At 45.1% G+C, this 72089-nt stretch overlaps 1 protein-coding gene across 1 annotated transcript; it reads left to right on the forward strand.

Moving 5' to 3' along the window:
- The first annotated feature begins 15319 nt into the window (after positions 1–15319).
- On the forward strand, positions 15320–27489 carry LOC133893026 (protein LONGIFOLIA 1-like). Its single transcript, XM_062334002.1, has 16 exons — positions 15320–15873; positions 16842–16909; positions 17039–18748; positions 18870–18984; positions 19541–20322; positions 21707–21829; positions 22471–22711; positions 23899–23948; positions 24035–24172; positions 24780–25086; positions 25154–25386; positions 25537–25696; positions 25784–25905; positions 25976–26041; positions 26306–26369; positions 26898–27489. Exons 1-16 carry the CDS (start codon positions 15711–15713, stop codon positions 27263–27265), a joined length of 4710 nt encoding a protein of 1569 aa, XP_062189986.1. The 5' UTR covers positions 15320–15710; the 3' UTR covers positions 27266–27489.
- The last annotated feature ends 44600 nt before the right edge of the window (positions 27490–72089 follow it).

The raw sequence follows: 72089 nt of genomic DNA on the forward strand, positions 1-72089 counted from the left end.
TTAAAAAATTAAATAAATAGCTCCCGAATGAAAAAATTTACAGAAATAAACGTCTACCGCTCTCTCAAAGAGCTGCAACCCTTTCAAAGGACGATAAGGATGCCACGATGACAAACACAGCCTTAGCCCTTGCAGCCAATTGAGAGCCCGATGAAGCCCATCAAGAAAAATTAGAAAGCAGAAAAACCTTCGATTTTTCGACAGGCTGACCAGGCACAGTATCAAGTTATCCACTCATTAATCTCCAACTCAAGAAAAAAAATCTCCAACTTGTTATTTTCCATCTCTCCATCTCGTACCATTCTTTATCTTCTGATCTTTTCCCCTGATCCGTGGGATATCATCAGGAACATACTCCCTCGATCTCTGCACCTCTGTTCGACTACGGCTTCAGATCCCATTGATGAAAAAGATATCTCCAGCTTGCTAATAGCGTCTCCAAACAATAAATGACAGCTAGTTATAAGATTGTTTATGTCAGATTTTTTGTTTTGGTGAAGAGAGGTGAAGAAGAGAGAGAAATTAGCTCTTATTATGCGGATAGACTATAGCGCATGAGAATTAAATATAAGATAAAATGTACATGACGATCGGTTGAGAGAACATAAGTGAGTGGATTAATTAAAACTTTAATTATGTTATAAACCAACCATTGGAGATGTTAGCTTTTGCACTATTTATACATGACATAGAAGAAATAGTAGATATTAGATAACAAACTAGCTACACTGTTAGAGATGCTCTAAGGGCATGTTTGGAAGGAAGAAATGCAAAACAGAGGAATGTGAAAGAACATGGGAATGAGAATATTCAGAAGCTCTAATTGCTTCACTTCACTGTGTTGAGAATTGTATAAAATTTTACTATTTTTGGCCTTTTTCCCGGGCTCTCTTTGTGGCCTATTTGCCTTTGTGCAGCCCAAGCCCAAAGTGGTGGTCTCATGGGATGGCATCAAGGTAGCTAGGGCTGGGAAAATTACGTGAGAGGTTGGGAGGAGCAAGAGGCAGTGCAACCACCCTCCGCTTCCTTCGGGTGCTTGGGGGGTTTGGATGGCGTGGTCGTCGACTATATGGTGGAGGCCGGCTCGTTCTCTCCAGGTACACACAAAAAAACAGCTTTCCCCTTGATTCCTCCCGGTCCTCCATGGATTTCTCACTAGTCTTGGTCGCTATCTCCGCCAGAGTCTAGGAGAGCTCGAGCTTTGATTTTGGAGTTTTGGTGTGTGGAGGGATTCGGTGGAGGAACTCTCTTGTTGGTGCTCGTCGAAGCTGGGATTGCCGAGGCTCTCCCACACGTGCCGGTGTGGTGCGGTGAGGCTTTGTACCTCCGTCTTTCACGCCTACGATAACAACGACGGATTGGATTTTTTGGGCAGCGGCTTCCTCGTCGTGCCTAGCCTCAGTTATTAATTCTTTTGCTTCCATTGCACTATGAGTTTTGAGGTTTAATTCCTCTTTCTCCCTCTCTTTATTGATCTGATCGGTATGGTGGCATGTGGCTCAATACTCGATGATGTTCATGTACATTGAAATTGAACTAGTAGGTTGAGTACAATAGATGAGGTCTTGAGTAATTCCCTGATTGTTGAATGATCTAGGCAGTAGCTGATTTTCATACTTTGAATCCTGTTGATTGGTTCTTACATACCGAGTTTAAGGTTTTGTAGTCTCTCAGTTCACTACCTAGCTGTATTGAGCTCCTGAACATGTGTTGTTGGTGTCTGTAACTCAAGTTTTATCTGCTTAACTGATTTAGGAAAGAGTAGTATCTATTGTTGATTCAGTAATAGAGGTTTTAGCCCTACTGGTCTGTTGTGCTGCTAGTCTTGTGTTATACAGGTGTGTGTGTTTTTCTGTGCTTAAGCACATGTTCAATAGCCTTGTCCAGGAAGCTATTGCAATTTTAGAGAATTTGAGCTTGTGATCCTTATCTAGGCGTGATCTCTTTACTTGTTCAATTTGTGATATGACTATAGATCAGTTTGGGAGCATACTTTTATAGTTTTGGAGCCAGCTGATAGAATCCTCTGAGAGCAAAATGTTAATATCATATCCTATTGTTCAGTTCTACTGTTATATATACATGATGGTTGTTCTATCTGTTTTTGCACGGACAGTTTATTCTTCTATGATCATGTATATGATATATGTTCACTTTTGCTCTTGTTATGTTATTTGTGGAATTTTGATATTCATGCTCTTATTATCGCATATATCACAACACACTATACCTAATTAAACACCCAACACCACATGTCGCACCCTAAAAAGTCATTGCTTAGACTCCTTTTTAAAAAGAAAAAAGAAAAATAAGCATTGCTTAGTACATTCCCGATCGGTATGTTTTATTCTGCTCTAAAATATATATGCTTGTAGCCAGCTAGCTTAACTAACACACATAATTTGCCAATCTGAAGCCGATGTGCTTGCACACATGCACGGCTGCCCTACCTACATGATAGGCATGTGCTCCATTGCTGCCTAAGTACGCTAGTACCCTTGATCGGTCAACACAAACAATGATCAGAAAGCAGATTAGTTAGATAGTTCATGACTACTTAATTTATGGTAGATCTCAATCCGGCCCAATCTGAATCTATCTAGCGAGATCGACCTACCTATAGACTGCCTACTGCTGCATATTCAAACTCTTTTAACGGTTTGAGAAACAAGCTTTGGCTTAGATAGGTAGTGGAGGTGGTTGTACTCTCTATTCATCATTAATCAGCTCAGGTTTGCTCTTTTATGTATTTTCTTTTAGTTATAGACTACATATCTGTTGACAGTGAGACGCATGTAGTGATTTCGTTAATCTTTAAGCTCCGTATCTTCAGTCTTTGGTAGGCGTTATATATGTATATAGTGGTGTGAGTATGCGCATGCGTCTATGAGTTGTATTGATGTTTTAAAACAACTCTTTAACAGTTTTGCGTATCTTTAATGATCTCCCTTGCGAATGCTAGCTTGGTGTATGTATCAACACGCGTTTGGAGAGAGAATTGTGTCTCTAGTCGTTTGTCAACCGGTCTAGAGATCCCAAGGTCAACTTCAATTGATCATGGCAGGAGGCTTGGGTTACGTAGGCACTTGGTTTCCTTATTTCTTTTGTTCTTTATACAGCTGGGAGAGAGTTCAAGGTGGAATTGTTACATTTTGATCTTTTTTTTAAAAAAATATTCTACCAATAGAACCCTGTGAAAATAATTTTTGAAAATAAACCTTTTTGCAAGGAGCCATGACATTTTGTGTCGTCGTTGAATAGCATGGCACCGTGCTACCAATCTTCTATCATGAACTTGAAAGGTCATATGTTGTAGCTACTACGGTATCAATTGTCACGGCACAGTGTTAAACAATAACGCCAAATGTTATGACGCCGTAAAAAAATGTATGTTTTGACATTATTTTCTTATAGATTCATACATAATTTTTTTAAAAATGGGCTAAATTCTAAAAATTCCACGAGTTCAAGCTGCAAAGGTCGTACACATTCAGCACGTAGGTACATACGACACTCACACCAGTACCATGCACTCAACACCAATCGTGGTTGCATGTGAGTCAGTTAACCAGCTAGCTGCAGTTGCATGTGAGTGGCACGTTAAGAATTGTCCGCGTGTTTACTTATGTATAGAAAAATCGAAACCTTTCTGCAGTAGATCGGAAGGATCATGGTGATCTTGACTTTGAAGTCGGTTGGTTAACCCCAAAGCGTCGTACACGTCTCCAAATCTCCAACCGAAGCTACCCATTTGACACTAGTTAACCAAAAAAAAAAGGAAAATTAACCCTCCATGGACATTTCAAAATTTCAAGTACTAGCTAGTAACATGCATGCTTGACTTTGACTCTCATCATTTTAACTGATCCAAATGGCTCCAATGTGTAATATAGTAACGTAATTGCCGTCTAATACCGATACTGAGAGATCAAAAGCTAGACTTGGCCAACGAAATGTTGTGTCGACATTGCAAGATGTGCTGTGATTTTTGTGCGGGGGTTTTCGAGTGCTTCAGTCAAAGTGTAGCAATCAGGTGAAGGAAAACACCATCATGAACATATCACTGCTCTCCACTGCTGCTGGCCATGGCACGAGCAAAGCGGCCTAATAATTTTCCCAGATGTGCTTAGCTAGGCTTGCCGGTTCAGGCCTCTGATCGTGCCATGCGTGTACTCACTCTGGCGTGTGGTTTAGTACCTCAGCTCCAGACGTGTACTGGCCGGGGCAGGAGGATGTTTTGGCCTCAACTTGCCCGTCCAATCCTGACGTGACGCCTGTTCCAATCATGTTTCTCGCTTGTCCCAGCAAAACGTTGCCAACGATCTCCATCAGAAGAACAAGTGTACAGCCAGTGACATGACAACACTTGCCATGCAGTTGCCACAGCAAGGTGAAGGGGATCGGAGACTACTCCCATTGCACGACTAGTCCACCAGAGCACCCGGCCACTGCACCACCTCACATGCATGCATGGCGAAACCAACACGAGTCACGACACAGAGATTTGTGGCCTGGGCTCGCACGACCTAACCACATCACACACGTAGGTATCACGGCGACGTTGCTCGTCGGATGAGCTGAGAGAGAGAGATGGCATGGCGCGAGCATATATGCATGCAACCCACGCGTATCGTTGAGCCGTCGTGGTCGGGCCGGCGGCATCGGTCTCGATCAGACGTTAACGTGAGTAGCCGGCCGGGGGCCAGAGGGCGCGCACATGCGTGCTGTCCAGTTCCGGCCACGGCACTGGGATCAATCGATCGATGAAGCCACGGGGGAGGTCGCCGGCCGACCGGCCGGCGATGCACGGTGCGGGCGTAGCATGTGCGTTCGTCAGTTCGGATACCAGGTTTTCTGGTGGTCAGTTGTTATCACGAGTTGGTGCCTGAAATTATATATAATGCTCACATGCACAAAGCGCAATCATGCGACGAGGCGCGGTTTGGAACGTAACATGGGATTTTTCATAGAAATACAGTCCGAAATACACTGTGTCATATACTCGTATACGTACTACGTGCATGACTGTTCACGCATTCTTAACGGTCGTCGCGCTCGCTGTCTGTGGTGGCTCTGAAGATGCTGTGTGTCAGGGGCGTGGCTCCGTGAGTCCGTGGGCAGAAAATACGTGCGGACTCTGACGACAGGCTAGGTCGTGCAAAGAATCCAGCAGGCGCTCCATGGAGAATCGCGCGGCAACGGAAAGAGGCGTCCAAGTAGATAGGGACTCGCCCTGCCTGCGCAGCGCTGCATGCAGGCCGTGGTGGCGCACACGCAGAGCCCATGTGGCGCGCACGCCGCGCCGGCCGGCCTCCGCGCATGCACGTGGGGCTGCCTGCCCCTTGCTGGCTTGGCTGTCGCCTCGCCTCCTCCTTATCCTTCTCCAGCCACTTACCGTCGGCTTGCCGGCCGCCGGCCGGTTGGGCCGCTCGGCGCCTGCGCCTGTAGGTCATGCATGCATGCACGGGCATCGATCCACGCATGCCTATCCATCTAAGCACCCATCAAGTTGCAACATCAGCTGCCATGATTCATTTGTTTGGGTTGATTCCAGGCATACAACAGATGGTCTAGTGCATCATCGTTCAGAAAGCCGACCGTCCACTGTCACCGAGTCCGGCGTACGATTTCCCACTGAAATATTGAAGCATGTTCACAGAGATCAGTGGTCATTAGGATTTAAACCCTGCAAGCAAAATTACTATCCACGACTCTACTACTCTACTAGCCACCACACCACAAGACGATGAACCTCTTACCTACATCATGCATGGTCTTCTATAGTCCTATCTAGTGTGTGAGCATATAGAGCTATTTGGTTGTACAACAAAATAAAAATCACCGAGTTTTCCTATATGTACGCATTGTATTCTCATTATCCGGTTTTTCAATCATGCTCGGCTCATCCTCAAGGTGCATGGGATCAAACCACAAGTTTGCTCCTTGTAGGATCGAGATTAGTGACTAGAGGGGTTGAATAAATGTCTCAACAAATTTTTTTCAAAACTGATCGTCTTCTCCTGTTTAATCGCTCAACGCAACTCAAAACCTCAGCGGATACAAAAACACTAGAGGGACTACTGAAGAAGGAAAGTTTTGAGACAATATAACTCCATATATGGTATATGATCCATAGGTTAATTCCATTCAAAACTATTTCATATGTCTTTGTGAACAAAAATTTGCAACTTTGAATCAACACGAGCTACCTAGAGAAAAACCCTCAAGTTGATGGAATAGAGACAAGAGAATTTAATACCCACTTGTACACATATATATGTAAATTTTATGCCTCTAATAACAAGAATAATAGCCTCAACAAGGTGAAAACATTCAGCTCAAATACAAAAACGAAAATCAACTCGAAATCAGGAAAGACTTGCACCCGAGGCAAGAGAACCAAAAGAAATAGACTAGAAGGAGATGAACATGAGCAAATACGAGAAAATAAACTTCATTAAGCATAGAGATAAACCCTATTTTAGACAGATTACAAAATATTTTTCTCTCACAAAAGCTCTAACATATTATAAAGGCCAAGCCTATATTCTTATCTTTTCCAAAACCTATCATAAAGCTCTCAAATAGCTGGCTCAAGCTTTCCCTACAACTCTACCTCCCTGTTTATAGGTATAGAAAGGTAGCTTAGTTCTTAAACTTCCTTGTTCATAAAATACCTCTTGCTTACAATGAGCTTCCACCTACCACAGGACATTTTGATTTATTTTTCGCTCCGTTCATCGAACGACCGTAATACCTTTACTAAGATACATTTCAATTTGGTTTCTCACTCCTCGTGTGTCTTACTAAAGTGAAATTTTCTTTCAATAATAAAAGATGTATCAGTCGATAGTAAGACATTTGTGATAACTTTGCCATTCTCTAAGCTCTACACCTCCATCTTCAATAGGCGATATGTGAATACGTACGTATGATAGTGTTAGTGTATACATACACCTATGAATTATACTAATATTTTAAAAAAAGCTGCGCGGGTACGTTCTTGTCCCATTTAACCATTTTAACAACTCCTAATTCCGAATCTTGCAGAATGACATAATTGCACGCATGTACGGCTGGCGCACAGCCTGCTTTTGGGCCTTTGGATTGCCTCATGGCTCCTTATAGACGACCAATAATACAATAATACGTACAAGCAGAGAACAGTTGTAGAGAGCCATGAACTGAAAAAATTATACGCGTGCATGCATGAACTGATTGAACCTTCTGTCATCATATGGAGCTTTTTCTACCGGTACGTGCACGTACTGACGTACATGTGTTGTGAATTATTATTATTCCCCATTTCCAGCCTTCCCAAGAAATTATATATGGTTGTGTCTAGCTAGCACCACATGAGCTATCATGTGATCGTGATGCAAATTGCAATTATCCAAAATTTCCTTCGAATTTTGTCACTGAAATGCACACGGAGGAGGAACATGGGTGACGGATGGTCAGTGATCCGAAGCGTGCAGCCCAGCGATGTGTGGTCGAGACTCGAGAGAGATCTTGACTTCGCTTACCCGAGAATAATAGCAACAATAATGCCTCGATAAATTAAAGATTTCTTTTTATAAGTTATTTTTCCAGGTGTTGAGAGAGCTTTGGCTAGGTCCTCTGGACTACCTGTCACCTGCAAGGTTCTCTCTATTGTTTAAGAAAAACAAAGGAAGTGTCATCAGATGTCAGCAAGATCTTGCAACTTGTACATGAAAAGAGTATTTGTGTCAGGTTAGTTCGTTGGTTTGCGATAGCAGGTTAGCAGTGCAGGGCAGGTCCGTCCTGCTTACTTCAGCAGCTCGCGTTGGTAAGTGTCGGCACACCTAATACTGACAGCGGCAAGAGAACTACCTCTTTATTTATCTCAAATCAGAAAGAGAGAATCTGGTCCTAAAGAATTGACGAGTTTTTTTTTCCTATTACTGTCTGGTGACACTTGTTTTTACAATGACGAACTGGTTGGCGTCTAGGGTGTAGACCAGCTGAAGTAGGAGATGTGGCGTGACAGTCTTTTCGCTTCTTTTCGTGTACTTAATTTCTTTTGAGAAATATGCAATGGTACGTCACTACAACTCTAGAATGATACTAAAGCCGTATAACATGATTCGTTAACCCCAAGAGCATTTCACGCTTTCACTTTGCACATCCTTCTAAGACCCTACCATCACCAGCTTTTCCCTTTTCCCATATTCCCAAGCCATTACGTAGAACCTGCACCCACGAACACCTCCAGCTACTCGGTAGCTAGGCAGCCTGCAGAGGGCTTGCATTTTCTGTAGAGAATCGAAGGAGCAACCATGCTCTGCTTCTGCGCCCCAGCATGCATATGCACGCACGTTGCTTTTTACCAGTCATCACGTCGCTGCAGGAACCTGACCAGCAACTGACTGTGACTGACTGACTGCTGAGACTTGAGAGTGCAGCACGTCGCTGCATGCAGCGACGTGCATGAATGCGCTGCGAGCGGAGGGCGCGGCAGCCTCCGGGTGGCCAGCTGCGACGCCAGCGACGCTGCCTGCGCTCGGACAGCAACCCCGTGCCAAAGACGCAGACACGGCAGGAGGCTTCCATTGATAGCTAGCTTCTTCTACCACTCCAACGCCAAGGTGGATGCGGTGCATGCATTCATGTCGCTCTCTGCCTGTTCGGTGCGTGCCTGCTGTCTGCATGCCTGCCCAGCTTACACTTCACAGCAAAGGCTGCATCTACCATGTCCGGTTGCTGATGAGCCATGCTAGACACCTACCTACTGGTGTTGTGTGTACTGTGTCTACCCTTTTGAGTTGTCCTACAGAAGACTAACTTGAGTTTCGATAGGAAAAAAAAGATTTGGGAATCGAGCCATTTTCTGTGTAGTTTTTTTTTTTTTTTTTTTTTTTACAAAATCCTGGGTTCCAAACAGGCGCTCGGAGGTCGACCAAGACAGGCATTGATGGAGTCCACGCCTTGTTGCCGGCTCAGGTAGTATTTGGTTCACGGGACGAAACTCGGATGGGATCGTCCCATCTACTTTTTTTTCCCCTCCGATAGGTGTTTGATTTGTGAATGGTGTGGATGATGGCGTCCGTATTTGGAGAATATTTGGTAAAGATTCGGGATGAGTCGATCCCGCTAAAAAAAGCTGGACGAGGCCATCTGTGTTCATATCTGTGACTCGTGGCAGCAGTAGCGTTCGCGTTCACGTTCACGTTCACGTTTTACAGAAGCTTGCTAGCTAGTAGCTTTGTACGTATACATCCTTTTCATTTAACTCTCAAATTTGTTTAAGAGTATAAGAATAATTTAAAAATTCTAAATATTTTTATAAACAAAGTAAAAAGTACTAGCAACCCCTCCAAATAAACGGACCCAGTAAACCTCTCGGTCAAGAAGCCTCTCGGTGTCAGCCTGATGCGCTTCGTGTACCTACCGTTGACGAGGATTTGTCAGATCATCACGCGTACCTCTGGACTGCAGTATCTAGTATGGTACGGTGCCTAGCTTTTCTCACATCTTTTTTTGATGATATTTTCTCATGTCTTTTTCGATCAGTTGCGTGGGTGCAGGGGCCGCACGTATATATTTTTCATCATTGTTTCTCATAATTTTAATGTAGCCAGACACCACTAACGTTATCCATGGAAATGAAAATAGACAGATGCTTCGAATAATACATCACAACAGAACTAATAATGCAACAGCTTGGTCGTTAACTAAAAATATATATATATAAGATTGAAAAAACCAATAGTGATATCTAGTACTTGTGGACTGCAGTATCTAGGATGGTATGGCGCCCTTGTCATCTTGTTTGATCCCCCTGGTGCACTGGCTAAGGTTCTTGAGTATTTGCATTTCAGTTCTGTGGATGCAGAGGCCGCACATATATTTTCATCATTAGTTTCTTTCTCATAATTTTTGCGTAGCCAATCTCAGTAAAATATATATATTTGATTCAGATAGGATACCAGATACCAACGCACTAGTGTATCCATGAGAACAGAGAGATGCTTCGATGATACATCAAGAAGAATACTAATAATGCTAGAAGTGAAGAACATAATGAAGTGATGAATTACAAAGGATTGGGAGAGGGAAAAAAAGTTGCATCTATATATATTTAAATGGTGCAAGCGCCCTCGGTACGAACGGAGCAGATGTGCATGAACACCTGCGATTTCCATTTGAATTTCACCGCTTTCGCCAGAGCCTGAAACTTTTGCATTTGGATGGTGAGGCAGTGTTGGCGGGAAAGGAAAGGAGGAGATAATGCGCCCTCTCATCTCACATACGACCGGCGAGTGTAACTGGCGGGAAATCTAGGATCTGTTTGGTTGCTCAAACGCGCTCAGCCTGGCTAGTATGTCTCGTGCAGGCTGAGTTGAGACATACTAGGAAGATGCAGTAGCGTTTGTTTGGTTGGCTGCATGTGCTCAGTCTGGCTGAGAAGAGATTATGTTTAGTTGCCCGTATTAAGTATATATTACATAAGATTGAAATAAAAAACAAGTGTTAAGCATGATGTTTATTTTGCATAAATACACTCTATGGTAATTAATTTATCATATTAAATCTTAATATAATTTAAAATGTACTAATGTGAGCTAATATTCGCTAATTATTCATCATTAGTGCTAATCTGCTGCATCTCACCAGCCAGCCCCGGGAGAAATGGCCAAATCCGGCGTTTCCCGCTGGCCTGGCTGGGCGTATGCATTTGCACCGGCGGGTGCAGCATTTCCCACCGGTGCAGGCATCCAAACGCCAGTCCCTCTCTGTCTGGCTGCACGCACACGTCCAGCACAAGCGGAGTAGCTGAACCAAACACGCCCCTAACAAACTCCCTTCAATTCGCAGCTATCGGTCCTTCCACATAACCTAACCATCACTACAACATTGAATTCCATGGTTTTAGAATCACAATTCACAAGTGCTGGAACTGGGAACCTCTTCAAATTTGGTCGCGGGAAACTTCCAATTGATAAAATCTTGATGTAAACCTCTAAGCCTACTATGTTATATTTATATGTCATTCATTTGGTGTTAATTTTCTTTGTTTGTAGTCATTTTTGGTTGTTCTCTTTTTAACTGTTACTCTATCGATTTCGCTATGGCAGTTGTTCTGTTAATGTAAAAACCTTTGTTGTTCCTTAATGGATGGCAACACTCTTGCCATTGTTTCAAAAAAGAAAAAATTTTGATGGCCGGCTTATGCATTGCATGCCTCCCCAATTTCAGTTTGGAGAGTGTCAACACTTGGAACACATGAGGAAATTACAAGTTTACGTGCAAGTGATCACTACTTATAAGAGCAAGAAATTTAGGTTATTGTAACTGTGAACATCACTTAACCTCAATTTACATTGATGATTTACTAATGGAGAAGCACAACATGATGATGACGGGAGCCAAACAGGTTGGGGGGGGGGGTCCAATTCCTCCAAACCACACGACACATCTCGCCAGCACTTTTTAGAAACTAGGGATATATCCCGACTATATATAGAAAGCCAAAGTTTATAGATAGAGGCAGCGGTGGATCTTCATAGGGGCGGGAGGGGTTCAAGCCCCCTTAGCTGTTGTTGTTGGTGATATGGGATCTGAGGGTTCTCGAGTCCTAAGGCCAAGACAGCACATTGCCACATGGCGTCTTCCCTCGAGGACCACCTCCCCGAGGGCCCGAGGGAAGCCAGGTCTGGGAGGGGGTGCTCGGGGCTAAGAACAGTTGGTCTCCGAGTACCCAGAGTGCCCCGAGGACTCGAGAAGAGCTAGGTCCAGGAGTGGACACTCGGGACCCAGTGCAGTTGGTCCCCTAGTACCCAGAGTACCCCGATGACCCGAGAAGAGTTAGGTCCGGAAGTGGACGCTCGGGACCAAGAGCAGTTGGTTCCCGAGTACCCAAAGTACCCCAAGGACCCGAGAAGGGTCAGGTCCGGGAGTGGGCGCTCGGGGCCAAAAGCACTGCTCGTCTTCCTAGTCGTTTGGGCGTCGCCCGCTGTCATCGTCAATAAATTCAGCGCATCGTCAGCAGGATCGATCGCACCGTCAACACAGTGCAACCCACATCATCAGTAGTCTTCACAGCATAGAACCAGTACGTAAAAATCATTTTACTCATACTTTATTTTCTGTGATTCCTAATTTCGAGTATAGTAGATCTATTCATTTGTAGTGCTATCTTGCACATATCTAGATTATGTTTTGATAATATGAATATGCTAGTTTATCAATTTCCAGTCATAAATTAGTTATGAATTAAATTAAATCTAAAAATACCTTATTTTCCAACACTAACCACCCCCAAAGACAATTGCTTATATAAAGAACTGCTTGTGTATATTCCATGCTTCTCCACAGCGCAAACCCCCTGATCATGTCCTTCTGACACTTCCACACCCTGTAGCATATCTATCAGTAACCCCCACTGCTGCATCTGACCCTCAGACAAAGATCTCCTAAAAAATGAATACGCCACCCATCCTCCGTATTTATCTTATCCACAGAGGCCTTAGGATCACTACAAATTATGTACAAGTCTTCAAATTGAATTCTAAGTGGAACTTCCCCTAGCCAAACATCATTCTAAAATTGTGTGGTAGCACCATTTTTTATTTTATGTATCCCCACTTAAACAGATGCTTAACCCCTCCAAAATTGTGAGCCCCCGAGAGCTGAAGATGAAAAGAAATCACTTTGTTGCATATATTTCATTGTAAAGTTGTTGGCACCACAACGACTTTTCTCTTTTGAGTTATTCTCCAAATCCATTTAACAAGCAAGCATTCTTTCATCCTTTTAGTGTCAATAATGCCAAGCCCTCCAATCTTTAGGACAGCTCGCCAGCACTGCGCAGCCCTGCCCCCAGATCCACCCGCACTGGTCCTGTGGCCCCGCCGATCGACAGGCGCCTCAATGCATCATCACTGTCTCTGGCTTGCGTTCTTGTTCGGTTCCAGTTAAGCCAGCCTCTGCAGCAGCAGCAGTCGAGCAGCTGAGCTGAGCTTTCCTTGCGTTGGCAGGCACGCAGAGAGTTAGTTGCTCGCTGCAGAAAGTTACGGCACCAGCAGCAGCAGCAGTGGTGCAGAGTTTAAGTGTGATCAATTCACTGCACCTGCGCAGCAGCAGCAGTGGTGCAGAGTTTAAGCGTGATCAATTCACTGCACCTGCGCAGCAGCATGGCATATCCCTCTCCGTGCCTCGCCCCTCTGCCGCATCTGCATCCGCGTCCGCGTCGTATGGCTTTGGGATTTGTGAGGCGGCAACATGCATGGGCCACCGCCATGGCGCCGAGGGAGTCAGTGCTCGGAGTCGCAGCCATCCTCTCCTCGCCTGGATTGGTGTAAACTGTTCTGCTACCACAGCAGTAGCGAGCCAGTCGGCAACATGATTATTTTTGGAGTTGTTTACTGCTAATCATGCAGTCACCATGTGAGGCTAGCGCATAATTAACCGAAAGGCAAAGCGCATAAGTCTACTCTCGATGCTCCTCCACTTTGGCATATGTCTTATGTACTAAATACACCTCAGGTAGGATAAAATCTGATATGGCAATCAATTAAATGAAGAAAGAGAAGTAGTTAGTATCTTATGAAAGCTTGAAATCCAAGAAACAAGAAACAAACGAACATATAATATTCTCGGATTTATCAATTGTGTATTTATTGTATTATCTCCTCTAAGAAATAATTACAGACATAATGCATTGAAAGTAGCCTAAGGATGGACGGGAAAATGGCATTGGTGTTCATTGGAACAGGTGGCTCAACATGATTGGGACTCTGCATTTGATACCAGTATCATCATTCAAGAGGGTGGTGAGCTTGCAACACCAAAGGCCAACCAGAAGATATGGCCATTACAGATTATTACTGTGTTAATCACCCACACACTGTAACCTAGTACTACTACAACCTTAAGATAAGTGTTAATACCACACTCTAACATAGTAGTGCACTACCTTTTTTTCTGACAGGCTTAATTACGTGTTAATGCTACAGCTGCTTGTATGAGACCGAGTGAGCTTTTTTTTTTTTTCTTAAAGCGCACTAAAGTCCAATGACCGTGCATGCTACTACACATAGCTGTGCCTCATAATGGTTCTGTCCAAACACAACTTTACAAGTCCATCTCCAGATCTGTTCTCTTCTGGGAAATCAGAGGTGCTAAACACAACTATTGTACTCAGCAAAAAGCCCCTAATTCTAGCCAAGATAGATCACAGGTGCAAGCAGTAAAAGAGATCACAGGTTCAGAGTGGCGGAAGCCACCAGCAGCACTAACAGATATCATGGGTTCAGAGTGCTTGCTTGCATGGGGGAGCCAGTACTCACACTACAGACTACGTGCACATGACTTCACGGCGATACGGCACACACACACACAGGTTCCTGCTCCCCATCATGACAAAAAGCAATGAAAGAATTACCAGGTCCACCCTACAAGAGGAATCTATCCATCAGCTCAGAGTCACAGGCTCGATCACACGGGCCTGCCTGGTAAACAGCCACTCACTCACACACATCCAGAGAAGGCCACGCCGAGCAGTTCACTCGCCAAGCCATGGTACACAACGAATGCAACGATCGGCAGTGTTGCCAGTACCACGTCGTACTCGCACGTATGTGTCTCCAAACGCGACCATACATGGCGGCAGATCGTATTCCCGGGATCTCACGCACGGGCCGTGACGTATAATACGCGCGCGGACCGGGACCGGTGTTCCCCTCACCATCCTGGCAAGAATTAAGGGTGGCGATGCCGACGAGCCGACCTGTGGATGTCCTCCCAGGATCGGCCGGAGCCCCGCCGTGTGTGGCAGAAAACCGCAAGCCACCTTCGGGTTGCAGGTAACGCAGCACGGCGAGACGCGACGGGGCACGGTCGCCAACCGATGAGCTGCCGACCGCCGAGCCGACCTAATAACACAAGAGCAGCAACAGAAGCATCATCGTCGGTATCGATCAATTCGTTGCTCATGAATGGATTCATCTTCATGCATCGCCCAACCGTATGTTTTGTTACGCGGCAGGGCTGGACTGAGGCTGGACACGGCGCATGGGCGTGCCGGCCGGTACGCAGCTGGCTGGAGCAGGCGCGTCAAGAATTGAAGGGCCGGCTGGTCTGGCCCGCGTTGCTTAAACCGCCTGTGTGCGGTGCGGGCGCTGCGGCCTGACTGACAGGCATCACATGCGCAATGATCAGCACCTCACATGGCCTTGTGATGCAGCGGCAGATGGATGGATGGATGGAGGACCAGGGACACACCTTGACCCACCCCAACACACCATGCCGGTGCCTCCCCCACCCTCTCTTATTTCAACCCCATCGCACACGCACCCAAGCTAGCCAGAGCCCCCCCCCCCCTCTCTCTCTCTCTCTCTTTGGGCCTCTCCTTTCCTCCTCACGAGAGCCTGCATGGCGCAGCAATGATAACATTCCTCTGAACTCGCCCCATCCCAAAGGAAAAGAAGAGAAAAGAGAGAGTTCAGCTCCAACGTCAGGATCCTCTGAACGCGTGTACAGGGTGCAGGTAGATATGCTGCTGCTTCTTGCAGCCTTGCTGGTGCTCTGATTGGTACTCCCTCTGCTTCGGAAGGTTCTCTAGCTCCGGTGTGGTGCTGCACTGTGGCCTGGCTGGCCTTCACTTGCACCTCAAGGTGACGTGGTGATCTTCTTGGGTGTACTTCGTTTCGGCGTCTGATCAGATTGAGAACCTTGGAGCCTGAAAGATGCCGGCGAGGATGCACGGCGGCGACTTCTCCGACGACATGCCGGAGTTCGACCGGCAAATGGGGTGCATGGCCGGCATATTTCAGATCTTCGACCGCCAGCGGCTGATCACTGGACGGCGCGGCGGCCGGCAAGCGCAGAAGAGGCTGCCTCCACCTCCAGGTAAAGACTTCCTGAACCTGGACTGGTTATTGCTCTCTGCATCTCTCTGCTCTGCTATGTTCACATTGACTTAGAATATCTCAAGTTTTAGCAAAATCTTTTTTTTTCTTTTCTTCGTTAGTGTTTTATTTCTAAGGATTTATCCAGTTTTAATCACGCTCTCTAAGTTATTAGCTACAACCTGTCCTGGTATGTTGACTAGAGATTAGAAAGTTAGGTGGTTTTTGACAAAAAAAAATACTGTTACCTTGCGTCCGTTGAAAAATGAGAACATGTCCTTCCATGCTATTATTCAAAGTTTGGTAAGATAGACAGTTGGAAGGTTCAGCAAAAAACAATGGATGAATAAAAAAACAAATACCTTGGTTGATAAAACTGCTCAGAAGTACAAACAGATTGTCATCTTGATACCAGAATCCTAATTCTATTTGCACTTTCTTATACTGACAAGAGACTAAGAGGTTTGTTGTGCAAGTTAAATGCTGTAAGGAAAACATGTCGTACACTGTAGCAGTAGTTGCCTGCAGTAACTGTGATTATGGAAACATTTCCTTAATAATGCACTAATGGCAACACATGGCCTCTTTTAGCACTACATGAACACCACGTCGGCATAATGACATCCAATGATGAGGATTTGGGTATCCAGAAATAGCACGAGGATAACTATTTGCACTGACTGAAGAGGACAGCCGAGCAGTTTATTATAAATTTCATTTATATAATCAAACTGAAGAGGACAGGTTAACATTCAGTTTTTAAAAAACAAACCCTTCTAGTGATGACAAATTAACTGTAGAGGACAGCTCAACAATTGATTATAAAATTTCCATTCATGTAATAGTGATTTTCAATAACTAATTCATCGCCTATGCCCCAATCCATGTTTTTCATTACCATGGCAAATTGTTCTATTTTCTCTGTTTAGATGTTTGGCTACAATTCTAATACCTCCTTATGTTGTCCAGGCAATACTCTTCCAAAGAGCAGCAGCAATGTTCCAGTTCAAAGTTCAAGCACCTCAAAGATCATACTGGTAAAATTCCTATCTGGATTGGACTCAACTTTTTTATTTTTTGCTCAGGAAAACCATATTATGCATGCAGCATAAGTATATTTTGGATGCATCAAAAAGCAGGCACTGACCTATCAATTGCTTATGCAGGAGAAAACATTCAGCAAATGTACGACCGAGAACAGTAGCCTTTCAATAGAATCATCAAGAGCTTCTTCTTCCTCCTCATCGTGTTCATCCTTCTCATCACTTGATGGCAACAAATCGGTCCAACACGAGCTTCCTTACATCAATGAGGAGCTCTTCGTGCAGAGTTCACTGAAGAGCTCGCCAAGTTTGAAGGGCACAGACATGAACACTAAGCCTGGGCATCCTAATGTCGGTTTCAGGGACATCGTGAAGGACTCTATCAACCGGGACTCTGGAGGCTTAACTGTGAAAACCTCGGTGCAGGAGGCAAGGAGAAATGGGCAGTACAAGGACTCACCGAGACCACTGCTGCTGTCCAAATCAATGGATGGAACCTATGTCATTGGGATTGACAGGAGCACAAAGGTTCCTGCACATGTCACTGAATCTGGCAGGCGTTTCCAGGAGCAATCACGCTTCTCATGTGATGACCGAAGACTCCTGCGGTCAGCCGAAACCCAGGAAAGCAAGAGGCCTTCCACAAGGCTCAAGGAGCTTCCTAGATTGTCTTTGGACAGCAGGAAAGAATCTCTGAGTCCAAGCTCACGCCTGAAGAACTCTAGTTACAAGAGAACTGATGATACACTCCTAGATGCTTTGAAGCCTCAAGATTCCCCGAGCCACAGGAGAGCCAACAGTGTCATTGCCAAGCTGATGGGGTTGGAAGAAGCAACAATTGCTACAGGGGTGCTAATTGCGGGCGACTATGACCCTTCAAAATCCCCACGACCTGTGCAAGTCACTCAAAATGAGCAGCCATCACGTTCCCCAAGGAGCACTTGCCAGGATTCCTGTGTGCTGCAGCTGAAGAATGAGTCTTCAGTACTCAAAACCAAGCCTTCCCCAAGAATCCTTACCGAAGCCGCTCCTTGGAGACAGCAGGAGAGAGGTGCCACCAACATCAAGGCACCACAATTTCGAGAAGCTGAAGTGAGACCAAGAACTGAGTCTGTCTATGCTGCTATAGAGAGGAGGCTCGGGGGTCTTGAATTCTTAGAGTGTAACAAGGACTTCAGAGCTCTCAGAATACTTGGTGCACTGCATGCAAAGGATGTTAAGCGGCAGAATGACAGCAATGCTAGACCAGTGGCTGTTCAGAGGACAGGATATCATCGAACCACCAACTCTGGAAACTTCCAGCCTCCCATTGTGGTCATGAAGCCTGCAAGAATAACAGGGGAATCGGGGGTTTCATTTTCTTCAGTTGCTCCCATTGCAGGTCTCAGAATCTTCAGAAAGTTGCCACCCAGAGAGTTACCTCTCACTGGCAAGAATGAGACCGGTAGTAATGAGAAGAACCATTCTCGGATAGCAAGAGCTCAATCAAAGTCTGAAGAACCTGCCAGCAGTGCAAGCTCACCGAGGCCTACAGGCTCATCAAGCCCCAGATTGATGCAAAAGAAGGCAGAGTCTGAAAGAAGGTCTCGTCCACCGGTCTCACCAAAATCTCCAAGTAACAAGCCCAATGAAGCTGCCTCCCCTAGAGGAAGAACAAGATCAAAGCCTTCTCAAGTGAAGAGCCACCGTGACAACGAGGTCTTGCAGAGTAAAGGGAGCAGAATCAGCTTGGCGAAGCAAGTTGATGTCAGTATTATGGATTGCCCAAAGGCTCTGGATGTCAGCCCATCTTTTGTTCGACCAAGCAACACAGCTGCAACAGCAAGTCACAAGGTACATATAAAGAAAAAAATGTATATGACGAAACCATCTAGTTCTACAGTTTTCCATGTATTCTGTATTCATTGTTTACTGCTAAGATACTTACTAGTGAACAATCTCTTTTTTTTTCCAGGGTCCTTCCATTCTGGGTTCAGATCACAATATTCATTCACTGGACAACATCCCGAGCCCTGTCTCGGTTCTCGACACATCCTTCTATCATAAAAGGATCTCAGATTCATTCACAGGTGAGAATTTGGTTTAATAATTAGTTTATCTGCATTACTTTGCACAAGATAACCGACTGTTTCCTGCAAGAACATTAACATAGATCCTACTGTTTGGTCTCATTCAATTCATAAGCCCATAGTGTCATTCAAAGGACAAACATAGCTAGCTGTCAGCGTGCTGATAACGCTAGTGACAGATAATCTGCAATAAAAGCTTACCAAGTAGTTTGTGGTCCTGCGATTGGGAGGAACCACAGCAGCTAAGTGTGCTCAAAAGTGTATGCCTGCAAGCCCCACATGTAGCACTTGTTTATGCAGGAGCATGTTGTGTGTCCTTTGGTGTGTATGCATGCTAGTGTAGATGTCCCACCAGTGTCCCCCTCTACAAATACACCTAGTGTACATGATTCAATGGATCCTGTATGCAGACAGTGATTTCGTATGTCCTGTCTATATGTTTTCTTCAGTTGAATTTATCTGGCAGTGAATTCCATACTTCTGTCTGATACATTTAATTGTTCTGCAGTTATATTAAGCATTGGTTTCTGAATATACCCATTTTCTGCTTGTTCAGATTGCGAGACACATTCTTCAGATGAGTGCTGGAACCTAAACAGCCTGCCTGACACACCACAGTCGAAGACCAGCAGTGAAGTCAGCCAGATTAAACCAGAAAACTTGGAAGCCCTCATCCAGAAGCTTGAGCAGTTGCAATCAATGAATGATGAAGCTGCAAAAGCCAAAGAACTCATGACATCAAGCACTGCAAATAAAGATCACCAGTATATCTACGAGATACTTGTAGTATCTGGTCTTCTGCATAAAGAGCTTACTTTTGCAGCAATCCCTGGTCAGCTCCGACCATCCAGTTATCCAATCAATCCGGAGCTCTTCCTCATTCTTGAACAAACAAAGCCAGACTTTGTTTCAACAATTCAAGCTTTCAGTGTAACGAAGAAAAGTTCTAAGCCTTATGCTGGAAAGCTTCACCGAAGACTTGTGTTTGATCTGGTAAACGAAATCATAGCTCAGAAGATGAACATCTGCGGATCTGCAACTCGATCAGTAAAGTTTCTTCAGTCAAGGAAATTAAGTGGGTGGCAACTATTCAAGGACTTGTGCACTGAGGTTGACAGGCTCATAAAATGCTCTGAAGAGGATGAGGATGAAAACATTGAAGGTGCACTCAATGGAACAGAAGACTGGGGGAGCTTTGACACTGAGCTAAATGACATGGTTTTGGATATTGAAAGATCCATCTTCAAGGACCTTATCGACGAGGTTGTAGGTGGCGATGCTGCAGAGAAGATGCATTTTGGACAATGGAAGCTACGGAGGCAGCTGTCTTTCAGTAGTGTAAACTGAATATTCTTGGTAGCAGTTGTTTCCATTAAGAAGCTTAGCCACTACTGGTAAATGTAACCTTTTGTATTTTTCTGAAGATTAAACTTTAGAAGAATGATCCTCGACGCTAGTCTCACTGCCATTGGCACTAGAAGAAGCAAGCAAATGAATATATAGGGTCTGTTTGGCAGAGCTCAAACTCTAAGAATTTTTAGAGCAGGGTATCCCTAGCTATATAAATTTATGGAGCTAGAGCTGAGAGTGTTTGAGTGAGCTATCTTGTTTACATTCTAGACTAAAAATAGATATATAAATCACTTTATATTAATCTACAAACACCAGATCTGAGGTGAAGCTGGGAGTCGAAGCCCTACCAAACAAGGTCATAATATTCTTCATAAACTCTTCTCGATTGATGTAATGTTCTTTTGCCCGAATCATGCTATTATTTCTTTCACGAACTAGCCATCTGAAGCAATAGTTGCACTCGATCTGCACCTGTTTTGGATAACAAGGGTCCATTTGGCTTCTGCATTCTAGGAACATCTCACTCTATTGTAGATAAGAGATGTTTCCTGCCAGGCTGCCACTCTGCCAGAGTGGCTATGACACATTTACACCCACTTGGAGTTCTAACCCTGTAGTTCCCAAACTGTTTCTATATTCAAAAGAACGCAACGGTTCTAACCTGACAATCGCATGGGGATAATATCAATGAAACTGATCATTACCCCCAATTGAATTCAGTAATTTGTCTGAAAATAGCATCCATGCATCGCAATGTGGTGGTGGTGGTGGGGGGGGGGGGGGTTCTGTACCAAGCAGCTCACATTCCTGTTCAGCATAACGACAATGCCGATTCTCAACGATATAACTGCAGCAGAGTCAGTGCCAGACCATCTCGCACACGAGACATGACACAAGATGCAAATTCGCAGAAGAGAGATGGATTGAACTGACAAGGACGTGCATTATCTGAAAGCGACAGAGCAAGGCATACATACCTCCAAGCTCCAACCCCAGACCGGCGTGCATGCCATCTACCAAACTGTACGCCAACAGACAGTGAATAGAGTCGAGATTGCAATGATCCACACCACCACTCAGACCAATCTGGCCAAGAGTTTCAGAGTTCCGTCGCTCCACGCACTTCAGCCTCCTGCACTGTAAAGATCTCAACGCCATTATTGACCGTCAGAGATTCATCAGCTTCGCACGTGTAAACTGCCAAGGCGTCAGGCACATGGAAAGCCGGCGCCGCCATGGATGGCAGCCCCCGGGATCCGTTCATCCGGCGTCCCATCGGCAGGACGTCCGGAGCGGGAGCAGGCACCGACGGTGGGCGACGCCACCGTCCTCTGGAAAAGGTTAAGCTCCTAGGTTCTCGCATTCTCAGGCTCTCGGCGCATGCGTACCTGATGCCGACACGCTGCTCGCCGAGCTGGCATGGAATGCACAGGCGCTCTCCGGTCTCCCGTGCGCGCGCGCGCGGCCTCGCAAGCATTTCGCCGAGCACATGGTGGGCGTGCCGCTGACCAGGGAGCCGGGTCATCGCTGATTAGGAGAGTATCTCGCCTCCACTCTCCTCGTCAGGTTCATCATCTGGCGCCACTGCGAGGTGGGACGGCGACCGACCCGCCCCGCGGTGGCGGCGCACCGCGGGTGGCACGGCCTGCCGCTGACGGCGACGCCGATGTCAGACCTTTTTGTTTTTATATTTCGAAAATAAAAATTATAAAAAAAACTTCCTTTTGAAAACCCTACCCATTAGAAAGCCGACAATACTTACGTTTTATTGTTCGTAAAATTTTAAACACTATTAAAAAAATTATGAAAAAATAGTGGTATAGATGATACTATGATCTAGCTTTTAAATTTTTTAGATAAAAATATAATTTATATAATAAAAAATAGAAAAACAAAATTTATAATTCTATAATTTTTTCAAACAGACATTTATTTTCACAATTTTTTGATTTTCGAAATATAAAAATAAAAACTCCCGATGGCATCGCTTCCGCTCAGCTGCTAATGGGCCGAGCCACAACACGATGAAAGGAAGCTGCATGGGCTGTACTATCACGTGCGGCCCGCGGCGGGCTTGCATACCCATCCGGCCTGAGTACTGGGCCCAGTTGCTATCCTGGGCCCAAGCGTCAGTGGAATATGGTACTGCTTCGAATCGATCGGCCACGCCCCCCAAAACCCTTGGCCCCTTCCGCCCCCCGTCTCTCGCTCCGCTACCTCGAACTCCGCCGCCTCAGCAGCTCCACCTCGCCCGCCCGCCCGCCCGTCCGCTACTGTTCGCGTCGCCGACTCGCCTCGCTAGGGTTTCCCGCCCCGTCGCAGGCGGCGGCGTCGTCTTGGGGCGGCGCCGTCTCCGTGCCCTCCCGATCCGAAGGTTGTACACCCATCCCTCTCTCTGCCACTCTCGATCTCTCCGCGTAGGCTAATGAAGGCATGTTGTCGCCGGCGATCGAGTTGGTTTGCGGATGATTGTGTTTTCGCCGTGGCACTACCGGTGCAAGTTAGGGTTTCCGTCGGTTGACGCGTGGAGATGTGTTTGGTGCCTGGTGCTGTTGTGCGATATTGGGGCTTTGGTTGGGGGATTTGTTTGGAATCGAGTTGATTGCAGTTACAATTGATTTTGTACTTTTTGTCCCGTGATTTTCGGGATTGTTTTGGATGGGAGTCGCAGTTGGAGTCTTTGATCTTTGAGGTCATGACGATTAGATCCTCTTTGGTGTTTCTGTGTAGCATTACATAGGATCTACGCGCTTAAGTGGTGGAAAAGTCTCCTTTTTATATAAAATAACGGAGACATTGCATGAATGGCATGTTTGGGGTGCTATTAATGTTTTTTTTTTCCTGTGAAATTGTGAACTTTATTTGTCTAGGTCCTATATTGCGTTTAAGCTAGTATTAGCAGTTGGCAAGCATGGAGCACCAGAAAACAGCTTAATTGTGGTAAATCTAACATGAATTTCAGGGTTTGTGAGTGTTAGAGCTTCTAGGTTGATTTTCAAGCTGTAGGTAGGAATCATGTAGTCATGAACTACCATTGCTGTCTCTTGTGTTTTTGTGCTTCGGGTGGGAGCGTTTTCATTGGCAGTTCAAATTGTATAATATTTATTGCTTTTCACCTCGTTCGACATAAATTTTTGCATGGGTGTAGACTAGATGCAGGACGCCAGCTGCGGTGGATGGTTTTATGTTAATTGTTGATTCTGTTGGCTTGGGTTGTTTTCATGGTTCTGGATGTCTGTTTTTTGTCCCGTGGTAAGTTATACTTTCTATATGGGTGTTGTTATTAAGGAGAGAAGTGGTATCTGCATAGGTTGTTGGACCAATTGTCCTGGGGTTGCTTACTGCTTGTTGTTTGCAAGGGTTTAGTTACCTGGCAACTGTGGAGCTCATGGCTGGATGCCTGCGTGCTCAGCCAATTCGAATTTCTCAGTTTTACATTTCATTCCGAAATATCTTGATTTAAAAGTGTTGCATTTTTTGTTGGTTACGCTGGATAATTATGCATCTTCTATTAATCCACCTCAGACCTCTCAAATACTAATTTAGCTTTGCCTTGTGCAGCAATGGCTATGCAAGCTGGGAGCTCAGCTGCTCTTTATAGTCCACATGTGGTATTGTTTTTCTCCCCTTTTGTTAACAATCTACTACTGATAATAGTTGCATTGTTGAACTGATATTTTTATGGTTCTGCTTACAGGTTGGGGGTGCATTTATTAAACAATACTACGAAACTCTATGTAACTCACCAGAGCATGCCCATAGGTTCTATGATGATTCAAGTAAACTTGGTAGAGCAGATTCTGATGGGAACATGACAACTGTAACTACAATGCATGTAAGTTCTGTGTGACATTATGATAAAAATGCTATTAATGGGCATTGGGAAGTTTAAATTATGGAACTTTCCTTGGTTTGAATTTCAGGAGATCGATTTTTATGCAAGCAGTAGATATTAGACCCACCTTATTATTTTCAATAGTTTAAAGGAAATTGAGTATAGTGGTTGATTATCCCTCAATAGTTATAAGCATATTGAGGCAAGCAAGCTTCTCTTCTATTTGTTAAATCATGTGGTCTCCTATCTAGACTAAATTATGGCTTTAAATTGAACAAGTTGCAGTGGCAGGCCATTATATTTATATATACAAATAACAAGTGTGGGTTAAGGCACTTTAAAAGTCGTGGTCAGTAATAACTTCTTACTGATGGTGTATGGTCTTAGGTCATCTTACTATTGAGCATTATGTGACATGGACAGGTACAAGGCATTAGGGTTCTTGGGTACTCAACTCATTGTTATGCTTCTTTTTTGATCAAAATCGCCCAACATTGTTATTCTTTTAATGAGTAGTGACTTAAGCAAGATTTATCACTTGTAGAGAACTCATTTTATATTCCTAGATTCTGATTGTCTGATCGATTTGTTTTCTGTGCTTGAGCAGGATGTCAATGTGCAACTTCTGTCTACAGACTTCACTGACTGTTTGATAGAGTTAGAGACTGTAGATTCACAGTCATCCCACGGGGGTGGAGTGCTCATTTTGGTTACTGGATCCTTTACTACTCCTGATGCTGTGAAACAAAAATTTACACAGTCATTCTTTCTTGCTCCACAAGGAAACGGAGGCTATTTTGTTTTGAATGATATGTTTAGATTTGTATCAGCAAGGCCATCGACTGAGATAAATGAAGTTATAGCTTGCCATGATATTGAAAGTGCACAGAGTGCCACCTTGCCGGCTGAGCCAGGTAGTGGAATATGAATACAGTTAAATTTGTCTTCTGCGTATTTGCTGACATTTCAGTATTTGACCAGAAACAGGTTCAGTTAAGGAGAGTACAGTGCCAGATCTTCCATCTACAGAAAACATGCCTGTCAATGATGAAGTCATAAGTCCCTCTGCAAATGGCGATTCTCCGGATAAAAATGATGCTGGTGTTGAGACATGCGTGAAAGAGGTTAATGAGGGTGTAGAGAAGATACCTGAGGCCGCTCCTACTACTGCTTCAGTTGAGAAGGATGTTACTAAGAAGACTTATGCATCAATTGTGAGTTATACATTTTTTTCTTGTACTTTTCCCCCATTGGAAGTATCTAAGATGATTGACTTCTTATGTTCATCTATAGAAGAACATGCAATGCATTCGTTCCTTGTTATGCTCATGCTTACTGCTTGATGTTGATGACTTGCCTTATAGGTTAAGGTCATGAGGGAGAGCACACCGTCGGCACCCGCTGCCAAACCGAAACCAAGGCCAAAGACAGCTCAATCTGTGTCCTCGCCTCCAAAGCCTGCCCATGCTACTAATACTGCACTTGCAATCGATAAAAATATTTCTAAAAACAAATCCCATGATGGTTAGTTCTTCTCTGCTCCATTCATTTGTTTCAAACAAAAGAAATGGGCTTGTTTTATATACAGTATAACACTACCTTGTTCTGCAGAGCCAGGGTATTCAATTTATGTCAAGAATTTGCCTTTCAACGCAACTGTTGAAATGGTTGAACACGAGTTCAAGAAGTTTGGTGCTATTAAACCTGGTGGTATACAAGTCAGAAACCGCCAGGTTAGTTAAAGTTGTAGGTTTAGTTTCCACAAATCATATCCTTGTTGACATTTTTATCATGTCGCTGCAGCCTGATCGGTTCTGCTTTGGCTTTGTTGAATTTGAATCTCAGCATTCCATGCAAGCAGCAATCGAGGTTTGTTTACTTGCATGTCCAGTTGACTTGGCTCAGAGCATACTTAGAAGTTTAATTATTCAGTTGCATTGGTGCTTTTGGTTTCAATTTTACTAGGCATCTGCAGTCGAAATAAGCTATATTGAATCTATTGTGTAGTTTAAATTAGCTCTAGCACAGTCATCTATGTATTTGGACTTGAATATGCTTGTACAGTGTGGTTCTAACATTTGAATATCTGAACGATGGTTCACAATATTTACTAGTATTTCCTTCATCTTTTAGGCATCCCCTGTTTATTTTGGCTTGAGAGAATCACATGTTGAGGAGAAAAGAACCACAACACGAGGTGAGCAAGCATTCTGATTTGCATAACACTGGGCACCAGAATTATATAGTAAATAGACTGGGTATGGTTTACCATCTACATGTTCCCAAGATCCCGTTGTAAAGTTATGTCTACTAGGCTGCATAAAAGGAATGGGTGCCAGTGCCCCTACCTGTTACTTTAAAATCACCAGTTACGCCGCATAACCTGGACGGTTAAGCTGTGTTGGCACTACTGGTGACATAATAAATACCCGTCACATGAATTATTCATCTTGAGTTGCAGTTTGTTTTAATTTCCATCCTAGCTAAATTATGTTGCCATGAACTGCAAATCAGCAGTTGCCGCCCCCTACTTATTTGATTAGTTTTTTGTAAATTCTAGCAAATAGCCCTTTACTGTTTACTGGGCCTTGTCGGTTGCACTAACCTTTGACAACATACGAGTTAAAGATCTTGTGCTTCAGCCAAGCATCCCTGTGTGCATGCATTGGGTTATCTCATCTTTTATTGAATTCAATTGATGTGCCAAATTCCTGTTTGATTTCAGTTGTCAATGGTGTCATCACCCGTGGCAATGACAATGGCAATGCTGGTGGCAGTAGGTTCCAGTCAGGCAGAGGTGGTTACCATGGGGACAATTTCATTGGACAGGGAACGGGCTTTGTGAACAATGGTAACTACCATGATGGCAATAACAAGAGGAATGACTACAGAAATCAGAACGAGTATCCTGGCCTTGGTCGAGGACCGCAAGGGAATGGTTACCCTCAGGACAGGAACGGCTACCATCAGGACAGGAACGGCTACCGTCAGAATGGTAACGGCTACCCCCAGAATGGGAATGGTTATCAACAGCGACGCCCCTCCCACAATGGGAACGGGAATGGTCCCAACCAAACAAAGGCTGCAGCATAGAGTTGTCATTTTGTAATCCGTCAAAGTAGGTTTAGAGTCAAATTTCTCCTCGGGCTTTATTTTCAACCTGCTCCTAGGAACTAGGAATTTTGCGTGATGATCAGTACTCTTTTCTGTCCGAGTTAGGTGTGGCTCGTTTATCATTTGGTGCCATTTTCTGTCTTATCTGCAAGTTCCCGCTCCCATCAAAAGGAATATTGTTGAGAGCAAGTTAGCAACTATAAGTACTTAGCCCCGTTAACTTGTGTCAGCAGTTTCCATGTTACTCATCATCAAATTATCGACAGCGGTTGCTTGCTCACTCTCTATGGAGTGGATGTTGCTCGTGCAGTTGGCTGTGTTGCAAGAGGGAGGGGGCCAAACTACTTGGGCCGGGCCACGGCTGACCATAGCTTGTGCGGAGAGGCTTGTGCCGTGCAAGCTTTCCCCGCACACAAGCGTCGCATTCACATGCTACCTTTCCCTCGCGCGCGCAGCGCAGGCAGCAGCACCAAATCCGGCCGCGATCAGCTTCGCGCCCCGCGGGCGACACATGTTTCCAACCCCGCCTGGCCCTCTCCACTGACCTGACCCGTCGCCAGCACGAGATATTTCTTCATGGATTCCCTATCGGATAGCGTCACCTCGATTAGCAAGGTCGCTGGCATGATGCGACAGAGTCCGCCTGGGATTAAACCGTGATGCTACAAGTTTTTCGCATCTAGAGCCCTCCAATCAATCTATCATAAGTCCATCTCAACTGATTTCTGTTAGAGTTCAGAATCTTCTATATTTTTGTTTTCTTCAGTGTTTCAACGGTTTCACGGTTTCTGTTATAAAAAGATTTTTAAAATTATTTTTTTTTCAAAATGAGATTCTTTTTTTTAAATTACAAATCTTTTTGAAGGTAAACTGTTGAAGATAAGAGAAAATAGAAAAATGAGAATAGAGAAAAAAAATAAAAAAGAAAATATAGTTGAGAATAGTCTAACTTGCGTGTGTGTACCCGATGCATGTACCCTTAAAAAAAATCCCTCCCCTCCTCCGGCACTGCCACCTTTTCCCAACGTGTGCTCCTGTCCATGGTCGTGTCAATGTACATCGATCATGAGAAAAAGAAAAGAAACAAGAGAATAAAGAGGCGAAACTTGTGGCGCATGAACTGTTCATACCGGGGCTCCTCTCGCACAACACAGGTAGGGATGCAATGCATGCATCCAATAGATAGTCTGGATCACTAGTTTAATTTATTTACTTTCTCAATTTAAGAGTGAAAGTACATATTTAATTTTTTGCGAGGAAAGTACATATTTAATTTAACTAAGTGAGCTTTGGATTAACTTAATAATAAAAAGACAAACCCTACATCCTACGCATACACATCGAAGAGAGATTGAAAAAAAAGACAAAGTGCTCGTAAACAGCACAATTCTTACAAAAGTCAATAGAAAAAAACTATCAGAAGCTAAAATCCAGAAGCTAACTTTTCAGCTAAAAATAAAAAATATCAGTCCAACCAAACAAACTCTAAATTGGCTATTCAGAAGCATAACTCCATCAGCTTCTCCCATGGACGGGTAGGTCTGTTTGTTTCAGTTGAGATTATAAAAAGCAGTTCGTGAAAAGTAGCTTACAGGCTGTGAATTCTAAAAAGTTAATAATTGTTTGACAACTTAGATTATATGGGTTACATTGTTACTTTTGAATGTTAAAAGTCTATAATGCCATCAGCTGTTAGGGTTGTGCAGGAAAACAAGAGCATGCGTGAGGAGCATTGGGTGCGGTCAGGTGGGGGCGTTGGGGATAGAGTGTAAGGCTAGTGGTAGGATACGTAATTTTCTCGAAAGTATAATGGATATTTTGATTTTTTTCATACTTCACAATCTACGACAATCGAGTGGATTGTTGAAATATGTAGACCAAATTACTACAATCTAATTATATAAGTTGCCTGTTTATTTGAGGTAGTGATTTTAAAAGCCTCGATCCACACTCTCTAGCTCCAGTAGAGACCCTTAATTAGGCCCCTATGGATAGTTGTTTTTTTTGGCTTTTCTTAAAAAAATCAGAAGCTATTCAAATGGCTAACTTTTGATCTCGATTTTGGTGTTTTTTGGCTGCCTGAGAAAACGGTCTTAGCTGAAATGAACTACGTCTGAGAAGAAAAAGAAAAATAAGAGGAATTTTTCTAGCTTTTGATATATTCAAAAACTAAAAATTTATTGTATAAACTAACAACTAAAATCAACGGTCACCACCGTTTTCTAAAATAGAGTTTTTTTTTAAAAAAAAAGCTATAAAACTACAGTTCATCCAAACTGGACTCAGTCTGTTAGCTTCTACACAAGTCCCAGCCGTCCCAATATGGCCATGCTACGTGCCGATCAGCCGGAAGGGAGTGGACTGTGGAGGAACAAGCCGTCCATCAACGAACTACATATTAAGGGCCGGGTGCAATGGAAAAGTACGTGTATCTGGCATTTTTTTATCTCCCAATCTGCAAGGTGCAGCAAGTTGCAGGTTATTGTGTCGGCTCCAGGTGCGTGCACGCCGCGGAGGGCCAAGCAATTCCACGCAGATTTTGGCGTCGTGGAATCACATAAACTATAGCGGTGCATGAACGTACTAGTAGCTGGCACTCCCCCCCACTCCTCTCTGTGTTTCTGTCATTCTCTCTCTAGATCTTGAAGGTGGAGGTGACGAGAGAGGAGAGAGAACGAAAGGAACAGCAAGTAGTAGACCTAGAAGCAGGGTTAAGGTTACCTATTGAAGCTAGGTGGTAACTAAAAATTTGTGGTAATAGTTTGGTTTTCTCGGTAATCGTTTCGATTTTCTCGATTTATTAAACGGTTTTTTCGATTTTCATTGAAGTTAAAAAAAAAATCTAAAAATTATCTCAATCTTGTAAAATTAATAACTAATTCATCTGAGCTTCAAATCAAGTGAAACAAATTTTGTTAGTTTCCTTGTGACATGATCTACATGATAAAAATATTTATACTTATAATTTTTTTTTTAGAAATTGTATTTGTTAAACCAAGTTAAATGCATATTTTACTCTTTGCTAAACCAAAAATCATGAAACTAATTTTGTTAGTCTTCTTACATGATCCTATATCTTTTAAAAATACATGAACTCATGAATTAGTTATTGTAACATGCATGATTGTGTAAATGTGTTGCGAGTAGATTAATTTATAACTGATCCATCACACCTCAAAAATTAGTGAAACCACTTTCATTAGCTTATTTATACTATGATTTACGTAGGAAAAATAATAGTAGACATGAAAAAGTTAATTACAGTGCTATTTCTTAACATATTCACTTTATTCTTGTGAACTTTATGTTTTTTAAAATACGTTTTACACAAGAAAAATATGTGTTTACATGTTACACTTTTTCTTAACATGAGTTAATAACTGAGCCGCACGTTTCAATTTTTTTCATTTTTTCAAACTTTCTCCCTATAGAATATGATGCAAATGATATTATTTTTGAAAATTTTTTCACATAAGGTCTTAGAATTGTGTCTAGTTTTTGTAAGATTTTTTTTGATTTTTTTTTATTTTTTAATTCAAATTCGCTTACCGTTCGGTTTCTAAAACCGGACCGGATAGAGAAGATCGGTAACCGCGATTTTTGATAGTGACCGTCGCATTTGTGAACTGTGCCTAGAAGATCGACAATGGCCCCATTTCTGGGCAATATTCTGTTTGCAACTTGGCATGCAAGAGGGCGTTGCGTTTGTGGTCAAGGAATGTACCGGGTGGACCTTTCTGTGCTTTTACACGTATCGCCTCTTTGCTCCCCGTTTCTGCCCCCTTTTTCTCTGTTGTGAGGGCCCTATTGTTCAACGGTCTAATGATGCGCGATTAATGGACGTGACAGAGGTAGTGATCGTGTTGCGTTGTTCAAACTGGGTTTGGTGATCGCTCCATCATATAATCTTGTCAAAGTAAGCAGTAGTGTGTGGGTCTTTCAGAGCTTTTTTTCCTCCCTAGTGGTCAATTTGTGTTGTCAATTCTTGATTGGCATTGTACAAGATGTTTGGTTTTGGAGGGCTCCGACGAGGTGCGTATTCTTTTAGACCGAACTTTAACGACTTTAACACATCTTGGTCAACTGATTGATGTGTACAACTTAAATATTAATATATGTTGTATTTTATATGTAAATATGAGGCTGTGTCCATTGAAAAGAGATTTGAGAGTGTGAATCAGTATCATCCTATTTCCTAATAAGGAAACTGCTATGTAACAACCAACTAGAACTTCGGAAAATTAACATCGCAGAATGCATTTCTTTAGATGAAGATTCTGCTGCTTTATATATAACAACTTTAACACTAAAATGACAAACCGCGCATAGTCTACGATCTCTTTTCCGTGTACCTCTGCAGAGCTCATATATATGGTCTTAGTTAATCCATATCAACAGTAGAATGATCACTGACTCGGTAGCATCAGCAGTTTCTAATTAAGGAGTACATCGCTTGCTAATGTCTAATGGACGCATGCAGTACATACATGTGCAACATTGCAATGCAATTGTGAGCATATCAACCTATCGCTAACATACTCGTCGTAGGAACATCTGCAGCGTTGTCCGAACAAAAAAAGATCATGAGCAGAGAGTTTCAATAAACGCTGGACACATAAGCTACTAATCTGAATTCTGATCATCTCTCTCCATTATGCTGGACACAGTAGCTAGGGACGCAAACAGGCCAACCAGTGGGTAGTTCGGTCACCACTCATCGGGATCATTCCTAACCGATTCCTGTTAGGATTTAAAATTCCTTCACGAAAGGATTTTTATTTTCTTCAGTACTCTAACAATTTTTTTTATAGTTCCTGTCAGGTCAGGATTTTCAAGGTTATTCCCTTCAGGACGGTATTCTCTTTTATTTTCTTTCATAAATCTCTTCGAAGTGAAGTTATTGGAGATGAGAGAAAATAAAATGAATGTGAATGGGAAGCGGAATCGGAAAAAGAACGAAATAAAATAAATATAGTTAAAGATAATCTAATAGCTAGTACAACTCGCCCTTCATCTGGAGTCATAGACTGACATACAGAGAGTCCATTCATCAATGGTGGACAACCATGGCAACGTTTCCTCGTGTCCTGAAGAAGGGCACAACGTTTCCAACACAAGGAGAAGCCATTTTATGTCATCGCTAAGTTAAAGGAAGAAGCGAGAACCTGGATCATAGTAGGCATAAAAAGCCTTTTTTAAGGATCGGTGATGCCAGGAGAGTGAATTAGTGATTCTGAAAAGTAAGGTTCAAATTCAAAAGATAAACATATTTTAATTTCTATCTAAATGTGCTTTAGATTTATTTAGTGTTTGTACTATACAGTAACAAAGTTTTGCACTAAGAACCATTTCTACCAACTATATATGACAATTTTATGAAAGGTAAATGTAGAATAGCAAGTGAAAGGAATAATTATAGAATGTAAAGGGTAGAGAGAACACAAATTCAACATGATGACTATTTCTCATGGTATCAGTGAGTTACCGCTCAACTTAGTTCACGTTGGAGCCCCTCGTAAGGGCCAAGCTCCTTGGCTAGCTAAGTATGCAGATAGCTGTTAGATCTCCCCACACGTCGGTGGGTCTCCTACTAGGCCTCTTTCGGACGCTCACCGTTGTCTCCAATATGGTAGTGCTTTGTGACTCCGGCACGGTGCACTCCAACCGCACACAAAGCTTGTGGCCGCTCTACAACATCCTCGAAAGGTCTCGGAAGATATAAACACCGCCAAGCCGTCTAGGTGCTGTGAAGCACCAAGAGTAACAAGTGTAGATCATTCACTTGACCTAACTCTAGACTAATCACCTAGCTAGATGCACATTAGGTCTAAACTAGCACTAATCAGTCTTCAATCTTGTGCCAATTATCTTGATCTTTACCATCATCATTTGATGGCAAAAGCTCTCAAATATGAATAGCAGCACTCCCTCTAGCTCCAACACGCTTCAAATGGCTGGGTGGTGGAGTATTTATAGCTCAACTCCAAAAACTAGCCATTGGAAAAGGCTGCCTAGAATTTGTGAACAAGGGATAACACTACTACATAAAATATCATCATAGCCGGTTCAAAATTGACATCACTAGCAATTTTTGAACCACCAGTGAATAAGTTGGCTTATGAATCGGTAATGATAATCCTTTCAGATATGCAAAAATACTCTACCGTAAACTCTTTAGTATGGGGAACTGTCTTAAACTTAAGATAGAAACCTCATGCTGAAATATTCATGGTAGAGTATTTTATACCTAAATCTAAAAATAGAAACAGATGTTACGAAGATGTTGTACCAGGAGCTCTTCAGACATTCTGCGTCAAAGAGCTCCCGGTACAGCAGCCCTGCGCCATCTATTATACATCTTGTGCGCTAGCCGATTGAATTTACTATCTGAGAGAGTGACAATAATAAGTCTAAACGAACGGTAAAAGCATAATCTTTAATACTCAAACTTAGATTGAAGCAAATATGCTTTTTTTCCCATTCCTTTAGATCTATCTGTTGCCACAACTATCTTCATACACATTCACACACGCATTGGATACGTGGAGAGAGGAGATGGGGAAGGCACACGGCCGTGGGTTGGCTTGGGAGACGACAGGATCATCGAACATACGCGAGGTGGCTACCTGCTAGGAGGACTGTGAGAGGAGATGAGGAGACGATGAGAGGAGACTGCGGTGAGAGGAATGAGGAGACGGGGAAGGCATGCATTGGCTCGGGAGACGGTGGGCAAGACATACGTCGAGCTTGACGAATGGTCGCTACAACGAGGAGCTCGTGTGAATGGTGTTGAAGCTGAGCACGAGAGGTAGAGACAACCGTAGTGGAGATGGTTGGTGACCACCGCTCCACTTCGACCGTCACTACCCCTTGAGAGCGGCTTCGGGGAGAGTGAAATAAGATAGGCGTGGCTGAAGGAGACGGGTTCAATTTATAGAAAATCTTCAGTGCCAATTGAGAATATGAACCAACAACGATTAATGTTAACACTATCGGTTCGGAACATGAACCAACAATGATTGATATTAGCACTACCGATTATTAAAGATACGTCTTTTTATGCACATCTTTTCAAGAACCGACAATGATAAATATTTATCATTATCAGTTTGGAATACGAACCAGTTGAGATAAATATTATTACTGCCGGTTATTAAAGTCACATCTTTTTATGCATGTCTTTTTAAAAATCAGCAATGATAATTTTAACATCACTGCCGGTTCGTGTTACGAATCGGCGGTGATAACCACTATCACTGTCGGTTCTTACTGACACGACTTTTTTTGCACGCCTGGAGCTTAAGAACGGGCAGTGAAGATGGGGCGTGGATGACTCTTTTTTGGTAGTGTAACCTAGTGTTACTATTCATCTTTCAATGAGTGCACTATTCATCATCTGGTGAGTACAACTCCAACTTTTTTGAAACTAGCCGTTACTTGTATCGCGTTCTCATTGGATGTTTCGTTGATTTTTTCACTCTAAGCACCAAAATATTCGGTGTGTAAAGCATCCAAACTCACGGCCAAACAATGTCTCTGCATAAATACTTCAATGAAATTCTCCTTTCATCATCGGAATATCCGGTGCACTTCTTTTTATGAACACTAGAGTATTACATAGAAATATCCGATATGTGCATCAGAATTTTCGATGTGTATAAATTCCAGAAACTTGCAATCCGTATTTTGGCCATATCATTTTGTTTCAAACTTCAATTTTGGTGATATTGGTCTATATGGAAAAATTATGAAGTGCTCTACAACTTTTGTATGATCACTTGAGCTGAAAAACTTTTTTTTAACACTAGAATGTCCAGTGAATCCTCCGATGTGCACATCGGAATATCCGGTGGATTATTTTCACTTCTCATCCGTATTTTGGCTATAACTTTTCACTCTGGACTCCGATTTTGATGATCTTAGACTCTATAAAAAGTTTGTGAAGAGCTCCTTTGTATTAACAATTTTTTGATAATTGTTAGTAGGTTGTTCTATAGGTAATACATAGAAAATTGAGCATAGATTCATTGAGGAATTTACTTTGAGATAAATCAGAAATCCTGAATGAGGAATTCACTTTGAATAGAAACTAAAAAATGCCCTTGAGATGTTTGTGAGTACCTAGCGATCTGACCACCAGGGGTGGCCGGTCTGACCGCTGAATGAGCAAGGGTAGATTTCCCCTAATTTCTGGAATCGCGACCTCATCATGGGGATTCCCAGTCTGACCGCCATGGGAGTAGAGAGTTTGAACTCTACTATGACTCGTGGTCTGACTGTGGGGCGTCCCAGTCTGACCGCTAGGGGTCGGTGGTCTGACTATCGCCTACGCAAGGGCAAGGTTACAAGTTATGTGGAGGTTAAGTCACTTGTGGATATTAGGTGACTAAAGATATGTGATTGTCAATTGAGTTTTTATGGACTAACCAAATTACTACGTGCTTAAGTGGATGGGTTAGGTTCCATATGAAAGCAAATATTGAATTAAGATATTTGATGTGCCGAATTGGAAGAGCAAGATCAAAACAAGTTTAATGGACAACTTTTGTGCTTGATGCTTGCGGTTCATATCTTGGTAGTGAACTGGATAAAAATTATGTGAAAAGTGAAGTCTTTCATGCTTGATGCATGAGAAGCAATCAATTGAACTTCATCAAGCTTCCAAAAAATCAAAAGAGGATCGAGATATAAATCAAGGATGAACATCATCATAAAGCTCAATTAAGGAGTTGATGACAAGCCTAGAAGAAGCATCGGGATTCGGATGATGTATTCGTCAAGTTCAACGGGATGGCTAGATGAAGGAAAATGCATAAAATATAAGCCTTTTTCTTTTGCCATTCAATAGTGATTGGAGAAGAGAAATGATCGGATTGATAGGATAAATATCGTACTATTAAGAGGTATCTAGTTGCTTGACTTTTACTATGTGTTGATAAACTCAATCTTACGTGTGCATAGTCTCTTCTGTCGAATACTATAGTTTGCAAATGTGTTTTGCAAGTTTTTATAGTGAATGCTTTAACCCTTGGTCGCATGAAACCATTAGTCTGTAAATTTATTTTGCAGACGACTGAGGTTCATGCAGTTTTTCTTGTGGTGGGTCTTTAGACTATATTTCTAGGTTTGATTCAATGTGTTTGAGATCAAGCAATCAGTTAGGATGTGTAGCCCTATTAATAAGCTTTCATAGAGTCAAAGATCACCAAAATTGGACATCGAGTTTAAAAGTTATCGCCATTTTTTTAGTGTCAGCTGTGCTGATCTGGAAGTGACGGTCTGACTGCCAATATTGCCGATTTGACCACTAGAGCTGACAAGGAAACTTTGTTTTCCTAGAGAGGTTAGTGGTCTAACCGCTAAGGTGGCCGGTATGACCGCTAAAACTAACAGAGAACTTTGATCTTTCTGAAATGATTGGCGGTCTGACCACCAAGGTGGCCGGTTTGACCGTTGGAGATCTGAAAAGGCTGTAACTGCTAGTTTTAAAGCCATTGAGCCAATAGCGATCTGACCGTCAGATGTGCAGAGAGGTCATCTTGGGTATAACGACTAGTTTTGGTAGTGTGGCCTATATATACCTCTTGTCCAATAACTTCGAGCGAGTCTCCTGTGTCCATTGGGCATCCTTGAGCTAAGTAAAGTTCTTCCTATATATCTGTGCATGTGTTGCCTATAGAGAGAGTTGTGAGGCAAGAAGCAAGTGCAGTTACATTCGAGATTAAGCTTTAGCCACCCGGTGAGAGTCAAGTTAGTCTTGACTTGTTACTCTTGGTGTTTGCCAACACCTAGATGACGCGGTGGTGTTGTGATCCAGTGAAGGTCTGGTGTGATTGTGAGAGATTTTGTGCATGTCTTGCCGGAGTGGTAAAATTCAACTCTAGTAGAATTGAGGTAGTGAGTAGTTCATTGGGTTAATTCGGCTCAAGATCAGGTTGCTTGTGGCGAGCCTCATCTCGTGGTGATATACTTTATAGAGGAGCGGTTAAATGTTTGAACCCACCTCAACGGGGATTAGGGGAGATCGGTGAGTCTCCGAGACCACGATAAAAATTCGGTGTCTCCTTTATGGTTTGTATTATTAAGCTTTTTATCTTGTGCAATTTATATTTCTAAAATTATAATTATTTACATGTCACACTAGGTTGCGAAACTTGATATAGACTTGTAACCAATTATTTTTGTTCCATCTTTAGCGGTTAAATTGATAATTAAATTTTAGAACAGACTATTCACCCCCTCTAGTCGGCCTCCTCAATCTTACACCTGATAACCCTAATGTACATCACTATTAGACTATTAGCCTAAAGATACTAGATCAAAATACTAAGTCTAAATCTTTCTTTGTAGTATAGCCAAAGAAGGTTACGCATAAGGTGAGATATCTCGTGTTCAACTCCTATGAACCGCACACGCACATAATTCACATGAAAAAACTTTTGACTGTGTGACTCGCAAGTTACGACTGTGTGTAGCCATAACTCGTGTGTAGTCTAAAGGGACTGGTCGGGGGCCTATATATAATTTATTTCCAAACATATCAGATTTGGGACCGATTATCACTGTCGGTTCGTAATACAAACCGTCAATGATAACTCTATTGCTGCTGGTTTCAAAACTGATAGTGATACTATCGAGTATCACTGCCGGTTAAAAAACTAGCAGTGGTGATGATATTTTCTACAGTGACTTATATGGAGGAATTTGCGGAAAAGTATTTGTTAAACATAAGTTATAGAGGGGAGAATCTAACTTCAAGTGACTTAGGGCATGTTTGTTTTTTATTATGATTCTAACAATTCAAATTTTGATTCTTACAATCTAGAATCTGGATTGTTAGAATCTAGATTTCGTAATCTAAAACAAACAACACTGAATTATTAAAATATCTCCCCTCCCCCGCTTGCCATCTTTTGTGGGCGAGGCCATCGTCGCCGCTCGCCTCTGCTCCCCACCGGTGCCGCCCCAAAATTCGGCACCCCGCCGCCGTGCTTTCTATGCACAGCTGTGCAACTGCCCAGCCTTCCAAGACGCCACCCTCCACATGCTGCGGGCCCATCCAACTTCCTATGTGTCATCGTTCGCCTCTCACCCGGCTCTCCTCGTGTCATCGCTGCTCTGCAACCAGCCTCCCACGCGCCACCAGGGTCAGCAGGAGCACAAGCGGCGGGGAGCTCGGGTCGATGGGAGCTCGTGCTGGTGGGGAGCTCGGGCGAAAGGGAACTCGGGTTAGCGGGAGCTTGGGCGATGGGAGCACAAGCGGTAAGGAGCTCATGCCAGCGGGGGGCTCGGGCGGCAGGGAACTTGGGCCTGCGGGAGCTCGTGCTGGTGGGGAGCTCAGGCGGCGGGAGCACAGGCCGACGAGAGAGAGCGTCGAGAGAGAGTAGTGAGAGAGGGTTGAGAGAGAAAAAAAACAAAACGTTATGTTTGTAATGATAATGATGGATAAATATATGCTATAATCTATAATTCATAATCTAGAAGCAATCTTTCCTTGGATTATGGACTATGATATACTTTGTCTTCCGATTGTGGAATCTGAATCCTAGAATCGACTTGTTTATTTTCTATTCTGATTTTAAAATCAGAATCATGAAATTATAATTAAAAGCAAACAGGCTCTCACATGGGTTTTGCAATCTAAACTTCAAGTGTCTTAATCCCCCTCTTTCCCCTTAATTAGAAATATTTTGCTTGGCTTTCGTACGTAGGGATCACTTGTTCTTTCTGGTGAGAGCTAGTAGTTCTTAGCTCCAGCTGATCGACTTCATTATGAGGTGCGAGTTGACAATTAACATCAAATGATTATTGATCCCTACGCTACGTTGAGATGCAGCAAGGATCGCATGGCAACTTGCGCTTTACAATACGCACGCCGTTCGTGGCCCATTGTTGCGTGTTGGTTTGAAGCTTTTTTGTTTATATATATAAAGCAGCGGCATATAGCTAGCGACGGTAAACATCATTGTCACTGTCGACAAAATAAATACACGGATATCTTCTTATCTTCATATATTTTGCTGGATTGGATCGTCGTCAAGTCGTGTAACTTTGTCGAGCGCTGAAACATATACATACGTAAACGGTCTCTCTCACACGACAAACAAACGGATCAAATACGTATGTAATCGAATTCGGATAGTACGATTTACTATATTTTAATCTAAATACGAATATAGATCCGGATATCCTCGAATACGAATACGAATAGGATAGTTCAAATACGAATCCGCATTCGGATATCTACTCGATCTTCGAAATTCAGGTCGGAAATTTAAATTTTTGAAATTTTTTGACTAAAATTTGACAAAATTCGACTGAAATTTGTTCTAATTTGATTGGGCCGGAATTTTAGAAATTTTGTTCAAAATTCATGTTGGAAATTTAAATTTTTGATCAAATTTAACTGAAATTTGATGAAATTTGGCTGAAATTTCTTCCAATTTGATTGGGTTGGAATTTCGTTCATATCTGAAATTTCTAAAACTTTAGCAAAATTTGGTTCCCTGGTTGGCGGATACGGATACGAATCGGATATATCGAATTCGGATATCCACATTTGAATCCGAATCTCGAAAACGAATTCGGATATATCCATTTTAGTATACTTTTCAGAAACGAATACATATACGGATATCTATATTCGTATTTTAACGGATACGAAATCGGATAATTCGGATTTCCTGCCCCCCATTTCCACCCCTGTACCTGAGTAAATGGTGGTTCTACACAAATTAAGGGCATCAACGCTACTGCCTCCAATCTGAAATATATGCTGTCTTAGAATGCATGCGAAACTTCTTTTCCAAACTTTAAGCACCGATGTACACAACGTGCTTAGTTTTGGCACATATTAATCATGCTGCTAAATTCATCGTCGAAGCTGCTCCTATTAGTTTGTTAACGTATAGGGTACTTCTATATATACTTTGTAGTGGTAACGTGGTCAAATCAGACATAAACATTTACTCCTTCCAATCATAAGTACATATCATTTCAAAAAAGGTTCAATCAAAATTTTAAAACTTTAATTAACAATAACTTTCAAAGTATTTATTATGAAAACATTAAAGTTATATATATAAATTTGTCTTGAAAATGTTTTCATAATATCATAAATTAAACGAATTTTATAAATATATTATAATAAAAAATAGTGACCAAAGCTATGTATTAAAGACTATATCTTATTCAAAATAATATCACAATTAAAGGAATTCGGATGCTGCCTGGTAGCTCGGATGAAAGCGTTATACAGATTTGCACCATGACGGAACAGGAGTAAAGAAGGAGGAGGAGGAGGTGCAACTTGGCGGCGGGCAACGGAAGGCGAGTTCATTATTGGGGGCTTGAATCGCCGACCCCCGATCGTTTTCCTAATCTTCCTCTCTGTGGCCAACATCGTACAAAATCGATACCCCCAAGATTCTGCTCCCCACGTTTGTACCCCACCTGTATGGTGTCCTGGTCGCCTAGCTATCCTCCGCCCACCGGAGCAAATCATTTGTAGGAGTAGCCGCCAGTCATGCTGGTCGCTGGCCAGCACCGGTGCCTGCTTGGTTAGAGTTCAAACGGCTTAGAGCCTTAGAGCTTGCCCAGATAGTATCCGGTGACACGATTCTTGGCTTAGCCTCTTAAGTACAATGGCATTGTGCCAATCTTGTAGATATGCCGTATGTGTACATGCTCCAATTTAGACAGCAAATAGCGAGGTTGATCTCTACCGCGGTTTTGGGACATGATTCTACGGTGGAACTAGCTAGTCAGCAGAGTCGGTCGATCCATGAATAACAGCAAGGTCTGATTTTAGGTGGGGAAGCAAATTTGGATCTAAGATTGAAAGTTGATGAGCCAAACGAAATTATGTAAGCATCAAAATATATAAATATAAAGTTTTACTATGTTGTTTTGCTCATTTTTGTTAATGTTCCTACGATGTGAGGAGACAATACGTAGTGGCTATATATAACTATATTATATTACTTGAATACTAACATCCCCTAAGTTTAAAAAGCAGATGCAATTTTCTTGATTACGCAACTCCAGCATGTCATCTTCTCAACTGTAGCATGCATGTCTTTAGGGAGATTATAGCGAAACATCGTTAGGATATAATAGTCTAATTGGCGCGCGTACGTCGCGCCTATTTTTATTTTGCTGTGTAGAGCACGACAAAAGAAGAATAAAAAATTAAGTTCACAAATTTTGTACATTTCAATATTTATTTATAAAATTATTAATGTTAAACCCATTAAATTAATTATAGAGAAAATAATAGTACTTTTATGCATGCACATAGTTTTAACATGTAGGTGAAAGTAATACTAACCTAAAAAAATTTGTTTCATATTTTTTTGAGTTTTAGATATTTTTCTTTGCATTTTAGATTTTTTCAGCTGATTTATTAATGTAACTAATATTCATTTCAATATTTTTCTAGAATTTTTGGAAAAGAAAATTACATATGTATGTATATACATATACAGGTATACTTATACGTATGTATGTACATATATATACGTATACGTACTCGGGCCCACTGCTACAGTAACAGGGCCCTGAGAGGGCGTCAATTCCTCTACCGTTAGGATATAGTATTGATATGTGATTTTGTTAATTAATAACAGTATAGTTAATAAGACTAACATGTTTGTTAAGTACATGCTTTAATAGGTCTCATAGATACAATAAAAGAGAAACTACCGAAGCCGGGATAAAGAGAAGAATGAATTGGATTTATCTTAGGATTTTTGACATGATAAAATGGGATGAATTTCTGTACAATCATGTAGAGTACTTCACAAGCTTTCTAAAGAGCACAAGATCATTAAAATCGGAGTTCGGAGCAGAAAGTTATGCCCGAAATACGAATCGCTTATCGACTGAAAATTATACAAGCCAGACCTTCCGGCGTTCACAATTAAAATACTCCGGCATTCAAAAAAATGAACACGCCGGATGTTTCGGCGTTCACAAAATAAACACAGGACTATTTTGTGTAGAGAGGTTGCAGATGGCTCGGTTGGCATCGTATGCAAGCCGGATATTCCGGCGTTCAAAGAGGACATTACGCCAGGCCTTCTAGTATTCACAAAAAGGTGTAGTTCCAATGGCTAGTTTTTAGGGAGTACACGCTAGATAGTCCAACACTTGTAATGTTGCATACGTCAGATCATCCGGTGAGTACAACAAAATATGACCGTTAGAGCAACGGCTAGTCTGCAAGGTTGAGACTATAAACACCCATCCACTCGATCATTTAATGAAGTTTGAGTGTGCTGGAGTCCAAGAGAACCCTTGAACACTTGAGAAGACATCCAAACCACAAAAGTGTTTAAAGTGATCATCCAAGACAATTAAACACAAGATTAGAGAGTAATAAGTGCTTATAGGACTAGAGAGAGTTGTAGCTAGGTGTTGTGGCTTTGAGAGTGGATCAAGAAGTGATCCTAGCTTGTAACAAGAGGTATGCCGGTTCCTTAAAGTCTTGGTGACTTGCTGACAACTTGAGCCGAAGTTGCTCAAGCATGTTGACCCTCTGACTAGGTGTGGAGCGATGGCAAGACATGTGTATGGGGACGCAGAGACCCTTTCCTTAGTGGCTCAAGCTCTGAAGTGATCACAACAGCAAGAGACCGGAGGAGATGTTAGAGGTGAGACATTGCCTTTGTGGTTTGGTGGCTCATCCGGCTTGAGACATTGCTTTGGTGGCTTGGTGGCTCAAGAGTCATAATCGGGTGCTGACCGGGAGTATATCCTTGGTGGAACTGTAACGTGGATTAAAGATGGTATTCATGTCATTGATACCATAAGATAAAAATCTTTTGTATCGAGTTTGTTATTTCTAACGCCTTTACGTTTCCGTATTTACATACTTGCAATTTACTTTTACGCATTTACCTTTTTAGAGTAGTTTGCTAGGATTGGCTATAGGTTGCAAATCTCTTTGCTCGGTAGAGTAGACACACTTGATAAATCTAGAGCATATTTAGATAAAAAAATTGATATAGGTTTATCTTGTAAAGTTTTTGGAGCTAATTAGTTTATGTTAGTTTTTTAAGTGTCTAATTCACACTCTCTTAAGACGTCACTGATCCAGAATCAGAGACGGAGCTCACACCTTTTACAAGTACACGCCATTCTAGTGGCATTTTGAGACCCCGTCTCATTTTGATCGGTTAGACTTCATCGCCTAGTGAGTTATGACGTCTGAGGTTAGGATGGATATCGGTACTACTCCACACTTTGATAGCATAAACTTCCCCTGTTGGAAAATTCTAATACAATATTATTTGCAAGCCAAATGTTTAGATGTTTGGAGAGTCACCGAGGAGGGGATGAGAGCTCGAGTCACAAACAAAGAAAGGCAATTCGATGCCGTGACGAAGAGTATCCTTTTATCATCCTTTTGTGTTTATGCATTTAATCATGTTTATTCTCTTACCAATGCATATGATATTTGGACCAATCTCATTGAAATACATGAAGGCACAATGATATGTGCAATAAGAAATATCATGTGCTAGTCTCTAAACTTAATAATATCAAATAATTTACCTATGAAAGTGCTAATAACATGTACTCACGTTTGAATACTCTTGTCAATGAGATCAATGGGTTAGGTTTGATACCAATTGAAGATGATCAAATAGTGAGAAGAATACTTCAAACTCTTCTTTCGAAGTACAAGTTGATAGTCTCCATCATCTGCGACAACAACGATATTAAAAGGCTGACTCCAGTTCAAGTGCTCGGCAAAATCACCGTCCATGAGATGACCATGAATATAGGGGTGGAAGTTTCTTTCTCATCCGATGTCAAGAACCTTACTCTCACAAGCAAGCAAGTATCATGTCCACGTATGAAGGCAAAAATGAGGAGACAAGAGTAAGAGTCATGCTCAAGCGAAGATGATGAAGATGAGAAAAATACCTCGGACGATGAAGAGATGGATCCCAAAGTAGTCAGGCTCATCTCTCAAGTAGAGAAGAACATCAAGAAGATTAATACTAAGATTGATCATTTAATCTCCATGAAAAACTTAATCAAAATAATTGTTCATATTAAGAAGGAGAAGAAGAAGATCAAGAATAAGAGGGACGCAAGGAGTGGAGCCAAAGCATTTGCAAGCATGAGAATATGGGTGAGTAAAGATGAAGATTCAAACTCAAATGATGAAAACTTCGCCACCCACTCCTCCAAGAGACACTCTTCCTCAAGGTAATTATCGCGCAAGTCATCACACAAGTGCCTCATGGCTAAATGTATGGAAAACAATGTAAGTGATGATAAATTTGATGAGGATTATCCCTCCTATGAAGGACTTTTTGATTTGATCAATGAGCAACAAAAGGCATTAAATAAAAAACCTAAAGAATTTAAGAAATTCAATGCTCTCAATGACATTTATGCTATATTTGTTTTCAATTATGAACAATTGTTGAGCAAATTCGAATTGCTAAACAAGGAGCATGAAGAGTTTAAAGCAAAATTTGAGTGCATTGAATCTCAACTTAAGGTCCCTTTGAAGCAATCTAACTCTCTATTTAATTTCAATTATAATATAGATGCTTGCACTTTTTGTGATGATTTAATTGATATATCATGCTCACCCATTTGCAATGAGATATGTGTTGAGAATATTTTTTTAAACTATATAATGATTTTATTGCAGAAGAGAATAATGAGCTTAAGCAAGAAGTAGATAGGCTCAAGAAGGACTTCGCAAGATTAAAGGGCAAAGAACATTTCTAACCTCCTCAAGATAACCGTGCTACTATGGTGAACAAGCTTGCAAAAGGGTCCATCATAATATGCTTCAAATATCATCAAGAAGGCCATAAGCCTTTCCAATACAAGCAAGTCAAGAAAGAGATCAAGGAGAAGAAGATAATGCACCTTTCCAACAAGATCTACAACCTATACACTAAGTCTAACTATAAGATCAAGGCCAAAAGCAACCACTACAAGATCAAGAAGAAGAAGAATAGTAAGGTAGTTGCACACAAGGTAGGAGAAAGGATTGGAGGTGGAACCAACTCATTTGGCTGCCCAAGGAAGTCATCATTAATATGAAGTGGCCCCATTCGGGTTGAGTTCCAAAAAAAGATTTGAAGTCTATGGATTGGCTAGGGAGAGTTGGAGACTTGGCTTACAAGATGAAGTGAAGATTCAAGCAAGCAAACCAAGTATACAAGTTTGGGTGCTTTGATAAAGACCATAATCATCATATACCCAACATCCCCATTCAAAGGCAAATGAGGTAAAGGTGGTTAGATTTATGTTCATGTATTTTGTTTTGCATATAGCTTATTTGCCTTGTCTAGGATTACATATTCATATTTTAATTTATTGTAATGCCTAGTGTAAGTTTTTTATAGGGTAGGTGGCTTAAGTTTCTCTCTAATAAATGAGCAACCTACATGGTTTATTAGTGGTAGACTTTTTCATAGCATTTTCCTACAAGTAATATTTCTTTATGCGTTATGAGTCCAATCTATAGGATAAATTCTCTATTTTCATCAATGGCAAGTGCATGTCTCTGACAAGTATTTGAAACTTGTATGCACTTATTTAGGGGGAGCATATCCTGTGGGTTGCCATTTTAAGACTAACATGCGTTGCAAGTAATATCTTTTGTAGTCTTATGGAGTAATCTACAAGTCACTAGAGGTATGCGATGCTTATTAGATTCAGTGGATATCATTGTCAATTTATTCATACATTTAAACTTCTCCATGCACAATACGGCGTAAACTTCCCATCTCTACATTTAGTCTAATTGTGCATATATTTTATTCTCATCATATGTATGCACATATATAGGGAGAGTTTAGATCATATTATATGAATTTTATGAATTATGATCCATGTTGTTTTACTTCAATTAGTATCCACATAACCATTTGGATTTCTATAAGTGATATCATTTTTATTGGATCATGGTTTAAGAAACTCTCTCTCAAATGTTCTAATATTTTTTCTTGAGTTCAACATATGCTTGTAGCCATTTTTAAGATCGTTGACAAATGGGAAGAATTTTGATGACCAAATTAAAGAGGCATGATGGTTGACGAAGGGGGAGAATTGTAGCTCTTGCATCGTCTATCAAGGGAGATAGTGTTGGAGAAAGGGGAAGAATTGTCTCCATTGTAGACACAACAATAGGGGGACTAAGTGGTAAGAACAAGCATCCAAGCAAAGAGGTAAGGTCTTTGGCTATTTATAATTGGTATCATTTTTTATTTATCTCTTGCTTTGGTTGTGTTGTTATCAATCACCAAAAATGGGAGATTGTAGCGAACATGCTCTTAGGGAGATTGTAGTGGAACATTGTTAGGTCATGTATGTGATTTTGGTGATTAATGACAGTATAGTCAATGAGACTAATATGTTTGTCAAGTATATACTTTAGTAGGTCTCATGGATGCAATAAAAAAGAAGCTATCGAAGCAGGGACAAAGAGAGGAATGGATTGAATTTGTCTTAGAATTTTTGACATAATCAAATGGAATGGATTTCTATACAATCATGTAGAGAACTTCACAAGCTTTCCAAAGAGCGCAAGATCATCAAAATCAGAGTTCGGAGCGGAAAGTTATGCTCGAAATACGAATCGCTTATCGGCTGAAAATTGTACACGCCGGACCTTCTGGCGTTCACAATTAAAATACCCCGGCGTTCACAAAAATAAACACGCCGGATGTTCCGACGTTCACAAAATAAACATGCTGGACTATTTTGTACATAGAGGTTGCAGATGGCTCGATTGGCATCGTATGCATGCCGGATGTTCCAGCGTTCAAAGAGGACATTACGCCGGACCTTCTGGTGTTCACAAAAAGATGGAGTTTCAACGACTACTTCCAAATGCTATTTTTTAGGAGTACACGCCGGATGGTCCAGCGCTTGTAATGTTGCACACGCCAGATTATCCGGTGAGTATAATAAAATGTGATCGTTGGAGCAACATCTAGTTTGCGAGGTTGAGGCTATAAATTCCCCTCCACTCGATCATTTGATGAATTCTGAGTGTGCTGGAGTCCAGGAAAACCCTTGGACACTTGAGAAGACATCTAAGCCACAAAAGTTCTTAAAGTGATCATTCAAGACAATTAAGCACAAGATTAGAGAGTGATAAGTGTTTATAGGTCTAGAGACAGTTGTAGCTAGGTGCTGCGGCTTTGAGAGGGGATCAAGTAATTATCCTAGCTTGTACCAAGAGGTACATCAACGTCTTGAAGTCTTGGTGACTCACCGAAAATTTGAGCCGGAGTTGCTTAGCTTTATTGAACTTTTGACTTGGTGTGGAGTAACGACAAGGCATGTGTACGGGGATACAGAGACCCTTTCCTTGGTTGCTCATGCTCCGAAGTGATCACGGCAGCAAAATACCAGAAGAGAGGCTAGAGGTGATATCTTGCCTTGGTGGCTTGATGGCTCATCCTGCTTGAGACTTTGCCTTGGTGGCTTTGTGGCTCAAGAGGCGTGACTGGGTACCGATCGGGAGCATATTCTTGGTGAAACTCCAGCATGGACTAGGGATGATATTCATACCATCGATAGCACAGGATAAAATTTTATTTGTGCCGAGTTTGCTCTTTCTACCGTCTTTACGCTTCCGCATTTACATACTTGCAATTTACCTTTGCGCATTTAACTTCTTAGAGTAGTTCGTTATAATTGGCTATAGGTTGCAAATCTCTTTACTCGGTAGAGTAGACACACTAGATAAAACTAGAGAATATTTAGATAGAAATTGATATAGGTTTATCTTGTAAAGTTTTTGAAGCCAATTAGTTTATGTTAGTTTTTTAAGTATCCTAATTCATCCACTCTTAGGACGTCATCGATCCCTTCATCAACCCAATTTCAGCCAAGGTCATAAAGTTGTCCCTTATTAGCTTTTACACAATCTAGCCAGAAAACATAACAGATAACATCTTGCATGCATTGTCTTCATCACTTCCCACATAATAGTTCACATACTACACATCAATATTTTATCATTTTGCCTTCACTCCTCTTGACCAGTATGTCAATCCAACATCCTCTAGAAGATAAAGTGGACATGCCAAAAGATGGTTTCACCGTTATATGATGCCTTTTCTTCTTTCGTTCATTCTTACTTTACAAGTTGAGTTGTCTCTTGCATGACAAATAGCTCACTTCTATGTCCTTTTCTCCTTATGTCCACTCCATTTTGTATGTTACTTGACACCACGATCACAACTTTTTTCATCCACAATAGAAACACACACTCTCGATACCTAACACTATGCCAGAACAACACATCAGTAATGGGTGATAACCGTCATTAGTGACGGTTACGGCACCCGTCGCTCTTATTACGTCACTAATGATAAAACATTAGTGACGAGTTAGAACCCGTCACTAATGACAATCACTAGTGACGGATCATAATTGAGACCTGTCACTAAAATGCGTCTCCTATGATCTAAACAGTCCTGTTACCCATCACTATGACCGTCATTAGTGACGGGTGTATGTACCACATGTCACTAATTATCGATCCTCAGTGACGGGTAACTTTTCAACCCATCTCTGGGACTCGATCATTAGTGATAGGTGTTAACTACAAACAGTCACTACTGATCGAGACATCAGAGACGGTTTCTTATCACCCGTCATTGGTTACTGAGTCAGTCATACATTATAGTTATGTACACTACTTATGCAAATATCCATACATCATTACACTTGAGCATTTGTCGGAGCACATAACCTATGATATTTAACATAGTTGAAATCTACAATACTATATCCTAGTACTTAATCGATATACATTAGCGCATGAATTAGTGCACTCTCTTTTGCTTGGCATGGACGGCCCGATGCTTTACCATAGACAGTAAATAAGATCTTATTAGCCGATTCATTTCCGCGTAAATGAAACCTTATATCAGCCTAAAAGTTGCCTTCAACAGTGAAGTTCACTCTGGGGCCATAAAAGCTTAACTCAAGATGCTCGAGGCTTGATCAAAGATAGCATAAAAGCTAATTGCCGCAAAGGTGTCACCAAAAATATCCTACAAGCAAAGAAAATAAAATTATGAAAATAACACACGCTAACAGTCATGTACATCAAAACAACCTTATTACATATTACTGTACCATATCATATTCATCAAAATGAGCAAGCCTTTCACTGATCGAAGCTAAATCCTCTTCGCCCTCATCAAGCACTTTTATTCGAAAATAGTTGTAGTCAGGCAAAAAGAATTCATGCTCATCAAGCACTTTTAGGCACCCTTCAACGACGGTTTTTTCGGAATGCAACGAAATCGGTGATGCCTTGCCATAGGCCCTAATAGTGATATCCCCACTACTTTCTCCCCTTGAACGTATGTCAAAAAAGATAGATAGCTTCATAAAATTCTTTCCATTTAGAGTGGATTGCACTAAAAGTACAGTATCACATATCGCAAGGAATACCTTTTAAGCCATAGGATCAATTTCAACATGTACATGATAGGATGATATGAATTGAGCTTAATGTACTATAAAATCAATTAAATTGTTGTGTCATAATGAGTGTTACTATGAGCCTAACAATAAGGGAGAAAAAGAAAAGAGGTTACTATGATTGGTCTCGATCGTGGCTGGTGGGGGAACGCCGGTGGAGGAATGACTGGAGGGTAGTGTACGCCCGGTGCATGAGCCGATGGAGGAGTTGTTAGGATCCATCCAAGTCCGCCACGGCGACGGCAACAGCCTCCGCCACTACCTTGATCCATCGCCCTAACCCTAGCGGGTAAAGGGGGCGACGACGTACGTCAGGCTATGGTGGAGGGGGGAGGATGACGGTAGCGTCGGCGGTGAGATGCGAACGGCGGCGGAGGCGAGCGGATGTGAGCGGAGATGAGAGTGGTAGAGAGAGAAATGAGCAGATAAGAGTGTTCGAACAAAAATTAGTGACGGGTTATAAGAACACCCGTCACTAATGACCGACTCATTAGTCGGTCATTAGTGACGGTAACAACTATAACCCGTCACTAATTACTTTAATATTAGTGACGGATCTTATAACGATCCGTCACTAATGAGTAGGCTATATTTAGTGATGTGTGCCCTATATACCTGCTACTAATGATTGAGTTATTAGTGACGGATATTAATGTGATCCGTCACTAATATCTTTAGTGACGGGCTTTTTGCTCGCCGTCACTAATGAACCCTTATTAGTAACGGATCGTAGCTGGGTCGCAGCCCGAGCCACACATTAGTGACAGATCGGCACTGAACCCATCACTAATAGTGTACTAGTGACAGCTACTGAGAAACCGTCACTAATGACGTGTCTTCTTTGATGATTTATTACGTAGTGTAAGACAAACACAACACTTGGTGATAAGTGTGGACCTCTGCAACTAGTGTCTAGCATTCCATTTAAAAGTCAAGATCATAAAATGGACTTATTAGCTCTTACATTATCTAGCACAAAACATAATAGACAACATTTTGCGTGCATTGTCTTCATCGCTTTCTGCATAATCAACATTTTATCGTTTTGCCTTCACTCCTCTGGGGCTATATGTCAATCCAGCCCCTTCTTGAAGATATAGTGAACCTGCCAAAAGATGGTTTTGCCTTTTTGTGATGCCTTTTCTGATTTCCTTCTTAGTTTACAAGTCGAATTGTTTCTTGCACGACACACTTCTCTAACCTATTCTCCTTATTTTCACTCCAGCTTGCATCTTAGTTTTCATAGCGAAGAATGCTAACTCCATTCACGTTAGAACACACGCACACACACTTGGTAATAACATGTGTGGACTTTTGAACGTAACCATTGGCGTGAACCGTATATCCTAACGATCATAGGAATAAACTCTTATCACAAACTATCATACCGTCCTCTTTTTTAAGAGTACAAAGTAAACACATACACTCAATATATATCATATTCACACCACCCAGCACACGCACATATACACACATGTCTCTAAACAGGCTAGAAATTTATTGAAGGCACACACTCATGCCACACACCAATGTGTCTCCCATCACACACGACACATGTGCCCGTGGAATGTGCTTAGAACACTGAAGCCAACGGACATTCTCGCAAAAGAAAAGAAAAAAAAAGAACCAACAGACATAATTTGACCAGTTCCTGATTAATTTTAGCTCCTTAAATGAAAATTGATGAACTAAACTAGCGGCGTCATGTTTCACGAACAGATAGCATTGTGTCATCATGTAAGAAACTTAGAATTTGTAGCATTTTAACTGGGACTTACAACACCAAAAGAAAAAAGTAATGTTCGGCGAGAAGTGAGGATCGCAACAACTCATCACAAGCAAATAGCTTAGGTCACCACGTCAGTAACTTGGACGCTATAGCACCGAAATACAAATGCAATGTTCAACGAGAAGTAAGGGGGACCATGACAACCCATCAAAAGCGGGTAGCTTATGTTACCACCTTAGAAATTCTAGCTTATAGCATCGAAATTAAGGCAAACACAACGTTAGAAGCTTAACATTTGTAGCACTAAACAACAAATATAACTTTGGCTATAAATGAGGTTTCAGACAAAACTGAGGTTGTAGTAATTTACAGTACTAGAAACGCCACAATTTCTTACACTCTTACCTTTTCACTTCACCTTTGCTTTTTACGTGGCATCATGTTTCATGAGCGGGTAGCTTATGTCACTGTAACACTGAAATGCCCCGGTTTTTTAAATTCGGAATGCAGCACCAAAAGACACTTTAGCTTATTTTTTACGTGACATCACGTTTTACAAGCACATAGGTTATGTCACTACGTTACAATTGTATCACTGAAAGACAAATACAACGTTCAACAAGAAGTACGGACCATGAGAACTCATCACAAGCATGTAGCTTATGTTACCACCTCAGAACTCTGGCTTATAGCATTGAAATTATGGCAAACGCACTGTTAGAAGCTTAACCTTTGTAGCACTAAAAGACAAATACAACCTTGGCTATAAGTAAGGTTCCTGGCTAACAGAGGTTGCAACTTATACATTAGAAATATGCTAAATCTTTACACTATTATCCTTTCACTTTAGCTATACTTTTTACGTGGCATTATGTTTCACAAACGGATAGCTTGTGTCACCATAGTACAGAAACGTACACGACAGTTCTTTAAACTTATATTGTAGAACTAAAGGACATTTTAGCTTACTTTTTATGTGGCATCACATTTACAAGCACATAGATTATATCACCGTGTTACAATTGTATAGCTGAAAGACATCATCATCTCGGCAATATGTGAGGGACACAACCATCACACGTCCCTCAACCCCATCCGCCGGCCCGGGACCGCAAGAAAACACTATCCGCCATCCACTTGTGCGTGGGCCCCACCGCTGGGGGACAGGCAGGCTCCATCGCTGCCATCCGTTCGGCTCTGCGCCACCGCCGCCCGACACGTAGACTCTATTAAAATAGAGAGATACGGAGAGATCGAACTCAGAGAATAGAGTAGAAAGAATAAGTCACTTGTATTAATTTAATAAATTAAAGGGATATGATGAGATGTCGTGTCTATTGGAGAGATATGTCTTTTGATAATTGATCATATGATTACACAAAAAGGTGTCTATTCGTAATACTCTCTTGATTAATTATTCTAGTCGTAAACTTTTTATTGAATTTTTTTCTAAAACTTTGTGGAAATATATAAGGAGAAAATAATATATTGATATGCCATTAAAATTCCTTTAAAATCTACTGAAAAAGTAATGAGAAAATGATATGACACATATTGGTTTTTGCCTCATTATAAGCTCATATGAGAATTCTAAATAGGAAAAACTCATTTTGGTGAACTTGGAGAATAATAATTATGATATATGGATCATATTAAAACATTCGTAAAACCTCTTAGGAAAATAGGAGGAACAATAGTGATATGCTGTTAAAACTCTTTTAAAGCCTAGCGAGAAAATAAGGAGAAAATAGTACAACATATATTGATTATTGTCTCTTTGTAAACTCATATGAGAAAACCTTTAAAAGGAAAAACTCATAAGGGATTTTAGAGAACAATAGATATGTCTTTGACATCAACTTTAAAAACTCCGGTAGGGAAAATAAGAGATATGACATATAATCTTGTGTATATATTGCCTCATTAAAAACCTTTTATGAAAAACTTTGTAAGTAAAATTCATAAAGGAAAAGAGTGCAATATAATGTATGACCATGTTAAATTCAAGAGGAGACTCCTCCTAATCCTTTCAAATCTCGAAGTCGTCGCATACCAATTCTATGAATATTGTAATGTCAAAGTTGGTAAGACTTAGTGAATAAATCAGCGATGTTATCATGTGATTTAGTTTGCAAGATTTTTATCTCTCCATATTGTAAATAAAACAATTTAGGGGAAATATATTTAATGATATTACTCTTTAGGTACCTGATTTCATCTTAGCAACGCAAATAGCATTATCTTTGTAGATAATGGTGGGTGATTCAATGGAACCAATACCACATGATAGTTGTATGCGATTTATCATTCTGCAAAGTCATACACATATATGTGATGTTTTAGTATGATAGGTGGAAGTAGCTTCTGGAATCTATTTTGATGACTCTTATGAGAATGCTATATCACTATGTAATCAGTATGTGATCTAGCGTTATGGAGATCAGTTATATAGCTAGTGTCTGAATATCCCACTATGTTCATATCTTAATTTTCTGATTAAAAAAATCTAGATATTTGGTGCCATAAAGATATATTTGGATATCATCTTTGACTCTCATCTAATGGTGTTGTTGGAGCTTCGCTATTTAAGCTAGCAAGTTATCTGCAAATGCAATATCAGATCTGTTGCGGTTTACAAGATACATGAGCGATTTGACAACACTAAGATATAGAACTTTATATTCAATATCTTTTCATTGTCAACCCAATATATGAATGTATTAATTCATATTTAGAGGTTGAATGACTATAAGCGTTTTAATGGATATGATTGTTCAATATCATTTGGATATTGGTGGACTAATAGATAATTATTCCTGAAAGAATATGCTCAAGTTGTAGACTTAAGCAAAATTTGATTTTAACCAAATCATTCATCTCAAATTCCATCATAAGATGATTACATACTTTGTCATGTGTGGTTTGGAGATGATACAAAATCCAATTGGGATTTCATTATGAACATACATATGCAATCGTTGTGGTTGTAGTAACATTTAGTGAAAGGAACTCATTTAGGCAGTTGTATCATAATCAACTTAACTATTTGAAGTCATGGAATGACTTATACAATATATATTGCGATTTGTATTTAGATTCAGAGTACGAATGTCGGAGAGTGAACTCCTATCGCAGGGATCCCGAGAGACCCCTTTTTAGAGATTCGGCCGGGGGGATGATCCTGGGAAAGCTTGTTTGGGAAATAAGCAGGAACGGAAATAAATGCGATGGCTAGTGGGAGACGATCACCCTAATGCAAGAAAAAAAAGGGGGTACGCCGGGTGTTAGACAGGTTCGGGCCGCACGGAGGCGTAACACCCTACTCCTGTATGAGTGCTATATTTATCCTTGAAGGAGATTCTTCAAGGGGGTATCTGGTTCTAAAGGGAGAACTGTTTACAAAGAGCTTGGGGCTCTTATGTTCTAACTTAACTTGAGCTGGTTCGAATGTCCGTCGATCTATCTTTTGCCTGGTTCGTCGGAGATTGTTGGTTGTCTGGTGGTCGGGGGCTCTTGCTCTTTTTTTTTTAGTGTTCTCCATCCTTTCCTTTTATAGGCGCACCGACCTCAACATATCCTGAATGGGAAAGAGGGGACGCGAATGCCAAGGTGCCACGGAGAAAGGCGTAATCATTTTATCTTGGCGAAGTGACAGGGGCGGTGGAGAAATGCGGCGCGCATTCGACCACCAGCCGCTGCGGAAGCCTCGGGGCGCCCTAAAAGGGGCCCACCGGTCAGCCTCAGAGGTGCCCAGTGCGCCCACCCTGTCTTGTTCTTCTGCCAGGGCAGGGTGGCAGGCGGAGCGCTTCGATTCTGGCAACGTTATCCCGAGGCACCTGGATGAAACGGGACGGGACCCATGCATTTAATGGACCCACGGCCCCCTGCTAGTGCATGGCAGGGTCTGACACTGGGGCGTGGGCAGCTGAGAATGTCAGGATGTCAGACCGCGCGTGCCTATTAAATGCGGCATTGGGCCTTTGACTGGATGACACCCTGACGACGGGACCCTTCGGGTCGTTGAATGATCTTGCGCGAACCTTCGGGGCACCGAGTCCTCGGGGGCTGCCACGTGCAGCCCCGAGCACTCCCTCCCGAGCACTTCGGTGGGACCTTCGGGGCACCGAGTCCTCGGGGGCTGCCACGTGCAGCCCCGAGCACTCTCTCCCGAGCACTTCGGTGGGGACCTTCGGGGCACCGAGTCCTCGGGGGCTGCCACGTGCAGCCCCGAGCACTCTCTCCCGAGCACTTCGGTGGGGACCTTCGGGGCACCGAGTCCTCGGGGGCTGCCACGTGCAGCCCCGAGCACTCTCTCCCGAGCACTTCGGTGAGACCTTCGGGGCACCGAGTCCTCGGGGGCTGCCACGTGTAGCCCCGAGCACTCTCTCCCGAGCACTTCGGTGAGACCTTCGGGGCACCGAGTTCTCGGGGGCTGCCACGTGCAGCCCCGAGCACTCTCTCCCGAGCACTTCGGTGAGACCTTCGGGGCACCGAGTCCTCGGGGGCTGCCACGTGCAGCCCCGAGCACTCTCTCCCGAACACTTCAGTGGGACCTTCGGGGCACCGAGTCCTCGGGGGCTGCCACGTGCAGCCCCGAGCACTCTCTCCCGAGCACTTCCTTTTTGGTATTTGGGCTCTGCGGATCATCGGGGAACTAGGGTGCTCGGGAACCAGAAGCGGCGACCCCGAGCACCTTCTCCCGGGACTTAGCTTCTACCTACCTTGCAGGGTGGTGACATGTGGTGGATGGCCGGCCTGGCCTCGGGACTTAGGGACCCCTGGTTCTAAATACACCGACAGTAGCCCCCGGGCCCGTTGGTAGCCGATGGGACGGAGACTGCGAATGGGCCCTTCGTCACGACCGAGGCCAAGGCTGGCGCGGACGCCATGAGGTGGCCCTTGTGGACCTAGACCTCAAGTACGTTCCAACGGGAGAATGAGTGGACGCGTGTCCACACAACTTCCGAAGGGCATGATAACCATACGGGCGGCACGCGTGGTCGCCGCGCAGATCGAGGAAAATACGCCTGGCAACCGCTGACATCGCGCGATCGGCGGGAGATTCGCCTGACAGTTGCGTCGATCGAGGCGACGCTTCGCCGAGCGAACCGTCTGGGGCGGCAGTTTTTGAATTTTGAGCTATAAAAAAAGGGGGAATGGATCGGACCGTTCCCCTTTTTTACGCTCTCTCGCACTTGCGCTCCTGCCTTCTTTGTGCTCCGAAGCCCTCAGGAAACTCTCAGGCGACCGGAGCGTTCTCCCTTCTCTCTCTCTTCACCACCAAAAAACACCCTCTATCCTGACGAAATGACGAGGGTTGGAGGAGGTCGCCGGGACAAGGCTTCGGACAGCATCTTGCCGGAGTCTCGTCTGAGGAACGAGGAGGCGGCGGATAAGATTAGGAAGCTGTTGGTACCGGAGGGTCAGGAAGGTGCCGTGGTGGTGAGGCCGGCGACTCTGACGCCGGCGACGACCGTCCCTGGGCGGACCGTCCTCTTCACCTCTTTCGTGGCGGCAGGGCTAGTGCCGCCGTTCTCCGCCTTCTTTCTGCAAGTGCTGGAGACGTACGGCATTCAAATGGTGCACCTAAGCCCCAATTCCGTCGTGGCGTTGGCGGTCTTCGCGCATCTCTGCGAAATGTTCGTGGGGGTGATGCCGTCGGCGACGCTGCTTCGCCACTTCTTCGTCCTTCGGCCGGTGGGGAAGAAGAGGGGGCACTCCACGGTGGACGTCGCGGGGTGCTGCAACCTTCGGCTCCGGGAAGGCCTGGGGGACCATTACATTCCCCAGGTGATGCGCAGCAAATGGGAGGAATGGCGACGGGACTGGTTCTTCGTCGACATCGACCCCCACGAGCGCCTCGAATTGCCAGAGAAGGCGGCGGAACCTCGGCGGTCAACGTGGGAGGCACCGCCACCAGAAGATGCGAGACTGAAGCCGGTGCTGGAGCGCATTCTGGAACTGCGCGAGGGCGGGCTGACCTCAGTCATGGTGGTGGCGGATTTTCTGCGTCGTCGGTTGGCGCCCTTGCGAGAGCAGGCCCGACCAAGCTGGTTCTACACCGGGCCGGAGGACATCACCAGGACCCAGATTGGCGCGAGCTGGGATCTGGGGCAGGCGGAGCTGCGAGGGATGACCCGAGTGATCACCGGGACGGAGGACATGAGCCGGGCAGAGCTCCCGTGGACGGAGATGGCGCTCTGCGCCAATCCCAACCGGGTGGCCATCATGGCGGGGCTGCCGGAGTTCGATGCCCAGGGGCCCGTGGACCGGCCACGAAGCCGGAGTCCCGAGGCCTCCGACCTCCCCGGGCTGGAGGAACTACTTGGCGAGGAGGTCGCAGGTAGCTCGGCGCGGGCTGGCGACGGGGCCGCCGCAAGCAGCAGCCGCCGTGCCGGAGAGGAGGGCGCCACTGAAGTCGTTGGGGAGTTGGCACCGGGAGACCGGGGAAAGCGTCCCCGGGCCTTGATCCTAGTGCCAGACTCTCCGCCGTCGCCGACGGCAGCGGCGGCATTTCCGGTGCTGGAGCCGCGCCTGGTGCGGATGGGGCCTGCGACGGCGCCCGCGACCAGCACGGCGGAGACCGAGACCCGTGCGGCGGCACCCGAGGCCCGCACGACGGCGCCCGTGGCCCTTGCAGCGGCTCAGCCGAGCCCCCAGCGGAAGAGGCGGCGGGAGGGGTCCGGACCGACGGCGCCGGACCCGGACATCAGGCTCCCAGCTGCCAAATGGCGGTATCGGTGAGTCTTCTTTCTTGCTTTTCCATGGGCATTTCCGGCCCGAACTAAGTTTTGACAATTTTCACTTGTCTCCCGTAGGCCGGCCGCAGGCGTTGCTGCGACAGAGAGAGAACAGGCGCCGGGGCCAGAGCCGAGCCCGCCCGCTGCGCCAACGGAGGCCGGCATAGGAACGGCGGAGGCGCCGATTGACGTGGCGGCCTCTGGGAGAGAGGCGGAGGCGGCGACCAAGAGAAGGGCGCCGGCGGAACCTACCCCGGGCGCGGAGAGCCCGGGGCGGATAACGGTGGAGGCGGATGTTCTGCCGGGGCCGGTGGACAGGGCGGCCGATGCGGGAATGCGGCCGCCGTCCGAGACCTTGGCTCCGGCGGAGCCTACCCCGGGCAGGCAGAGCCCGGGGCGGATGGCGGTGCAAGGCCCTGCGGAGAGCTCGGCCCCCCTGGAGGCACTCTGCGGAGAAGCCTGGGCCCCACCGGTGCCCGGTCAGCCCGCCGATCTTTTCCGGGCCGCCATTGAAGGCGTTCAAGTAGCGGTTGGGCGGCTGGGCGCAGTGGTGGACGCCAAGGAGGGGGAGCTCGAGGCCGAGCGCGCCCGCCTGGCACTGGAGAAGGCGCAGCTGGCGGGCGCCCAGGAGGAGGCCCGTGTGGCAGCCGCGCGGGAGCAGAAGCTCCTAGAAGACATCCGCGCGGAAGCCACGCGGGAACGAGAAACTCTGAAGGCCACGCGGGCAGAAGCCGCGCGGGAACGAGAAGACGCCGCCCGCTTGGCCGAGGCGTCGAGGCAGCAAGCTGCCGAGGCCCTTGCCAGGATGGGGCAGGCGCAGGAGAGGGAGGTGGCAGTCGCAGCCCGGGAGCAGGCTGCGGAGGAGCGGCAAGCCGAGCTGGCCCACCGGGAGGGCGCGGCCGAGAAGACGCGCGCCGACCTCCAGCGCTGGGAAGACGACCTCCGGAAGATCAGAGAAGAAATCAAGCGCTGGGAAGAGGAAGTCTCCATCCGGGAAGTAGACAACGAGCTATCGGCGTCTGAACTCGGTGCCCGGGAGGATTCGGTGGTCCAGCAGGAGGATGTGTTGGCCCGGCGGGAGAATGAGCTGAGTCACCGAGAAGGCGAACTGAGTCGCCGAGAGGGCGAGGCTGCTGCTGCGGCGGCCGCCGCGGCTACCAGGGCGGAGGAGAACGCGAAGCACGAGGCGGAACTGACCGAGCGCGAACGCGCCTTGTCCGAGATGGTGGCCAAGACGAAGCAGGCTGCCGCCTCCACCGTGGCTGGCGGTTCTTCCGGTCCGGCAGGGGACCAGGGACTCGAGGCACAGCTGCGGGCCGCCAGGGAGAAGCTCGAGACCGCCTTTGTCTCGCGGGTCAACCTCGAGCATATGCTGGAGGACATACTCCGGCGGATGCGACGGGCCGTGGAGAAGGGTGGTCTCGGACGGCTTGTTAACGACAAGAAGGGCGACGGCCCCGCACGACAAGTGTTGGGGCTGCAGCAGGTCTGCGAGCGCCTCGAGACCCTGCCCTGGGCAGTTCAGGAACTTGCCGCCCGGGAGGGACGTGGCTTGGCACGTGCCGTGGCCGAGCACGTCCTGGCCTGTTACCGAAGCAGGGACCCGAACTTCCCATTGGAGCCGGCGCGAGAGGGAGTAGTCGAGGCTGAGGAGGAGGCCGCCCGGGCAGCGGTTCGGAGTACCGCCTCTGTGGTGGCGGCCGGCTTCAGGCGAGAGGTGCCGCCACCGCCAGCCCCCGGGGACGACTCGGAGGATTCAGCCGACGCCTCTGCCGCCGACTAGGCCTTCTGTGCCCTCTTTTCTATTGTTGTAGATGTAGGAGTGAATATTAGGAGTGAATCCTTAGAAAAACGCCTTGTAGATGTCTTGTGAACATAATGGCAGCTTTTCCTTGGGCTCGCAACTCCAATTTCTCTGTGTGTTTGATGTTTCTTTTGGTATTCTGCCTGGAAGTCCCGGGGAGTATTTAGTCGGGCCGTTCCCGACCTTCCCATCCCCGAGAAATGAAGTTGTTCCGATTGCTGACGTTGGCGCGGCCAGCCCTCGAGCTTTCGCGAGTCCGCACTGCCTAGGTTAAGAAACGAAGACACAGACTCCCTTGCCCGGGAGATAGATCGATCCTGCTCGGAACACGCCGTGCCTAATGAACACTTTTTCACTTTGCGACCACTCAATTAGTAGAAGGGAGACGTGTGCGGGCGAGAATGTGACCAAGAGTCCTCGCGGTCCGGTGGTGCCCGGGCTTGAAACGGGCCGGACCGAGCACTGACAGCCTGCCCCCGAGACCTGAGCTCCGGACTACCCGAGTAGCTCGAGCGATAGGATTACCCAGGGTACCCGAGGACTCGGTAGTGCTCGGGGTCCATAAAAGCGGACCGAACACCACGACGACCATGAAGGGCTTCGGTCAGACATTATCGCAAGCACGCTACTCTTTTCTGCAAACCGCTCTGTCGTTCTGGGAAAAAGTAGACACGCGGCAGGGTTTTTGCGTGCGAGGAGACCACCTCGCCGAACAGATTAAACCGCAAGAGCCCCCGAGAGTGGCTCGAGGACGTAAATTTACTTAAAGCAGACTTATCTGAACATAACCACTCACCGGACAGCTGTCGGCCTTCTGGCTCATCGATCCAGGAGGGATGTGCTTCCGAGCTCGGGTGCCCGGGGACTTGATTCTTTCAACGGAGCGCCCGAGTGCCCAGAGGCATACGAGGCTCCTAAGGTCGGGTGATCTCGACCTCCCAAGCCTAAGTGGTAGGACCACCCGAGGACCCTTGGGGCCGACCAGGGACCGGGGCATTGAAGCCCTCGCGGCCGAACTGCTCGTGATTGCCAGCCTGTGGCTTAAGAGAGAATATAGAATTTCTTTGTCTGGTGCGCTCTGTTACTGCGGTACTTGCTATAGACTGCTCTCGTTTTTGACCCGAGACCTCTCGAATACCCAAACCGGCGGACAAGAGCGGACAGAGGCATAACCTAGAGGTCCTATGGTTCGGTGGCGTCCGGGTATGACAGACCAGACCGAGCACCGACAGCCCGCTCCGGGGGCCCGAGCTCCGGACTACTCGAGCAGCTCGAGTGATTGGATTACCCAGAGCACCCCGAAACTTGGTAGTGCCCGGGAGCCTGTCACGACACCGAACACCACAGCCTACCATGCTGGACGTAGGCCAGCGGCGACTGCTCGCGTGCATACCGATTCGGGATTCTTTTGTCAGCCGGGAAAAAAAAGAGAGAGCGAACTTTTTCTCGCACAACCGAGCTCCTCACCAGACAGATTAAACATACGGAATCCAGAAAAAGTATTTTGATATAGCGATTGCTTATTGAAAAACTTGATGTGCAATATTTACAAGGTTGGGTGACATCGACTTACCCCACGGGGCGAAGCCTTCAGACTGCTCGGGCGGGGAGAAGCCCCCGGCCTTACTAACCTGAACCGCGAGCACGACCATCTACGGGTAGAAGCGTCGAAGATGCTCGATGTTCCACGGATTCGGGAGTGGCTGTCCTTCCTCCGTCGCCAACCTGAAAGAACCTGCCCGGGAGACCGCGATTACGGTGAAGGGACCTTCCCACACAGGGGACAACTTATTCATTCCTTCGCGCGACTGGATGCGTCGGAGAACTAGGTCCCCCACTTCGAGAGACCGAGCCCGGACATGGCGCAGATGATAACGCCGCAGACTCTGCTGGTACCGAGCCGCCCGGACAGCAGCACGCCGCCGGCGCTCCTCCAGGTAGTCTACGTTGTCGCGCCTTTGATGCTCCTGCTCACCCTCAGAGTATGCATGCACTCGAGGGGAGCCCAGAGTGAGCTCGGAGGGGAGGACTGCTTCGGCGCCGTAGACGAGGAAGAAAGGAGTCTCCCCGGTAGCGCGGCTTGGCGTAGTCCGATTGGCCCATAGCACGGCTGGCAGCTCGTCCACCCATCCCTTCCCGTGCTTAGCGAGCACGTTATAGGTCCGGGTTTTGAGGCCCTTTAGTATCTCCGCGTTGGCGCGCTCGACCTGCCCGTTACTCCGAGGATGAGCCACAGAAGCGAAGCAGAGCTTGATGCCGAGATCTTCGCAATAGTCCCCGAACAAGGCACTTGTGAACTGGGTGCCGTTGTCGGTGATGATTCGGTTCGGGACGCCAAAGCGGCTAGTGATGCCGCGGATAAAATGGAGCGCCGTGTTTTTGGTCACCTTGATGACTGGGACCGCCTCCGGCCACTTGGTGAATTTGTCGATAGCGACATATAGGTATGCATAGCCCCCGACTGCTCGGGGGAATGGACCCAGAATGTCCAAACCCCAGACCGCGAAAGGCCATGACAGGGGAATGGTATGGAGAGCCTGAGCTGGCTGGTGAATCTGCTTTGCATGGAACTGGCATGCCCTGCAGCACCGAACCAGCTCGGAAGCATCCTGGAGAGCTGTAGGCCAGTAGAAACCTTGCCGGAAGGCTTTCCCGACCAGCGTGCGGAACGATGAATGGCCACCGCACTCGCCCTCGTGGACCTCAGCGAGAAGATCGCCGCCTTCTGCCCGAGAGATGCATTTCAGGAGGATACCTCCTGCGCTACGTCGGTAGAGATCCCCATCTACAATGGCATAGCGTTTGGACTGCCGAGCAACCCTTTCGGCAGACGCCTCATCCTCGGGTAGGAACTTTTCTTTCAAGTACCCTCGGATGTCAGACATCCACGAGGCATCTTGAGAACATTCGGCGAGCACAGCGCACTCGTCGGACGGCGGCGCCCTGACGGGGCTTCCCACTGAGGGCACCGCCGGGGTCCCCTGAATTGAGTTCGAGGTTTCCCCTTCATCCTGTTCGGCAGGCAGGACGGAAGGCCGTGCGAGTCTTTCTTCAAAGACTCCGGCAGGGACGCGCGCACGTGATGAGGCCAGGCGAGAGAGCTCGTCGGCCGGAGCATTGTCGCGGCGAGGGATATGCCGCAATTCGAGGCCGTCGAAGCGTCTCTCGAGCTTTCTGACTGCAGCCACGTACGCCGCCATTTGAGGATCCGTGCACTGGTACTCCTTGGACACCTGGTTGACGACCAGTTGGGAGTCCCCTTTGACCAGGAGGCGACGAATCCCGAGCCCCACCGCAGCTCGGAGGCCGGCGATGAGACCTTCATACTCCGCCATGTTGTTGGATGCGCGGAATTGCAACTGTACGACGTACCGGAGCTCTTCACCCGTTGGGGAGGTGAGAACCACTCCGGCCCCTGCGCCTTTCAGCGAGAGGGAGCCGTCGAAGTGCATGACCCAGTACCCAGGCGCGTCGTGCCCGGGATAGGCAGAAACCTCTTCTGGGACGACGCAGGGGACGGGCGTCCATTCTGCCAAGAAGTCGGAGAGCGCCTGGCTTTTGATTGCCTGGCGACTGACGAAGTGTAAGTCGAACTCTGCCAGCTCTACTGCCCATTTGACAACGCGCCCTGTACCTTCCCGGTTCCGGAGAATGGGTCCCACTGGATAAGTGGTAACCACCGAGACTTTGTGCGCCTGGAAGTAGTGGCGCAGCTTCCGGGAGGCGATGAGCACGGCATAGAGCAGCTTCTGAGCTTGGGGATACCTTGTCTTGGCCTCCCGGAGGACCTCGCTGACGAAGTACACCGGTCGCTGTACCCGGCGGGCCCGGATGGCGGCCCCACCCGGGGGGCTGCCACAGCCCCCAGGGTCGGCGGTATGGTCGGGGTTGGCCGGGCACTCGAGCTCGATTCCTTGGCTGGGAAGAGCAGTGTGCTCGGGCTCGTCCCCTTGCTCCGGGGGAGCCACGAGGACAGGTGAGTGGTCGGGGGCCTCTGGGAGCTGGGACCCAGCACCCGGCCCTGAACACTCGTCTCGCTCCACTACCAACACTACGCTCACAACCTGAGGAGTGGCTGAAACGTAAAGCAGTAGGGGCTCACCTTGAGAAGGAGCCACCAACACGGGTGGCGAAGTAAGGTACTTCTTTAAGTCGCGGAAGGCCTGCTCGGCCTCCGGCGTCCAGTCAAAATGACCGGATTTCTTCAGAAGCTTGAAGAGGGGGAGCCCTCGCTCCCCGAGCTTGGAGATGAAGCGCCCGAGGGCGGCCATGCAGCCGGCGAGGCGCTGGACTTCCTTGAGTCGTACCGGGGGTCGCATCTGCTCGATGGCCCGGATCTTTTCTGGATTGACCTCGATCCCTCGGCCAGAGACCAAGAAACCAAGGAGCTTGCCCGCCGGCACCCCGAAGACACATTTCTCCAGGTTGAGCTTGAGGTGGGTAGAGCGGAGACTGTTGAAAGTCTCGGCAAGGTCCTCGAGCAGGGTGGCGCGGTCTCGGGTTTTGACCACGAGATCGTCGATGTAAGCCTCGACGTTGCGGCCAACCTGCGAGTTAAGAGTGATACGAATGGCGCGCTGGAAGGATGATCCAGCGTTGCGCAGGCCGAAAGGCATTGACATGTAGCAATAAGTACCCACTGGGGTAGTAAAAGCGGTTTTTTCCTCATCCCCTACGGCCATGCGAATCTGGTGATACCCAGAGTTTGCATCTAGGAAGCATAAAAGATCACATCCCGCAGTTGAATCTATAATTTGATCAATGCGGGGTAAGGGGAAGGGATCTTTAGGACAAGCCTTGTTAAGGTCGGTGTAGTCCACGCACATGCGAAGCTTGCCGTTGGCCTTCGGAACGATGACTGGGTTTGCTAGCCAGTCGGGGTGGAGGACTTCTCGGATGAATCCGGCGTCGAGGAGCTTGCGGACCTGCTCGCGGATAAACTCCTGGCGCTCTGGCGCCTGCCGCCGGACCTTCTGCTTCACCGGGCGGGCGTCCGGACGCACAGCCAAGTGATGCTCGATCACCTCCCTAGGGATCCCGGGCATGTCGGACGGTTGCCAGGCAAACACGTCCACGTTAGCTCGGAGGAAGGCGACGAGCGCGCTTTCCTATTTGCTGCCCAGGTCGCCGCCGATACGGACAACCTGGGTAGCATCTTCGCCCACCTCGACCTCCTTCGTTGGAATAGAGGTGTCGGCGGCGATGCGGGGTCTGGATGAAGAGGGTCCCGGGCCCCCTGAAGAGCCATCAACCTCGGCCTGTGCTGAGACCAGAGCCATGTATGATTGTTCGGCGCAGGAGACGGCGCCGCGGGAGTCGGCGACCACGGAGATAGAGCCTGCGGGGCCGGGCATCTTAACCGTAAGGTATGCATAATGCACGGCCATCATGAACTTGGCAAGCGCCGGACGCCCGAGGATGGCGTTGTAGGGGAGAGGGAGCTCCGCAACATCGAAGAGGACGCACTCCGTGCGGAAGTTGTCCCGGCTCCCAAATGTGACAGGCAACTCAACCTGCCCGAGGGGCAGGGAGTGCCCGGGAGTTACTCCACAGAAGGGGAGTGACGGCTTTAGGCGTCGGGAAGATACTTGCAGCTTCTCAAAAGCCTCCTTGGAAAGGAGGTTGAGGCCCGCACCACCGTCGATCAGCACTCTGCCGACCTTAACATTGCAGATAGTGGGAGACACAACCAGAGGTAACCGTCCCACGGCCGCAGTACTGACGGGGTGATCTACCATGCTGAACGTGATCGGAGCATCCGACCACCTCAGGGGTCTTGTGGCCTCCTCGCTCGGGGTTGCCGAGCACACTTCGCGCCGCATGACCTTGATGCCACGGCGCGAGCAGGGTGTGTAAGCGCCCCCGTCGATGAAGGCGACCGCATGCTCGGGCTCCTGGAAGCCGAGCTCGGCGTTGTTGGGGATGACCTCGGTATCGCCTCCTGTGCGGGACTCGTCGCGCTCTCTCTGGCGCTGCTCCACGAGTCCTTTGACCGTACGACACTCTGTGAGGTCGTGCCATCTGGTCAGGTGTATGGGACACCATTTACCTGGCTCAGGCCCTGCGGGAGCGGGGGCCCTTGCTGGAATAGGAGCTCGGCCAGGGGCCGGGGCTCTTGCTGGAGCTGGCGCCCTAGCCGGTGCCGGGGCCCTCGCGGGCATAGAGGCGCGAGGAGGAGCCCGAGCAGGGGCCTTGCCGGGGCGCCGATCGACACCCGGCTGACGCTCTTGCCGGTGATCGGGCTCTTGCGGTACCCTGTGAGCGGGGACTTGGGCTGGCTCGACGGGAGCTGCCTCGCGCTTCCTTCTCTTTTTCTTTTCCCGCTTATCAGAGCGGGAAGAACTTGGCTGGTCGGAAGCGGGGCGAGGAGCATGCCACGCCCTGGCCTCCGCAGCCTTAGCGCACTTATCGGCCAGTGCGAAAAGTTCCGCAGGGGTCTCAATCTCGTGCGTACCTAGCTTCTCGAGCATCCGCTCATCACGGACGCCCTGCCGGAAAGCAACAATAACAGCATGGGGGGCCACTCGTGGAATAGTGTTGCGAACCTGGCTGAAACGCTGTATAAATCGCCGTAGCGTCTCCCCTTCCTGCTGTTGGACGGCGTGGAGGTCGCACTCCAAACCGGGACGCGCGAACGTGCCCTGAAAGTTGGCCACGAATTGGTGGCACAGGTCATCCCAGGAGCTGATGGATCCTGGGGGTAGGTTCATAAGCCAAGAGCGGGCGGAACCCCTCAAGGCAACATGAAAATAGTTTACCATCACCTTTTCGCTGCCTCCGGCCGCTTGGACGGCCGTCGTGTAGATCTGGAGGAACTCGACGGGGTCGATGGACCCGTCGTACTTCTCCGGCAGCTCGGGGCGGAACTTGGAAGGCCACCTCACCCGGCGGAGCTCGGTGGTGAAGGCACGGCAACCGGTGCCGTACCCCGCAGCACGAGCGGGGGTTCTTGGTGGCGAGAAGCGGCGAGCCGGGGATCCCCGGTGGTCGTGGGCCGGGAGAGAGGAAGCCTGGTCCTCTGCCCCAACCCCCTGCCGGGTCTCCCGCTGACGTTCGAGAGTGACTCGGGCATCTTCGTGGCCCCTCCGCTCGTCAAGGTGCAAACGAAGGTCCCGGGCTCCGGACATGGCCAGGGGGACGGCACTCCGCCTGGAGACCCCTCGGCCCGTGCGGGTGTTGCCCGCTGAGGAGCCGGCTCTGGCGGCACCGTGCTGAGAAGTGGCGCGAGGACTCCCGGCCTGCACCTGGCGACGAGCAGTGCCGACCAATGCGACGACATCTTGCATCCACCGGCCTTCCGGAGTGTTTGGCGTGGCCTGAATGGGCGGGTGTCTGAGGAGAGCTTGTGCTGCAAGCAACGCGCTCCCTGGGCTGGCCTCACTGAAAGCGAGCCTGCGCCGAGGCGGCACCCGACGTGGTCCAGAGGCAGACCTGGCGGCCGGGGTCCCGACCACCTGCTGGGGGTCGGAAAGTACGTCGGTAGCGGCGGCGGCGCTGATGGGCCCAGCGCCTTGATCCCCTTGGGCGGGAAAAACCGCACGCGTGGATGGCGGCTGCCGCGGGTACGCAGCAGCGACGGGGCTTTCTTCGTGGGGCAGCATTCCGTTACTGGAAGTGGAGCCGGAACGCTGGAGACGGTGCCCACCGGCCATCTTTTCCTGTGGAGAAAAAAGTGAAACAAACAATCCAGGGATACTCCCCCCTACCTGGCGCGCCAGCTGTCGGAGAGTGAACTCCTATCGCAGGGATCCCGAGAGACCCCTTTTTAGAGATTCGGCCGGGGGGATGATCCTGGGAAAGCTTGTTTGGGAAATAAGCAGGAACGGAAATAAATGCGATGGCTAGTGGGAGACGATCACCCTAATGCAAGAAAAAAAGGGGGTACGCCGGGTGTTAGACAGGTTCGGGCCGCACGGAGGCGTAACACCCTACTCCTGTATGAGTGCTATATTTATCCTTGAAGGAGATTCTTCAAGGGGGTATCTGGTTCTAAAGGGAGAACTGTTTACAAAGAGCTTGGGGCTCTTATGTTCTAACTTAACTTGAGCTGGTTCGAATGTCCGTCGATCTATCTTTTGCCTGGTTCGTCGGAGATTGTTGGTTGTCTGGTGGTCGGGGGCTCTTGCTCTTTTTTTTTTAGTGTTCTCCATCCTTTCCTTTTATAGGCGCACCGACCTCAACATATCCTGATTGGGAAAGAGGGGACGCGAATGCCAAGGTGCCACGGAGAAAGGCGTAATCATTTTATCTTGGCGAAGTGACAGGGGCGGTGGAGAAATGCGGCGCGCATTCGACCTTCGGGGCACCGAGTCCTCGGGGGCTGCCACGTGCAGCCCCGAGCACTCTCTCCCGAGCACTTCCTTTTTGGTATTTGGGCTCTGCGGATCATCGGGGAACTAGGGTGCTCGGGAACCAGAAGCGGCGACCCCGAGCACCTTCTCCCGGGACTTAGCTTCTACCTACCTTGCAGGGTGGTGACATGTGGTGGATGGCCGGCCTGGCCTCGGGACTTAGGGACCCCTAGTTCTAAATACACCGACAACGAAGTTCATTAGGGACTTATATGTCCGAATATATCCAATTTATTTGATCTGCCAATGATATTGAATATGAGAATATAATTTTCACACATACCATGGGGTATGTAGCATCGTAATTGATGCCAGGTCTATGCATCAACCTTTGTGCTACTAGCCTCGCTATTTCACCACCTTATGGAATAAAAATACATTTTGCTTCTGTAGGGAAGACATTGGAGGTTTAGATATTACTTTTATGAATACATCTCTTTTTGTGAGCGAGAGCAATTTTACATCAATTGCTTCCTTCTATTTGGTCCAGTCTGAGTGCTTGAGCCACCTTGCCATGGCCAAGGACTTTGGCCTAGATCCAATTGAATATCTTCTACAATTTTTGATGAGAAATTATTTGTCGATAGTTTATAGTCTTTGTTATTGATTGATTCTATGGAATTAATATAGTTTGTGGAAATATTATCCCATTTAATTCTGTGTATTTCCTAAAACAATGGAGTTAGGGTGTTCCCATAACCGAGCGCTTGAATTTGTATACATATTTTTGCTGGGTATTTGGATGTTGAACATCCATAAACATTTGGATAGTGAATATTCATAAGGTGTCTATCAACTTGATGTTGATTTATATTTACTGTCTTAGAAGATAGATTACTCTGTTTCCACGGTAGCTTATAAGAAGTTTTATACTTTGTGGTCGTACTTCTTCCCTTCTTATTTTGATTTGGGAGTTGAGTGGTTTTGTTTGATACATCTACTCTTTCCGGTACATTCCTAGTAGGAATATAGGATTTGATAATACCTTTGTTGTTAATAAATATATCTTGACAGGTTATTTGTAATATGTTGTAAATACAAGATGTTTTGAATAAAGATTCAGATATTAGGTACATGGATAAGATGACTGAATGTGAACGTGTATGACGTTCTCTTATGATTCCTAGCATTTTTTTATGGTATTAAACTCCTCATAATACCAGAAATTATCCTTAAAATGTTATGAGCATACGAGCAATGAATATGTCCCATGTAAGGGACCCGAGGTATTATATGATTGATGGATAGTTAAACCTTATATGGATCTCAATGCCCTTTGATGTATGTTGTATGGTGGTGATATCGGTACGTGTAGAACGTAACTGATTCGCAGATGGGAAATACTTGGCTGAGGCCAAATTTTTACGTACTAACTGCAACGGAGGGAGCCATATGATTACAGTTGAATGAATTTGGTTTAATGATGCGTGTGTAAAGTCGTATGTCACCAACAAGATGTTGGTAAATTGTAATTCTATGATCAATCATGCAAATGAATTGATTATCTTGATGAGATATTCAACTAGACCATTGTGGATGTGCACATATGGTACTAATGTAGTAGTGTTCAAAGCCAAATAATAATTGCATGCATGTTAAGGAATGGCATTATCCATGTGAATGGATTTGATCCTGCGTCCAGGATAATTTGCTCTAATGTGGTGCCTTATGTATAAGCAGCACATGTGGGACTATTTTGTAGATGTATCAATCAGCATTGTAGAGTACTTAGATGGTCCATAATATTGCTGAATAGAGCCACATATATGTTCCTGAAGGTGTTCAAGAAATTGGGTGGCGTATTTTGAATTTTAAGGTAAGAGAGCCTTAAAATTAAATTTCTTATGACACATGTGGTGCACATAAATCTGAAGATTTTGGGAATACTTTGACCAATAGAATTGTTAATAATTTTTCTCATCATCTCTAAGGTAGAGTGACCAAGGCAATAATGCTAAGTCTTGATTTGATAAAGATAGAAAAATTATTTTATACGCAATATATAGTACGGGGTTGATGTATGTATAGTACAATCTAGATGGTATATAAGGAAGCTTGCCATATCTGTTGATTAAGAGGAGAAATTCTTCTATTGTGTCATCATGGGTTTCAATATGGAAATCATTCTGACAGATATTTCTATAATTTAGTGAGGTATGAGTTGAATCGGGATACTATAGAGCATCATCGATTATGACTTGAGTACCTACAGGGAGAGTAATTATTGCACAACCAGAGCTAACAATCATTGTATCGCGTTCAGCGATTATCAAAACATTTAATTGTCTCTTAGTAAGAGTTTAGAAATATTTTAGTTTCCCTAAGTATAGAATTTGTGGTGCATATGTTCACAAGGCACATATCTTCCACCGTCGAATTGATTCCCGTAGTAATATATATATATATATATATATATATATATATATATATATATATATATATGAAATTCTTTATCAGATATATAGAATACATACAACTTTATGTAACATCATAAGTACTGATATAATATTGTATTACAACATTTAATGGGGCGTAGATAACATGGTATCTAAGGAATTGGGAGAATAGTTAAGATCTCCAAACATGTCATGCGAAGCAAATTTGACAAATATGTTTTCTGTGCTCATGAGATCTTCTGGTTGCAGAAGAGTTTGGTTGTTATTTGGTTCTTGTAGAACATGTTATCAACAGCTAGTCTTCTTGGTGGTGACAGTTTGAAGATTGAAATATGCTTCAAATCTTTTTCCTTGAGCAGGTTGGTTACGTCCCATGGATTGTAAATACATATCAACTAAATGTCTTAGGGTGCAGTATTTCTTAGTGGAGTGTTGTAGCATCCATAATTATGACAAATTTTAGATTTGTCAAGTTTGAAAATACCTTGATCCTGATCCAATGTATAGGGCTTATGTTTCTGGTTGCGTTTGCGTTTACCATTAAAGTTCTTTGGATGACGTCTAAAAGAGCTATCGAACTTGTTGTTATTCTGGACATTCGCATGTACTTAATTGAGCAGTGTCAATTGAATGCTGAAGATGATTCAGTAGAAGGAGTTCATCATGCTTTTCAGCCTGAAGTAATACATGTATTAAGTTAGAATAAATTTGGTATTCTTTTGCACGGTATTGTTGCTGTAAAATCCTATCAGTGGAAAGCATAGTAGCTCTATTTTTCCGCATCTGTAGGTTCTTATTCGCAGAAACGCAATTTTGAGTAGATTTTATGAACAACATGATTGTAAGACAATAAAGTCTTGAAGTTAGAGACGTGTCTATTTATGACTTGCATATGGCAGAATGATTGCATTTGCTGTTCATATATAGCCATAGAGTGTTCGGATTCTTTTGCATCAGATACTCAGATTTGATATCTAGATGGATATGATGCCATATGTATAATGCACCATATTTAATATGATCTGGCAGCGGTGGATCTCCCTCTTGGGGAGGTTGGTAGAGCCGCTACAATTCTGCGGGACACAAGACTGACCATGACATCCATTGTCTATGTTGAATAATTGTGACCATTGAGTGTGAGTTCATCGAACTCTTTACCGGTCATTATATTGTACATGGATTTTGACAATAGATTTGATTATTTTACGATAGGTAAATTAAAAATCATCATGATAATGTTGTAATAATGATGCAAAATTTATAAATTTAAATTGAAACTTGAATTACATAGTGTAGAT

Source organism: Phragmites australis, chromosome 15, assembly GCF_958298935.1.
Source record: "Phragmites australis chromosome 15, lpPhrAust1.1, whole genome shotgun sequence".
Taxonomy (NCBI): Eukaryota; Viridiplantae; Streptophyta; class Magnoliopsida; order Poales; family Poaceae; genus Phragmites; species Phragmites australis.

Excerpts from the sequence above, each read along its gene's own strand:
- LOC133893026 (XM_062334002.1), top strand. The coding sequence starts at position 15,711 with ATGCCGGCGAGGATGCACGGCGGCGACTTCTCCGACGACATGCCGGAG. Across the intron at positions 21,830-22,470 it reads AGCATTTCGCCGAGCACATG|TGGAATATGGTACTGCTTCG; the intron begins GTGGGCGTGCCG and ends CCCAAGCGTCAG. Across the intron at positions 24,173-24,779 it reads CAACTGTAACTACAATGCAT|GATGTCAATGTGCAACTTCT; the intron begins GTAAGTTCTGTG and ends GTGCTTGAGCAG.